Source organism: Phragmites australis, chromosome 13, assembly GCF_958298935.1.
Source record: "Phragmites australis chromosome 13, lpPhrAust1.1, whole genome shotgun sequence".
In the NCBI taxonomy this organism is placed as follows: Eukaryota; Viridiplantae; Streptophyta; class Magnoliopsida; order Poales; family Poaceae; genus Phragmites; species Phragmites australis.
The window spans coordinates 7,629,256-7,701,344 of NC_084933.1; the positions used below are offsets into that span (position 1 = coordinate 7,629,256).

At 44.0% G+C, this 72,089-nt stretch overlaps 3 protein-coding genes, 1 long non-coding RNA gene and 1 pseudogene across 5 annotated transcripts in view; 1 reads left to right on the plus strand and 4 right to left on the minus strand.

Annotated features, from left to right (window-relative positions):
- LOC133888695 (uncharacterized) overlaps nucleotides 1-215 on the minus strand; it is a gene marked incomplete at its 5' end in the record, with an annotated part of 651 nt that extends 436 nt beyond the window's left edge. The window contains one exon of the mRNA XM_062329027.1: nucleotides 36-215. Within this exon, the coding sequence (XP_062185011.1) occupies nucleotides 36-215 (180 nt within the window). The remainder of the gene's footprint in view (nucleotides 1-35) is intronic.
- Nucleotides 216-2,786: 2,571 nt separating this feature from the next.
- On the minus strand, nucleotides 2,787-23,127 carry LOC133887648 (uncharacterized). The gene is made up of 12 exons (XM_062327598.1): nucleotides 22,848-23,127; nucleotides 22,616-22,742; nucleotides 22,361-22,488; nucleotides 22,209-22,278; nucleotides 22,015-22,117; nucleotides 21,119-21,236; nucleotides 20,598-20,679; nucleotides 20,020-20,081; nucleotides 19,699-19,771; nucleotides 19,546-19,629; nucleotides 4,033-4,113; nucleotides 2,787-3,319 (listed from the first exon to the last, which is right to left on the minus strand). The coding sequence occupies exons 1-12, from the start codon at nucleotides 23,027-23,029 to the stop codon at nucleotides 3,131-3,133; spliced, it is 1,299 nt and encodes a 432-aa protein (XP_062183582.1). The 5' UTR covers nucleotides 23,030-23,127; the 3' UTR covers nucleotides 2,787-3,130.
- On the minus strand, nucleotides 13,964-19,536 carry LOC133887650 (uncharacterized). 2 transcript variants are annotated; one of them, XM_062327600.1, is made up of 2 exons: nucleotides 15,818-19,536; nucleotides 13,964-15,752 (listed from the first exon to the last, which is right to left on the minus strand). In XM_062327600.1, the coding sequence occupies exon 1, from the start codon at nucleotides 17,583-17,585 to the stop codon at nucleotides 16,608-16,610; it is 978 nt and encodes a 325-aa protein (XP_062183584.1). In that variant the 5' UTR covers nucleotides 17,586-19,536; the 3' UTR covers nucleotides 13,964-15,752; nucleotides 15,818-16,607. The 2 variants fall into 2 exon arrangements, with proteins under 2 accessions (XP_062183584.1, XP_062183583.1); XM_062327599.1 differs by having other exon boundaries at nucleotides 13,965-14,886; nucleotides 14,982-19,536.
- A 44,524-nt stretch (nucleotides 23,128-67,651) lies between the features above and the next one.
- LOC133888756 (uncharacterized) lies at nucleotides 67,652-68,392 on the plus strand. Its single transcript, XR_009903827.1, has 2 exons — nucleotides 67,652-67,857; nucleotides 68,292-68,392. It is a non-coding gene; the product is annotated as an uncharacterized LOC133888756 (long non-coding RNA).
- An 8-nt stretch (nucleotides 68,393-68,400) lies between these two features.
- Nucleotides 68,401-68,855, minus strand: LOC133889394 (nudix hydrolase 12, mitochondrial-like; annotated as a pseudogene).
- Between the last annotated feature and the right edge of the window lie 3,234 nt (nucleotides 68,856-72,089).

Consider the following 72,089-nt stretch of genomic DNA (forward strand, 5'->3'; position numbering starts at 1 on the left):
AGAAGAAAAGATGGTGAGAAAAGATGGTTGATTACCCGCCGTTGTTGTCCTGGGGTGGGCATGGGCAGGACGGTGGCGGAGTCCGTGACGCCGGCGGGGAGCGGCACCGCGGGGCTGCTGCTGATGAAGTCAGAGATCGCTCCGGCCGGCACCGGAGCGCCCAAGCTGTTGTCCTTCGACGGCGCGCCCGGGCTCAATCGCTCGGACGGTCTTCTTCAGATGCACACGCGCCTCCACCGGCCCTGGCGGAGGGCTTCGACCACGAGATCCCGCCATGGAGCCTGGACCCCGAGCTCCTCTGCCCCGGTCATGGATTGCTCCCACCTCCTCGACGGTGGGCGAGCAGCTAGCTTAGCGCAGGGAGGCAGCTCGGGAAGGTGGGATCATCAATCGAGATCAGGGGGGCAGAGAGAGAGAGAGAGCGCGCAAGAGAGATGAGTGAACTGAGCGCGAAAGAGAGATGAGTGAACTGTGCGCGTGAGAGAGACAGGGGGAGGGTGTGGATAAGGAGGGCCGGCGACACTTCGTGATTTTTTTGGCGCGAACGTGAGAGTAAAGCACAATGGATAAATATTAGGGTTCGGCTATTGGTGTTATAAACTGATAGTAATAATAATTTATAATTATTGGTTATTTTATAAAATTAATAATGATATTATTATTTTACGAACTGATAGTGAAAATTATAACACTGCCGATTTTAGTTGATATGGTAGTGATGAGGTGGCAAAAAGATAATTTTATAGTAGTGTATCTCCTTGATATATAGAGGGACAATATATAGATTTAAACTACCATCAATCTCAAGATGGCTATGAAGATGACGTCAAGCGGAAAGTCAAAAACCCTAGAGGAGTTCCATATGAGACGCGGATAGTTGAGGAGTTCTATGAAGTCCGAACAAAATATTAATGGATATGCTAGGATAAGATAGGAACTTTGACATGTCTTTGAGGCATTGAACTTGGGTCTTTTAGAATCATGTTAAATAAATTTAATGATGCTTCATCTATAAAGTAACCTTAAGTGATGACAACTTTTATCTACAATCCCACTATATTGTTTCTACTATGCTACTTTAATTTGTTAATACTTTGATAAGCTTGTTTACTGGAGTAATGACCATAGAAATTACGTTCTATCTTAGAAGTGAAATGTTGGGTCGTCATAGATGGATCCAAATGCTTGTATTACAAACAAATCGCTCTGACATATGGGCCCATATGACTGCGAATGCAGTGGCATTATCTAAAATTTTCCCTTAAGGAGCGCAAACTTCAACAGGGCAAGCTATGGAAGAGGAAGGACTAAAAGAATTCCAGTAACTTTTTTCTCATACTTCCTCTCCTGCCTCACCCCCGCTGTTTCCTCTCCATGTCGCCCCCAATTGATGGCGACAGAACATATTGACGATCCTCCTAAGACACTGTGCATTGTCATCTCCTTGCTGCTTGTAGGTCGTTGTTGTCTCCACCGTCTTCTCCTCACACAGCCCTCACCTACTATTGGCGACCAACATGTCCCCCATTGATAATAACACATCTTCCTCTGCACTTTCTAGATTGGATCTTCGCTGGAGGAGAGATGATAGCGGGTGTGGCATGAGAGGGCTAGGTGAGGTCTTAGCACGCTAGCACAGTATGCCGAATGGTGGACAGTGGCAATGTAAAAGTGCCATCTCTCGCTGGCTTTTTTGAAATTTTCCAAGGCATGAATGACCCGGCGGTGGTTTAGTCGAATTTACTGAGAATATATTTTTGTGATGTTCTTTAGGAGGAACTTAGCAACTTTATAAAAAATAAATAGACACCCAAAATCGTATCGAAGAAGACACGAACTTGGATGGTCTAGACGTATATCCACACTCTCAACCAATTGAGCTAGCCCCAGTTCCATATTGCCGTATTCATCATATTTTGTTTAGAGCTATAAATTGTCCACTGTAACGGAGACAGACAAGTGAGAAATTTACTATAAAGAAACATGTGTACATGTTTTCAACCATAAGTACTTAGCGTGCGCATTTGGCAAGAATGCAAGGTGAGCGCTCGAGCCCGCCTGCATACGAGCCTCACCTGCATTTGAGCTCCGCTTGACACAAGTGCTCACCTTACACTGAGATTTATTCTTAGGTGGGTTTACCTCATGATTAGTTATCCTAGGTAGATTATTGGTACACACGTGCATCTTCAGTGGTACTGCATGTTCCCCATGCACCGGAGGCCTAGAGCCCATTTGTAACGTGTGTATAGGATGGCACATGTGTGTGCATATGCGTGGTGTGAATATGGTGTGTGTTGAGTAGCAAGTACTTGGCTAGGACTAATTCATGCACTGATGAAAGATGAAGCATCCATCTAGGCTGAGGTAGGGTTGTGGGGTGTGGCTTAACATCTTGCACAACCATAGCTCTTCCTCTCTTCTTAAACCTCTCATCTCTTATTAGTTCACTGTAACATCTAACATGCTTGTGCCACTTACAAAGTGGTATCGAACCATCGTTGTTGTATACGTCAATACTATCTCCAAAACACATCTTTGATTGCTAATTTATATTGTGATATATTTACTTATTAAGATGAACTTACACATACTCTTGTTCTCGTTTTTTTTATTTTGTTTTTGTATTTTGGCTGTCCACTGTAAATTCTTTGCGCAATGAATTTGGCAGTTGTTCCACCGCCACGCATAAAAAAGGCAATCACAAATAACTAAAAGCACATGGAAAGCTTGGCATCGAAGGATTTGGTTATTTTTCAGTGGCAAGTCTAGAGTCCGGTCAACAGTTAGCGACATTTAAGGAATTTTCTTGAAGTGGAAACCATTTAGAAATAAATTATTACAAAAAATTCAACAGAATTATTGGTGTTTTGGATAAACTCGGAATCGGTTGAAACAAATGGCACATAGACTACACTAGCCAGTTTGCCGTGTCAGCTGAGATATTGACGATGGCCTTGACGCCTTGTATCACCAATGAAGGGATTTTGCCGCTAAACTCATGTAATTCAAGTGGTTACATTTATACAAGTAATGGTGTTCCCATGTATATATCCTTCGAGGGATCTGTATTAACACTAATTTTGCAGGCTTCTACCTTTTAAACTTTTCCCCTGAAAGCTTTGGTTGCTCAAGTGGATGCAGTTACAAATTCTGGACTTCCATAGTTACAGCTGGTCAGTGTTGTATATCTTGGCGGCAACCGAGAATCCACATCAGCAAAATATCCTTCCTCACTGGATGGCTCCCTGGTTATAGGCTTGTCAAGAACTGAGTCCGGTATTGCATCAAGAGTCTCCTCCAAGAACGATTTAACTGTCTGCACAAAACATCTCAAAATTAAATGTTTACCATTTTAATTTCTATTTCGAAAAAAAAGATCGCACGTTTCAGTCTGCATGCAAATAAACTTTGTGAATAATGGTTTCCCATAAGTGAAGAGTTATTTTTTTTAGAGAAGATGTACACAGTGCCCTCATTCATGAAATAAGTTTCTAGGATCTTTGCGGACTTACTCATTTGATTTTCATGGAATTGTCATTGCATCTAATTTTCCACCACAAATATATTTTTCACTATTTTACATGGAAGACATAAGGACTGTGCAGAGGACTACATCAAACATTGGGGGACATTTTAGTCCTCCCTGCATCCACCCATGCCTGCACCAACCCCTTTGGCATGAGCCATGACCTGACCCGTTAATTCTAATAGAAAACTTAAGGCCTGTTTGAAAGGTGAATTAGTTCAAATTTGTACTAAAACCAAAAAATCCGAGATTAATCCCCCTCGTCGCAACACCCCTTCAATCTGTCAGCTAATGAGGCTATAGATAATACCAAGGTATGTGTTATGGTGCTCATTTGAGTCAGATCTACAAGACTCGCACTTTCCTCATTTTCATTTACGACTTCAAATTGTCTTACAACTAATACTGTGCCAAATCTCATACAAAAGCAATTGGTTATACGCGTCTTCATTCTATCATTATTTGTTGGAAGAAGAGGTAGGGTTATAATTTTGTTAACTTACCTTGCAATGACGCAATGCAGAGTCAGCTTTGCGTTTCCACATGCTGTTGCCAGGTTCTGAGTGGAATAAGTTTAACAATGGCTGTGCAAAATAAAGTGATTCTCTCAGCCATTATCAAATAGGAAAGGAAGCACATGTTTGCATAATTTCAAATGTATAAAAAAATGGAAAAGGCTAATACAAGTAGCATTAGCATTAAGTATTGTATTTTGATAAAATACAAAATGCATAACTTACAACTGCTACTTCTTAATCAAGCAGCTGACGATACTAGACTAAACTTAAAAATTAGCTAGATCACTAGAAATGCTTTAAACGAGTTAATTTGACAGTGTCATACTTTTTTTTTTAATTCATATCCCAGGCATACAGCATCATTCCTGATCCAGCAACAAATTATGCTAACAAATTGTAACAGCTCAATTCCCCCCCCCCCCTCTATGCCAAACCAGGCCCACGTGTCAGCGCCACCTCCTTCCTCCGGTTCTTCCCCTCCCTTTTCTCCCTCCCTCGACTCAAATCCGAATCCCCTTCAATTCCGCGTAAATCAATGCAATTGATCATCGATTGACGCCCGCCTGGCAAAACAGCTTGTCCTCGAGCTGGAACTCTAGATACTGCTGACGAAAACTCTCCAAAGTCTCCCACGTAACATCTGCAGCACGGCGTCTAACCCATTGAACCATCAATTCCCAGACACCACGATTGAGACGAGAGCGCACAATCGTTGCCGGCTCTGGAAGAACTTGACCATGCTTGATGTACGGTGGGTGACAATATCCGTGGGTGGATCCCCCTGATACTTCTTCAAGAACACCACACGTCAAGAATCCGAGCACGAGTCGGAAGTTGTAAACGATAAGCCACTGAACCGATGCGCTCAGTAATCTGAAAGGGCCCTAATATCGAGGAGCCAACTTGCCACCCAATTTATCAGTGATTGATGCCGTTGTTCGGTGCTGTAAACTCAGCCAAACCCAGTCGCCCACGTCGTACTAAATATCACGATGAGCTGCATCATATTGTGACTTCATCGAAATTGGGCATGACGAAGACGTTCCCTAATCTCAGCCAAGAACAAATCACAGTCTTGAAGTTGTTTGTTCATTGTTGCGATTCACGCCATGCCTGGCTCAGACGATCAGTTCTGGTGGTGCTCGCCCATATACCACATGGAACAGAGTAGTCTTCAGAGTTGTATGATGTGATGTGTTGAAGCAAAACTCCGTCCATGGTAGCCAACGAAGCTAACTGTGTGGTTGATCACCTGCTAGACAGCGCAAGTACACACCCAGGATTCGATTTGTCACCTCCGACTACCCATCCGATTGGGTTGAAAAGCCGAGCTCAATTGTAACTTGTTCCCCGTGAGTTTAAACAGTTTAGTCCAGAATGTGCATGTGAACACAAGATCCCAATCACTCACAATGGAACACGGAATACCGTGGAGGCGCACGATCTGGTCAAAGAAAGCATGAGCCATGGACATAGCTGTATACGGATGCCCCAAAGCGATAGGTGAGCATACTTCAAAAATTTGTCCACAACTGTCAACACCATTGATTTGCCACCAACCTTCAGAAAACCTTCCACAAAATCAATGGCAATATCCGCCCACACCATCCTTGGCACCTCCAGCGGCTGCGGTAGTCCAGCCGGGTGAAGCTGCTCTGTTTTGTTGCGCTGGCAAACTGCTCACCATTGGATGAAGTCCTTCACCAATTTAGTGGCATGTGGATTATAGAAGGAAGCCCGCAAGCGGTAAAAGGACTTCTGCACCCCTTCGTGACCAATGCCATGAGCCGCTGTTAAGATTTTCAGCCACAACGTTTATGTCGCTGGCACAAAGATTCGATTCCTGTGAACGAGAAGGCCATCAACAATGGACCATGCTGGGCCGGTCGTCCCTGCTTCAACCTCTGCACGCCGAGCCACAGCCTCTAACAGAATGTCAGCTTCCTGTTGCATCTCGGTGAAGAGCGTGAACTCGGGCATAGACAAGGCCAAGCTAGCAGACTTGTCTTCATCACGGCGAGAGAGAGCGTCCGCTGCTACATTCTAGCGTCCCAGGCGAAATTCAACCAAAAAGTCACATCCAAAGAGCTTGCTCACCCAGGTGTGCTATAGTATCATTGACAAGCGCTGATCCAACAAGAATTTCATACTGTAATGGTCAGTTCGTACCACAAATGGTCGTGCCCAGAGGTATGGCCGCCAATGGCGCATGATTTCACCAGGCCAATGAGCTCACATTCGTATGCGGCCAACTTAGCGTGATGAGAAGCCATCGCCCAAATGAAGAAGGCAATTGGACCCCACCTTGGTGCAGCATGGCACCAAAGCCCGAACCCGAAGCATCACAATCAATGATGTAGTGCTGATCAAAGCCAGGCAGCTGCAGCATCAGTCCTTCCGTCAATGCCCGCTTTAATGCCTCAAAGGCATGATCTGCTTTAGTGGTCCAGACAAACGCTTCCCTCTTCAACAGCTATGTTAATGGCCGCGCAACGATGCCATAATCTTTAATGAAATTGCGGTAGTAGCTGGCCAGTGCGAGAAATACATGCAACACGCGTGTTGGGGATTATCTCCCGCCACCCCCTGACTCGAAGGGAACCGTGAAGTTTACTGGAGATGCTATGTGACAGCTATCGTGCTGATTGCAGGAGTTCGTCCGTCAGTCGCGGAGATCAGGGAGCAAAGTTGGTCGAAGGGTGCGGGCGTCCACGCACCTTCAGGTCCCCGAATCGGCGAAGGCGGAGGCTAATCGACTTCGACTGTCGAGCGAAGCCTCGGTTCGCATCCTGCATTTTTTGGAACGAGCGAAGGCACGACCTGGTCTTCGCCGGGGGCCAAGGCTGCCCGTCATGCGACCGGGCAAAGAGGGCTTCGACACCCTTCAGATGGATAGCCAGCTCGACAGTGAGCCTGACTACGGTTGTCCTAGGTACTGTTATAATTATTGGATCATGCTCATTTGTACCATATTACCCCCGGATATTCCGGGAATGTAGCAGGTTAGGGGGTAAAATATGTAAACGGGACCCGTGATCGCCGGGTACAGGCTATAAATAGAGCCACAGTGTAACCGTAAGAGGTAATTGAAAACTGTTCCACTTCCAGCACGTGTCACTCTAAGGGACCTTCGATACCTCTACTTCCGAAGGCCCGTCTTGTCTGGGACTTCGATCCCAACAGTTGGCGCCGTCTGGGGGATCGAACCCACGAAGGCATGCCACCCAAGAAGAAAACGAAGCCACCCGGAGCAGCGGAGGCGTTACCGGAACCCCCAGCCACGGTCGGACCTTCGGCTGACAGAACCACTCCGACCGTACCAGGATCAAGTAATGCTTCAGCCGGGGGGGGGGGGGGGGCTTCGGCTGGACGAGAGCGGCATTGCGAAGTTGATACTAGGCCACAACAACCTACCGATGGCCGACATGACGACGCACTTCGGGTGGACACGGAGCAAATGCCGGTCATGGAACCAATGGATCGCACTCGCTTCGATCTTCCAGAAAAAGAAGGCGAAAGGGGGCAGAACGAAGAATGGGAGGAACTCGGCGATTTCACGGAGTTTGAACATGAGGAAGAAACAAACGAAGAAAGAAATGCGAGGCTAGAAGCCGAGGAGTAGGAAAGGCAGCTTGCGCACAAGAAGCGCATGTTGGATGGCCTAGCAGCGAGCCGGAAAGCCGCAGAGTACCGTAGGCGGGCAGACGAAGCAAGAAAAACATTTGAAAAGATCCAAGAGGAAATCGATATACTCCAAGCGGAGGGCATGTCACGCCGGCCGACGCCACCGGGAGATTTGATACGAGCTTCGCAAGAAGTTCGGCGAAGACCTTCCACGGGAGATCCTGAGTCACCCCTAGCAATGGACCTGCAAAATCAGCCATAGCCGCTAGGATTCAAAATGCCCAGAGTGGTTATGTTTGACGGAAAATCAGATCCAAGAGAATTTGTCATGAGTTTCGAGGCAGCTGTAGAGTCAGCCGGTAGGGACGGTGTAACCTTGGCGAAGGCCTTCGTATTGGCGATAAAGGGAATAGCAAGGTCATGGTACTCCGCCCTACCCCCGGGATCCATATATTCATGGGAACAGCTGCGCACTACGCTGTACAGCAACTTCCAGGGGAATCGGGCAGACAACATCACCGCAACCGACCTCTTCGCGCTGAAGCAGCAACCAACAGAAACTTTACAGAGCTATATGCGCCGATTCGTACACATACGTTCTCAGGCGAAGGGGTTGAGCGAAGATACGATCATTGATGCCGCAATACAGGGCATCAGAGGGGGCTTGTTGGCAGGAAAGCTCACCAGAAAAAGACCCGCAAGCGTCCAGGAGCTGCTCAACAAGATGGAAGAATGCTCAAGGTCTAAGCTCGATCATCTCCGAAGGAAAAATGAATTAATGGCCTCCAAAGTAAAACATGCACCACCTAAAGAGGCAGGTGGTGGCAATCACAGAGACAGACTTCACTGTCCAAGAAAATCCGAAGGTTCTGATTATCCAAGCAAAAAAGAAGTCAATCAGATCAACCCCGGCCCGCCCGAAGCAGTCCAAGGATCGTGCGAAGCCTACAACTTGTCCAATAGAGGCGAGCGGGCAGGGGAAGAGGCCACGGAGGTAGAGGAGGACGAGCTCCGCACGACCCGGCAACCTTCTACTGCGAGCTGCATGGCGAAGGAGCCGGCCACCAGACTAAATATTGCCCACAGGTCGTGGCTATGAAAGAAAGTTTAGCGAAGCAGTCGGCCGATAACGGAAGGACAGTTCACCATGCAACAAGCTTCGCAAGAAGCGAAGGGTGGCAAAACCACAGTCAAACGTGGTGTTTCCAAACCAATGGTAGCAAATTCCAGCACCATAGTATGCACCCACACCTTCAGCTCAATTTGATCAAACTAGTCAAATGAACATTCGGGGCGACCTACCCCCGCCACCGCCAAGACCCGCAATCAAGGCACCACCAGAAAGTAGCAAATCAGTTAATACTATAAACCATGGGTACAATGTGGTGCTGGCCATTTCAGGGGATCCAGCCAGCAAACAGAATCCAAGAGACAACGAAAAGAATACGTGCGAAGGGTTAACCACGTCGGAGTGGGACCAACGTACATCAATTTAAGATGGTCCAGCATTCCCATTACATTCTCGCAAGAGGATATGAGGGTATTAGATTATCCGCACACATATGCCTTCGTCATTACCGTGAACATCTCGGGAAATGAAGTACATAGGATATCGATCGATGGAGGAAGCTCCGCGGACATTATCTTCGCTGATGCCTTCGACAAAATGGGGCTATGAAGAAGTGACTTAAAGCAAGCTGGATCGCCGTTACTAGGCTTCAGCGGAAACACAATAAACGCTCTGGGAAAAATAACAATCCCAGTGTCGTTTGGCGAGCAAATGAATTTCCGCCCAGTGTCGTTTGGCGAGCAGATGAATTTCCGCACAGAAGAAATTACCTTCGATGTGGTGGACATTAGCTACCCGTACAATGCGATATTTGGGAGGGGGTTCCTCAATACATTCGGAGCAATACCGCACCACGCATATTTGTGCATGAAGACGCCTGGCCCGGAAGGAGTCATAAAGGTGTTGGGAGATCAGCGAGTGGCTAGGCGAATCGAAGTGGGAATAGCTCCAGGAAGAAGAAATGTCCACAACATCGCAGACCCTTCGACGGGTCGCAAAGCAGGCCACAACCAGCCAAATATAGGGAAATGTGCGAAGGCTGCACCAGAATGAGCTACCAGAATAGTACAACTAAAACATGAAAAAGAAGATAAAAAGATCACAATAGGAGCAGAGGCCCCAGCAGAGGATCAGCAGCAACTTGTAATGTTCCTTCGCGACAACGACGATGTCTTCGCGTGGTCCCCCAGAGACCTGCAAGGAGTAAGTCGGAACATCATTCAGCACAAACTAAATGTGGACCCCAAAGCGAAGCCAAGGAAGCAGAAGCTTAGAAAAGCTTCGGGAGAAAGAGAAGAAACAGCAAAGGCTGAAGTAGAAAAACTGCTTGATGCCGGAGTCATACGCGAAGTTATGCACTCGGAGTGGCTGACCAACCCTGTGTTAGTAAGGAAAAGCAATGAAAAGTGGAGAATGTGTATCGACTTTACAGACTTAAATAAAGCTTGCCCCAAGGATGACTTTCCACTGCCTAGAATTGACCAGCTCGTAGACTCTGCGGCCGGCTGCGAGATGCTAAGCTTCCTAGATGCTTATGCAGGGTACCATCAAATATGGATGGCGAAGGAAGACGAAGACAAAACGAGTTTCAGAACCTACTTCGGAACATACTGCTTCATAAGAATGCCTTTCGGACTCCGAAATGCTGGAGCAACCTTTACAAGGTTGGTACAGGCTGTATTAAAGCCGCGGCTGGGACAAAATGTATTGGCCTTTGTTGATGACATAGTAGTAAAAAGTACCAGGAGGAGCCAACACATCGAAGACCTCTGGGAAACCTTCGATAATCTGCGAAGAGCAGGTTTAAAATTAAACCCGAAAAAATGCGTCTTCGGAGTGCAATCCGGAAGACTCCTAGGGTTTCTGGTGTCGAAAAGAGGCATCGAAGTGGATCCTCAGAAGATACAAGCAATTTTTAGATATGAAACCACCGCAGAACAGAAAACAAGCCCAACGCTTAGTAGGAAGGCTAGTAGCATTGAACAGGTTCATTGCAAAGTCCGCCGAGCGAAGTCTACCATTCTTCAAGGTGTTAAAAAGTTATGACCCTTTCAAATGGGGTGCCGAGCAGCAGGCATCCTTCGATGAGTTAAAAATCTACTTGACGAAGCTTACAGCACTGACCAGCCCGGATCCAGGCGCAGATTTGCTGTTATACATAGCGGCATCCCCCTCAGCAGTCAGCGCTGTACTTGTACAGGAAAAACCCGAAGACAATAGGCTGCGCCAAGCACCGGTGTACTATGTATCCGAAGCACTAGCAGGTCCAAAAAAGTCATACACAGAGTTGGAAAAAGTAGTGTATGCACTAGTAATGGCATCCCGCAAGCTCCGCCACTATTTCACTTCTCACAAGATTACAATGTCAACTTCCTTACCCCTTCGCGACATGTTCGAAAACAAAGAAGCCATCGAAAGAATAGCGAAGTGGACAACGGAGATCACTCCATTCATGATCGTTTTCGTGGCACGAACATCATTAAAATTGCAGGCGCTGGAAGATTTTGTGGCGGAATGGACACCTTCATCCGAAGCCTCGGATGACGAAGCACCAGAACCTATCTGGACCGCGTATTGCGACGGAGCTTGGGGAGCTATCGGAGCAAGAGTTTCGGCAGTAATGTTTTCACCTTCGGGGACGAAGCTGCGATACGCTGCCAGGTTAGAGTTCCGCTCCACAAACAATACGGCGGAATACGAAGCTGTACTCCTGGTACTTCGCAAGGTGAAGGCTTTGGGAGCCCGGAGAATACTTGTCAAAACAGACTCGAAGGTCGTAGCAAGTCAAATTGAAAACACATTCCAGGCAAAGGAACCAGAGCTGATCAAGTACAGAGCAGCAGTGCGAAGAATGGAAAAATACTTCGTCGGATTCACAGTCAAAAGTGTATCAATGAATGATAACAACGAAGCAGATGAGCTAGCGAAAGCAGCTTCACAGAACCTGCCTATGCCTCCAGACGTTTTCTATCAGAAGCTAACTGAACCGGCCCTCGAGGACAGTTTCAACCAAACGCGCCTGGTTGCAATAATCGAAAGCGAAGACTGGCGTTTTCCAATAATAGCATATCTGCGGGGTCAGAGAGATATCGAAGATCGGGTCGAGGAAAAGCGCATGGCTCAGAGGGTCAGAAATTATAAAGTTATAGACGACAATTTGTACAAAGCAGGAGTCTGCGCACCATTCTTGCGATGCATATCTCAGAAAGAAGGCCAACAACTATTAAGCGAAATTCACAGCGGGTTGTGCGGTTCTCATATCGGAACAAGGGCTTTGGTCGGAAAAGCATACAGGCAGGGCTTCTATTGGCCAACAGCTGTAAATGATGCGGACCAACTGGTACGAAGTTGCCAACAGTGCCAATTCTGGGCGAAGGGATCAAGCAGACCGACGACGAAGAAACAACTCATTCCGCCGATCTGGCCATTACGGCGATGGGGAAGTGACATTGTTGGGCAGCTGCCGCCAGCCCCAGGGAATTTGCGGTATACAGTGGTGGTAGTAGAGTACTTTTCAAAATGGGTAGAAGCAATGCCACTTGTGAGCATAACGTCAAGAAACATACAGAAATTCCTATGGCAGAATATTGTGTGCCGCTTCGGAGTTCCAAGCGAAGTAACAGTGGACAATGGCACTCAGTTCAATAGCGCGGGTTTTAGAGATTTCTGTAATGGTCTGGGCATAAAAGTAATTTTTGCATCAGTATACCACCCACAATCTAATGGCGCAGTTGAGAGAGCAAATAGCATCATCTTCGCGGGGGTCGCGAAGCGTCTTCACGGATTGCCAAAGGGAAAGTGGGTCGAAGAACTGCCCAAGGTACTATGGTCATTAAGAACAACGATTGCAAGACCAACGGGATACACGCCATTTCGCCTCCTCTTCAGCGAAGAGGCCATGACTCCAGAGGAATGCAAAACAAAATCATTCAGGGTCGCGAATGAACTAGACCAATGCGAAGAACTATCATCGAAAGATGCCCTTTAAGAAGTAAGATTGCAAGCCGCAAAAAAACCTGGCCAGTTATCAAAAAGAAACAAGAAAATGGAGAGATAGGAATGTATCCGAAAAGACCTTCGCCCCCGGAGACTTGGTGCTGCGAAGGTTCGGTACAACATCATCGGATGGAAAACTTCAGAGTAAATGGGATGGCCCTTTCATAGTTAAAAGATCTCTGAGACCTGGCTCATATCATTTAGCTAATATGGAAGGTGAGGAGCTTCCGCACACCTGGAACACAGACAATCTTCGCAAGTTCTACGCCTAAAGGTCGGCAACTAAAGTCCGAGACTCCAATGTAATTTTTAATTTCATAGTATTTCTTGTAATCACATTGTAAGGGTACTGCACTCTTTTCCTCACAGGGGACCCCTTCACCAGGGGGTGAGATTTTTAACGAGGCAGAAACCCATGTAAACAATGATAGTGCCAGCCCCAAAAAAATGTTGCTTGTCTCGAGTACGAGTAGTTTCCGTCGAAGTGCGCCAGCCTAAAGATAGATTGGCGCACCAATCGACGACTAGAACGTGGTGCGAAGTGTAAGCAAACAAACGTACACTTGTGACCTTCGCGGGATTACAAAAACCGCTAGGGGGCTAAGAGTGCCTGCCCCCGCACCGAAGGGATAAACATACCTTCTGGAGAAAAAAACGAAGTGTCGCTGAGCCAACGAAACGGCAGCGCACTTTGCCAGAACTCGGGGGCTAAGAGTGCCTGCCCCCGCACCGAAGGGAAAAACATACCTTCGGGAGAAAAAACGAAGTGTCGCTGAGCCAACGAAACGGCAGCGCACTTCGCCAGAAGTCAGGGGCTAAGAGTGCCTGCCCCTGCACCGAAGGGAAAAACATACCTTCGGGAGAAAAAACGAAGTGTCGCTAAGCCAACGAAACGGCATCGCACTTCGCCAGAAGTCGGGGGCTAAGAGTGCCTACCCCCGCACCGAAGGGAAAAACATACATTCGGGAGAAAAAACGAAGTGTCGCTGAACCAACGAAATGGCAGCGCACTTCGCCAGAAGTCGGAAGCTAAGAGTGCTTGCCCCCCCCCACCGAAGGGAAAAACATACATTCGGGAGAAAAAATGAAGCGTCGCTGAACCAACGAAACGGCAGCGCACTTCGCCAGAAGTCAGGGGCCAAGAGTGCTTGCCCCCCCCCCCCCAGGCTGAAGTTACCTGCGACTAAAAGTCGTCGGGGGAGGGGGGGGGGACGGCGTTTTAAAAAAAATATTAGCCCCATGCAATCGTAGGAAACTGCGGCGAAATTCGAGGGGAGGGCTTCGCCAAATACGTCTGACCCAAAGATCCAACTAAGATTCAGAACGCCTCGAATCGTAGAAAACACTTCGGGCGCCATGCCACTAAAAGTATAACAAAAGAACAAATCATAATACAAAACCGATTTATTCTGCATCAGAATCAACATCGATCATCAAAATCCTTATACAAACGACTGAAAGAAAATTAATAAGCAATGCCTTCGCTGGCATGAAAATGCGACGTTGGGACCGGATGGGCCCCAACTTGAGTACAATATGACGGCGACGTAGGGATATCGTCGTCGCTACCACTGCGCCTCACTACCTGCGAAGAGGGACCACGCTGATAGCAAATTTGCGGTCTGTGCAAAACCAGCTCTTCGTCCTGAGGTTCAATCTTCGGCTCAAGGAGCACCGATGTGCCTTCAACGTCTCCTTTCGTTGCACGACGCAGATTCCGTTCAGTTCGTCGACTAGCTAGCGTCGAAGGACTAACAGATTTCCAAAACGCTTTTGTCCTAGCGTTCATATCATCATACGACCTACACTTCGCATGCCAATACCGCTCGAGTTCGATACGGCATGACGTCGGTGAAATGATTCCCAGCAGGACCAGGACATATAAAAATTGCCCTCATCATGGTCAAAGGCACAGCTTCTTTGGCTACCTGCGCAGTGTCCGAAGGAAGGACCTGCGCAGGGAGTGCAAAAAGGTTAATTAACACTTCGATATAAACATAAAATATATTACACAAGCAATGTGTTACATCGTCAATTACAAAAGCGAAAGCATAAACAATACGACCCTTCGCGCCGATTCAGCCCACCTTCCCAGTATCTTAGGCTGTCGTGGTCGTCAGTTTCGATGAGGGGTCATCCCTCGCCTTGGCCTAACAAAAAATTAATAATAATAAATTCATTATTACTACACATAACCCCTTTTATAATCTTCGATCAGACAAAACAAAAGTTCAACTCAACATACCCTTTGTCAGTTCATTTCGACTTCTCGAAGAGCGAGCTCGCGGCCATGCTTGCACCAATAATTGGTGGTGAATGATCGAGCAGTGCTCTTCGATGCCTTTGTAACGGCCGAAGTAGACAGATCCGAAGGGTACTGGAAGGAAGGCCTTTGGAGAGCAGTATGATGGTCGCAACCCATCATCTCGACAGACTGCACAAGACTTCGGGCAGCAACCATTGCGCAGAAGTCGCCGTAAAGTTGTGCGGTAGGAAGGAGGCTACCACTGGTCTCATTGATCCAACTAATAAGTCCACCCAGCCCTACGAGTTCGATTGATGGGGGAGTCGTCGAGGCGCCAATACCTTCGAAGGTATGACTGATTGCTTCGCACGCGGCGACCGCCTTCGGCACAAGCTCCCCAATGACATTAAGAGCATCGTCGTTATAAGCCTTCGCTTCGCTTAATTCAGCTTACAACCGCTCAGCTTTCTCTTTCTCCGACGCGCAAAGTGCTTGCAATTCGCATACTTGCGCCTCAGAGGACTGCAGGTTCTGGCGAAGACAGCTTACTTCGCTGTCCGCAATCCCCTTCTCCGAGCGAAGGGTGCTAACCTCCCTTTCAAGCTGCTCCAGTCGTAATTCTGCATCCTTCGCTCGCCGCGACATCTCGCATTTCTGGCCCTCAGCTTTTTCCGCCCGTTTTTGCAACAAGTCAATCTGGGCCTGAGCGCTTCGGGCCCGGGCTTCGGATTTTTCAACTTGCTTACGTTGAGCTCATGAGAGGAGCAAAACCTGAAGTATCGAATACAAGTCAGCAAAATACCAAGTTTTTTAATGTAAGAAAATATACGATAGACCTTCACTATAGCCACATCGAATGCATCGATCAGCTCGCTTGTAGACTTCTGGGCAACCGGAATCTCGAGTTCAGGAAGGACGAAGGTTCCAAACATCTTCTTCGCATCACTGACCTCCCCGATACTCGGTTCAAAAGCGGCGAGGCACAATGCCTCAGGCGCAATGGCCTTCGCGTCGAGCAGCCCGCCGAGACCCATCAAACCCTTCCCTCTGCGGCGGGGCGCACTCGGCGTTGACTCTTCGGTCTCGAAAGATGAGCTCGAAGGTGATGAGGGCGATGAGTACGCCGCCACTTCTACGTCGTCGGCACCTTCGGCTTCGGGCTCCTCCTGAATGGCGGGCTCGGTTATTGCGCCCGCCTCTGTCAATTCCTCATCCTGGCTCAGAATTAACGTTGGAAGATCGACGCGCGAGCGAAACAAGGACTTCGGCGCCTGGACCTCCTACGCGCCTTCAGAACTCTCCCGACGGGCCATGTCGCACGAAGCAGCAGAGCCCTCCGGAGACGTCTTTTCCGGAGGGAAACAGCTTTCTTGGTGCAGCCCACCTTCGGCGACCGCTCTGGGTGCTTCCTCTTTGTCGAAGGGCCAACACCGGGCTCTTCACCCGCTTCCGCTGCTGGGGAGCCCCCCGCGCTACTTCGCCTGCATTAGTAGGAACACAACGCAAATATGTTGTAAGTGCTCCGACCACGACGCGCTGTAGATAAGAATGTCGTCGAAAAATACCAGCATGAGAGCTTGAAAAGTTGAAGGTGTGTTCGTGAGCCCGAAGGACATCACAAGAAAATCAGTGTCCATGGTGGGTACGAAACACTGTCTTCTCCACATCCAGTGGATGCATCAGCACGTGGTGGTAGCCACTGCAGAGATCCAATTTGGTGAAAAACCGAGCGTCCTTTAGTTCATCCAATAGCTCATCAATTACCGGGATCGGAAACTTATCCTTCACCGTTTTCGCGTTCAAAGCCCGGTAGTTGACGCAGAAGTGCCAGGAGTTGTCCTGCTTGCGCACAAAGAGCACCGGTGAGGAGAACACCAACGTGCTCTCTCGTATGATACCCTGACGAAGCAAGTCTTCACATTGGCGCTCAATCTCCTCTTTCAACATCTGCAGGTATCGATATGGCCGGATTGCCATTGGCGTTGTTCTGGGTAGCAAATGTATGTGGTGATCAAACCGCCGACGAGGAGGTAAGTCCTGCGATGCTTCGAAGATGTCACTAAACTTCACTAATAGATAATTGAGATCATCGGAGCGCAGAACATGGAGACGAGGGCCCAATGGCGCATCCACGTCGATCCACTGCACACGGTGGTCATCACGCCAGAAAGACATGGATAGTCGCTCGAAGTCCCACAGCACCGGCCCTAATGTTCGTAACCACTGAATCCCCAAGACGAGTTCGTACCCTTTCAGGGCTAGCACATACAAACGGATACAAAATTCCTCGTCACCGATCTTCATCGTCGTCGCTTTGCATATCCCAGAGCAACAAAAGACGATCGTCATTCGCCCATGCCCACTGACAAGCCTGGCTACAGCACCGAGACGAAGCCGAGCGCACAATATGTTCGGTGACAAATGAGTGGGTGGAACCGGTGTCAACAAGTGCGCGCACGCTCTTGCCCGATATCTCAACTGACAAGTGCATGGATTGGCTGGAGCCAATTTATGTGATGGCGTGCATGGAAATCTCACGAACATCCTCCACCGATCCAGCGTCCACAAGTCTTCACCAAGCTCCAAGAGATAGATTCTTTTCATGGAACACTGTTGCAGGTGTTCCTAGGAGAATTTCTCCGAACAATTAAAGTCCTTTTAGGCAGCATTCCGCCATCTCTGCCGACGTAAGTTGCGAAAAGCGGGTTCCGGCGGTCGACACCGTGCACGTCGATGCTGGGGTGTGGGGGGGGGGGCTTTGGCGCCACTGGAGCCGATGCAGATGGTGGGGCGACCCTTGATGGCCCTGTCGTGGATGCGGCACCGCAATTAGGTAGGCCTGCATGTGGTGGATGTGGCGGTCTGCTCCACATCTGGAAGTCCTCATCTACCACGTCCAAGCGGCGAGCAAAAGCCCGTGCCAAATTCATCGCATCTTATACGTAGTTGACCGCTGGAATTTGACGTCAGTGCGCAATGGGTTCTTCAGGCCAGTTGTGAAGATGTTGACTTGCTGAAGCTCCGTCACCACATGGCACCGTACGAGAAGCGTGAAGAATTGCTCCTGATAATCTCCAACAGATCCCATGCAGCGTAGATGCGTGAGCTCGCCGAAAGGACTGCTACGAACCGGAGGGCCGAACCGGACATTGACGAAGTCGACGAATTGTGGCCAAGTTGGCACCCCTCGATTACGTTCCAGGCGGTAGTACCACTACCGAGCCGTTCCCATCATATAGAACGACGCTAGCCAAACATTTTCATCCTCCGGCGTGTGTTGGGCGAGGAAGAACTGTTCGCAGCAGTGTAGCCAAATCATGGTGTCTTCCTTGCCGTCGAAATCTGGAAAACGAAACTTGTGCACATGGGAAGCCGGTCGTTCAATGTGACAGTGGCTAATGCAGACTTGCGCTCGTTGGATAGCTTACCGGAGCCACCGGCTTCGCTGTTGCCAGTGCCGTTGGTCTCACGCACCAGCGCTTTACTTTGCAGATGGTTGACGACCACATTGAGCGACGAGAACTACGTCGGATATGTGAGATTTCATCGCTGTGATGATCAACCGCCGAGAGAATTTTGTCGAGCTTCGACATGATGTTGGCCATGGTCACAGGATTGCCCATGAATGATACCAAAGATGATATGAACTGGGGAAGGGGGAGGCGTACTCACCCTCTTTGCAGAGGCTCGGGAGGAGTACTCGCCCTCTTTGCAGAGGCTCTGAGCAGCAATTAGATGAAGCTAACTTATTTCATTGCTTGATTCCTTCAACTTTCGGCCACTCCCTAAATAAGTAGCGTTTACACGATTTCTAGCAACCAAATCTCTAACTCAACCGAACTAACTTAAGCTTCATCTTTGCTGAACTAACTTAAGCTCAACTGATCTGGCGAACTAACTTAAGCCCATGAATCTAAATTGAACTAACTCTTATTTGATCTGGCGAATCTCAACTGAACTAACTTAAGCTTATCAACTCTATCCTTAACCTGCCACCGATCCTTGCTACGCCTGGACTGCCTTGTGCCACCTCCCGTAGGTGCGCCCGACAAAAGCATCTACGACACGCAGCAATTGGAAACTGGCGACCACTGGTTGAAGGAAGACATCTATTGCGCGAACATCTTGGGCACGAACTATGGAAACTGACGTAAATTTCCTCTCGTCGCCGCCGGATTTCTTGAGACCCTTAGGGTCATTAATGTAATAAAGTTAACGTTGTAATAAGAGATATTATTCTATTATTACACTTATGACATCACTATATGTATATAACTTGATCCTGACATACATATAGTTGCATTCTGTTTGGTCTTAAAATCAGGTGTAACACAAATTCTTGTGTAAATTACAAAGCCACAATACAATATGATGTCAGTGAACAAAAAGTTCTGTTGCATAACAAAATGAATAACTTATGCATCCAAATGGAACTATAAGAAATATAGGAGATTTTGGCTGGATAGTAGACTCAGCATTGAGTTTTCTACTGGTCAAAGTGCCATGCTCCATTTGATCATAAAATCAGAGGTGGCTATTTTTGTCATCAAAATTTAACTCATACCTTGACAAGTTGTCTCACGTTTGGTCTGCTGGGGCCATACTGTCCAATTATAGAATCACCATAAACTTGGTAGCTCTCAAGGATCTGAAACAGAGAGTTCAGCCAAAAGAAGAAATAACTGGCAGCTCAAAACAAATATGTCTAATGCTAAACCTGGCGACGAGAAATACATCTTGTTGGCATGCAATAGATTTCCCCATCCACATGCCCCAGCATGTTCCATGGACTGGAAAATTCATCCACCAAAAATGAAATTATTAAAGATATAACTAACATGGAAATTACTACTCAAAACAATTCCTTCCAGAAAAGGAAAAAATATGTGACCATTGTAATCTCAAAGGGTACAAGCAAGTCTATATCCAATTTTTCACTTTAGTTTGCAAATTGGAAAACATAAAGCTTTGTTGTAAAATTTGTGAATTGGAAAACATAAACTGAAAGGAAACAAAAGTTTTCAATAAAAGACCATACTTATTATATGCGGCCCGGCCAACCATAACTCCATCCACACCTTGTCTTATCGATGCACTAACCTGCAACAAAACAGAAAATTTTCAATCGAACTGACACAAGGTTAAAACTAATGAAAATTTCAAATGTCAACATTGCATAAACCTGACAAGGAGAGAAATGTGTCTAGACTCGACTCTGACATGTAAAATAACCTTTACATAAATTTCAAAATCTAAACCGATTCGAAGATAATCAATATGTAACTAAAAACAGATCCATCTATACAACGACAGACAAAACTCACAAGGCAATCATTGGTAGAAATTATGTTATGCAATATTGCAACATGAGTTTCTTGAATTGAAGAAAACGGCTGCATTTTCTAGCCACAAAAAAATCCACCCAATTTTGAGGTAGAATAAAGTGTAATACCATTCACATCAAGACAGAAATCTGAACTGATGGCCACATTGTTCAATGAGGTCATGAAAGTAGCAACTTATAAGAATTGAAGCAACAAAATGAGAAAGAGAATTTCACAGAGACCTAATTTTCCACAGGAAAAAGGAGCATTCAATTGTACGATAATCACTTACTTGATCAATAGTAGTTATACCTCCATTTAGAGTAAACCGTACTTCTGGGAAGTCTCGCAACAAAGCAAAACAGTACTCATATCTGCAACATTGATAATTAAAAAAGCTTCAAACTGTACCATGCAACCAAACTGATATAAAGCAAAGCATTTAACACAGGCATGTCGCAATTCAATTACATCATAGCATTCTCTATCTAGGTGCTGTGGCTAGGATTGACAATTCAGAATCCAGACATTTCCCGGTAGGAAATCTGCTTTCTTAATTCTTAATCGTCCAGAACTGGGTACGTGGATTAATCCGAAGTATAACACGTAATAATAATTATTTTTTCAGTAAATAGGGCTGAAGAAAATATGTTAAAAGAGCCGCACATCAGCTTCAACATGATACATTAGTATCTCAAGTGACATTTAGTATAGTTTATGTACATGATTTTTTCCTTCCTAGAGATATTAGTGGTGCCCTAGTGCAAATCATGAATGCTTTCTTATGCAAAAAGATGTAGCAGGAAAACATACTTCAATGGAGGAACCTTCCGATTCTCTGCAGGACTGAGGCCACTAAGCAATGCCTTCCGTGCATGAATGATGAAATGCCTAGTTGGTGATTTTGAGACAACCCTATCTACAAACTCACCTAGTGAAATAAATCAAAATACATAAATGTTAGGGAACATTATAGCATATATTATACCATGCCACTATGCCAGAACAGTAGGGGGAATTAACCATCACGAAATAATAGGCTCCTAAGAGAATGTAAAACTAAAAACCATGAAAAAAATAGTAGCTCTGGTTATAACAAGCAACGGAACTTGTTTCTAAAAACATGCAACCAAACTACAGATTTAAAAATATTTCAACCTATTTACTGAAACTATAAACCTCGTATCAATATATCAGGCAATGATGGAATCAGAAGAAATGAGACTGTTGAAGCTATCTTGAATAAATGAATGAGGAGATCATCATATCTATGTTGCTTTAGTATGACATGAAGCTTGAACCATGTAGCACAAGACTGTTTTATCAAATTTGAATAACAAGAGAAGCCTCTGCGAGATTGTTTCAAGTAAATAGAATTTGAATTTCCCACTAACTGGAACTATTTTGCCTAACATATTGGGAAAGGTTAGATTCATAAGATTCATAAGTCATAACCAGATGCTGAACAGAAATTAATCAACTAACTGCAGTTTGCAGCTACCGTCTGTTGCTTTACTAGTCCTCAAAACTTCTTGTATGGGTTGCCCAATTCTGGCCACATTAGTTTGCAGCTAGACTCGGTTGCTCACTTTCTTTGTGCACATACATAATGGAATAGAATGCTATCTCAACTCAGGATGTCCCTTCCAATATTTGACAAGCCTACTGAAGATCTTAGAAGTCATCAAATGTTTCTGAAGAAGACTCACAGAGTTCTTCATAAGAGTCACGATCATCAACACCAATTCTGCATTTAACGCTGACAGGGACATCACAGTTGGCTGCAATAGCTGCCATAGCATCCCCTACGAACTTCATAAAACTGAATCAACATTGATTAAGGACCGAGAGAAAGCATATTCACATCATTGTGGTTTCACTATGTTGAATTCATGGAGCAAACCTCTGGATCAAACATTAAACGAGCACCAAAGCACCCATGACCAGCAACTTTGCCACTGGGACAGCCACAGCTAACATAAGAGTAATGTGTAAATTATTTGAAATAATAGAATACAACTGCATGATTAGATGAGATACAACTGATGTTGTTACTTTAGGTTGATCTCATCATATGAATAAGCATTTGCCAGTTCAGTCGCCTTCGCCAGATTTTCCAGATTACTTCCACCGATTTGCAGCACAATGGGATGCTGTTCCTCAGGAAATGCTAAAAATCTATCCTGCATGTTTTGACAGTAAGAATCTGAATCCATCAGCTTTATCACAATTGTTCTAGACATGTTTTATAGCTGTATTTATCTGCCAGGTTCGACAACATGTGGAAAGCTTGTAAACGAACACGCTCACCAAGTTATCTTTCTGGTGCACGATGGTCTCGGCAACGACCATCTCCGTGTACAGCCACGCGTGCCTGGAGATGAGCCGTGCGAGCGTCCGGTAGTGGTTGTCCGTCCAGTCCATCATCGGCGCGACGCTGCAGGGAGTGCCGAGCAAGAAACCAAGCACCAAATCAGCGCTCTCCACACATACGCTACCCAAGAATCTCCCCGCAGCTTGCCTATCTGGTAGTTCTGCTCACCTGAACAATGGAGGGAGGTGCTCTCCAGCGGCCGGCGCGGATGCGGAGCTTGCCACGCGGCACGGCCGCGCGCCGGGGGCGCGCGGCGAGAAACGGCCGCGGAGGAAGGAACTGGGGATGCCGGGAGCCAGTGGTGGCGACAGCAGGGCGTGCCTCGCGGCGGACCGCATCGCCATGGCCATCCCGAGCACCCAACGGCTTCCGAGTGCGGCGGCCGCCACCTCTGCTGGGGAGGACGGGGATACGGTCGCTGCTCGCAAGGGGCGAGGGGCGAGTGGCCGTGGCAGTTCGGACAACTGAGCCGCCCGATCTGAGACGAACGGTGGAGATTGTGTCCTGACGTGACGCTAATTGTTTTCTATATTTCCCCGTTTGAATCGAGGTGATGCATCGTCAATAGGAGAAAGGCAGTAAATAATTTGAGGAGTAATTGTTTTTTAAAAAAGGATTGTCTAACTATGTGTGTGACAGATTTTGTAAGAGAAAATCTGTTAAATTTTCAGCTAATAGAAAGTTAACATGTGATAAAAGAAAAATCTGACAAATAGCAAAATGAAAAATGACAGATTTCTGAAATAGGCGAACTATCCGCGAATAGGTTAAAAAACCCAATATCCAATAGCAAAGAAATCATTTTGTGTTCTTCTATATTCAAACTGCTACATCATCCAATTCTTCTGTTCCCCTAAGTTTAGGCCGACTATCCGCGAATAGGTTAAAAAACCCAAAATCCAATAGCAAAGATATCATTTTGTGTTCTTCTATATTCAAACTGCTACATCGTCTAATTCTTCTGTTCCCCTAAGTCAATCTGCAACTGTATGCTTGCTAGATTGCATTGACAATTTGATTGCCTCTCTTATTAGCTTTATTTTCTCTCTGCGAACAATGAACAAACAGACAATATGAACATAGTAATGATCATAGTTCAATGAACTTAAATATTATTTTGTTTAGGAACATATGATAGCCAATATTAAACTTCTCAAAAGGCATCTCAGCACAGTCAAGGACATCCCACGCATGTCTAAAACGTGGCAACTATATGCAAAATTTATAAATTTTATGGAACATAAACAAACTGATATAACTATAAAAGAGAGAAAAATTGAGACAAAAATAAAGAGAAAGGCAGATAAATTAGAGACAATAAGAGGAATAGAGAGATCAATGTATATGTATAAAGAGAAAGATAAAAATAGATTGAGACAAAGATAGAAAAATAGATAGATAGGGGGTGAACAGAGAGAAAGAAATCGGATAATAGGAGGGAGAGAAATACATAGAGAGAGAAACGGAGAAAAAGATAGAAACATAAATAAAGTGAAAGAGAGATAAATTAGAGACAATGAGAGGAACATAAAGATTAATATTATATACATGTAGAGAGAGCTAGATAGAAATAGATAGAGATAAACATAGAAAAATAGAGACACAAGAAGATATAAAGGTAGAGAAAGAACATAATGAGAGAGAGATAAATAGATAGAGAAAGATAGAGTGACAGAGAGAAAAATAGAGCTGTGTAGTGGAATAAAAATCTCTCCAAACCACATGTAAGGATGATCGTGTAAAGTCTAAGAATCAATAATACAATGGTGTGAGGAACGGTGATGCGTGTTTATCCGATCTTCCGAAGGTAATATGATAAATAGATTAGTGGAGTTTCGACGTTGATGATCTAAAGGCTTCGAACAGAATAGATCGAGAACCCTCGCAACCACTACACCACTACTCCATGGTTGTCAACCGCACACTTGATGTGCGTTTGTCCGATCTTTCGAAAGGTAATATGATAAGTCAATTGATGAAGTTTTGACGTTGATGATCCAAAGGCTCCAAAAAGAACAGATCGAGAATTCTCGCAACCAATACACCACTACTCCATGGTTATCAACCGTGTCAAGACGCGGTTGACCTCGTCAAGAAGGCTTTTTCTGCAAGCGAATTAAGAACACAAGCAAGAACAAGTAGATGCAATCTAAATATTACTAATTACTAATGAAGTACTCGAGTTGGGGTTATACAAACCGAACAAGCGGCGAAATTACCTAAAATAGAATAATCTTAGCAAAACCCATACCTAAACTATGATGACTACTGTGTATATATAAGGGGGACGTCAGGAGATCGGCCTAGGGTTGTGTAACCATGGAAAGAGGCGTGCACAACCTGGACTTCGACCCCGACACGATTACAAGACCCGACAAGGTCTAAAATGATGGAGCAACACCTTATTTCTTTGACTCTAAATAAACTATAAGAAATATTTGATCGAGCTCATATACATTGGAAAGAGCTCGTCGTAAGCTTTTCAGAATGTACAAGATTGTCTAAAACGGATTTCGTATGAGAGAGCTATACCCATTTTACTGACGTATTATCCTGCGACTTGACCATGACCACGACTACGACCACGACTAGAGCTCAACCTCAAGTTTGAGTAGACTTGGCCTTCAAAGGGTGACGTCCAGTTAAGGTTGTGGTGCTTCTCCCATGTTTCTAAGTAATAAAATATCACAAGAATTTAGTAGTAACCCATCCAAGGAAGCATGAACAGCGAGAAATGAGTTCACCTGGTGGTCTAATATTCGTGCACGTGCTCTTGTAATTGGACCTTCTATGATTTGAGAATTATTGACGGTATTGATCATATCCGAAGGAGCCATTGGCTCATATCCTCCTCCTCTTGAATTGGAGTCGTACTCGATTCAAGCTCTTCTTCTTCTCCCAAGTAGGACTTCAGATCTAAAATGTTAAATATGGGACTAACCCCAAAATCTACATGTAGGTCTAATTTGTATGCATTGTCATTGATTTTCTCAATTAGCTTAAATGATCCATCAGCTCTAGACATCAATTTTGACTTTCTTAGTTCTGGAAACATATCCTTCCTCAAATCCAACCAAACTAAATCACCTGGTTCAAATTTTATTTTCTTTCTACATTTACTTCCAACAATACTATAACTTTTAGTCATGCTCTTTATATTCTTTTTAGTTGTTTCATGCAACTTAAGAATAAATGCATCACATTTCTTAGCATCTAAATTAAATCTTTCAAAAGTAGACAAATATAGTAAATCAATAGGAGCACTGGGATTAAATCCGAATTTACCTTGGTGGTGGAGTGTACCAACTTGTTGTAAGCAAATTCAATATGTGGCAAACACTCTTCCCACATCCTCAAATTCTTTTTAGAACTACCCGTAACATGGTAGATAATGTATGGTTGACAACCTCTATTTGACCATCGGTTTGAGGATGACACGTAGTAGAAAACAGCAGCTTTGTCCTTAATATATTCCAAAATGACCTCCAAAAGTGACTCAAAATTTTTGTATCACGATCCATGACGATAGTATTAGGTACTCCATGTAGTCAAACGATTTTCCTGAAAAATAAATCAGCTATGTTTGTAGCATCATCGCTCTTGTGATAAGGTATAAAATGTGCTATTTTAGAAAAATGATCCATAATTACAAATATGCTATACCTCCCCCTTTTTCTCCTAGGAAATCCTAAAACAAAATTCATAGAAATATCCTTCCAAAATGCATTAGGAACATGAAGAGATATATCAAGACCATGTGGATTTAAGCGAGACTTAGCTTTATTGCAAGTGGTTCAACGTGATACGTAGCGCTTGACGTCACGTCTCATCTTTGGCCAAAAGAAATGAGCGACCAACACATCTTTAGTCTTCTTTGATCTAAAATGTACCATCAATCCTCCACCATACGCCTCCTGCAACAACAAAAGACGAACGGAGCTAGCTGAAATGCATAACTTGTTAGTATGATAGAGCAATCCATCATTTAGCACATATTTATTCTATATTTTTTCTTTTTTACAATGTTCAAGCACTTCTTTAAAATCTAAATCAGCAGCATACAAGTGCTTAATGGTCTCTAAACTAAAAATCTTATGATCAAGTTAAGATAACATGGTATAACGTCTAGAAAGCGCATCAGCAATCACATTGTCCTTTTCTTTCTTATGTTTTATGATATGAAAAAGACTCTTTAAATTCTACCCCTTTAGCATGTTTATTCAGTTTAGCTTGACTTCTAATATGTTTCAGCGCTCATGATCAGAATGTATAACAAATTCTTTGGGCCATAGATAATGTTGCCAAGTTTCAAGCACACGAACTAAATCATACAATTCTTTATCATAAGTGGAATAATTCAGACTTAGCCCACTTAATTTCTCACTGAAATAAGCAATAGTTTTACTTTCTTGAATTAGCACACCTCCAATTCTAATCCCACTAGCATTACATTCTAGTTCAAAAGTCTTACCAAAATCAGGGAGTTAGAGCAATGGAGTACTGGTGAGCTTCTCTTTCAACAACTTGAATGTTTGTTCTTGTTCAGGTTCCCATTTGAATACTACTTCTTTCTTTGTCAACTCGTTTAATGGAGCAGTAATGATGCGGAAATCCCGTACAAATCACCGATAGAAACCCGTAAGACCATGAAAACTTCTCACTTGTGTAGCAGTCTCAGGAGTTGGTCATCCCTTTATGGCTTTGATTTTTGTTTCATCCACTTGATGCACGTTTACCTGATCTTCGAAAGGTAATATGATAAGTCAATTGGTGGAGCTTTGACGTTGATGATCCAAAGGCTCCAAACAGAACAGATCGAGAACCCTCACAACCACTACACCACTACTTCGTGGTTATCAACCGTGCCAAGACGCGATTGACCTCGCCAAGAAGGCTTTTCCTACAAGCGAATCGATAACACAAGTAAGAATAGGTACATACAATCTGAATATTGCTAATTACTAATGAAGTACTCGAGTTTGGGATTCAACAAACCGATAAACGGCGAAACTGTCTAAAACAAAATAATCTAAGCTAAACCCAAGCCTAAACTATGACGGATACCGTATATTTATAGGGGGACATGAGGGGTCAACCTAGGATTGTGCAGCTGTGGAAAGAGGTGTGCACAACCTGGACTCTGACCTCGACACGATTACAAAACCCAATAGGGTTCAGAACGGTGACGCAACACCTTATTCCTTTGACTCTGACTAAACTATAAGGAATATTTGGTTGAGCTCATATCCATTGGAAAGGGCTCGTCGTAAACTTTCCATAATATTCAAGATTGCCTAAAACAGATTTCGTATGAGAGAGTTATACCCGTTTTACTGACGTGTTGTCCTGAGACTCGACCACGACCTCGACCACGACCACGACTAGAGCTCAGCCTCGAGTCCGAGTAGACTTGACCTTCGATGGGTGACGTCTGGGTAAGGTTGTGCTGCTTCTCCCACATTCCTAAGTAATAAACATCATAAGAATTTAGTAATAATCCATCCGAGTAAGCATAAATAGTAAGGGACAAGTTCACCTGGTGGTCTATTTATCGTGCACGTGCTCTTGTAATTGGACCTTATATGATTTGAGGATTATTGGCGATATTGATTATATCTGAAGGAGCCATGGGCTCATCACCACCTCTATTCCCTATGGAGTAACAACATAGCCAAGAAAAGTGACTAGATCCATGCAAAATATGCACTTTTCGAGGTTACCAAATAAACGTGCATCTCTCAAAGCGTTAAAAATAGCATGTAAGTGATCAAAGTGTAGTTCATATGACTTGCTGTAAATCCAGATGTCATCAAAGTAAACCACCACAGATCTCACAATGAAAGCACGTAAAACTTCGTTCATCAATCGCATAAAAGTACTATATGCATTAGTTAACTCAAAAGGCATTACTAACCATTCATACAAACCAAACTTAGTTTTAAATGCAGTGTTCCATTTATCTCCAAGTTTTATTCTAATCTGGTGGTATCCACTTCGCAAGTGAATTTGAGTGAAAATTATATAATCACTCAACTCATCAAGCATATCATCTAACCTAGAGATATGGTGACGATATCTTATAGTAATATTATTGATGGCTCTACAATCAACACACATACGCTAACTACCGTCTTTCTTAGGAACCAAAAGAACGGGAATAACATAAGGGCTAAGACTTTCTCGTACATACCCGCGGTCCATAAGGTCTTAGACTTGTTGCTTAATTTCCTTAGTCTCTTTCGAATTGGTCCTATATGCAGCACGGTTTGGCAAAGTTACTCCCAAAATCAAATCAATTTGATGTTCAATCCCTCGAATAGGTGGTAATTCGAGGGTACCTCAGCTAGAAATACATCCATAAACTCCTGCAAAAGGTTGGCAACAACAGAAGACAAAGAGCTAAATATATTCTCGAGTGAAACTAAAGCATCTTTGCATATCAAAGCATAGCATGACAGCTCATTATCATAAATTTCAGCAAGATTAGATTTAGTAGCAAGCATAACACACCCTTTTAGTCTAATTTCATCGGACTTTGAAGTTGTTGTTGCTTTCTCCTTTTTGGGTGGAAAAACTTTTTCCGCTACTTGCTGATTTTCAAGTTCATTCTCAAACTCTTTTATCTTATTTTCAGCTATCTCTTGTTCACATTTCACAAATCAGCAAGGGTTAAAGGCAGAAAAGTTATTTTCTTTCCCTTTATGTATAAGAGTGTACTTATTACTTCTACCATGATGTGTTGCTTCAGTATAAACTCCTATAGTCGTCCTAACAAAAGTGAACATGCTTGCGTTGGCACTACATCGAAATTAGCACAATCATGGTATGAACCAATAGAAAAATCACCCTAATTGTTTGCATTACCTTCACCTTACCACTGTTGTTGAACCATTGAATATGATAAGGGTGAGGTGGTTTCTTGTCGACAAGGCAAGCTTCTTGATCATATCTGAACTTACCAAGTTGTTGCAGGTTCCTCCATCAATAATGACTTGAACATGATAATCCTTGACTATAAGGAACATCTGAAATAAATTGTGATATTATAGCTGTTCCGTTTACTCTATTTGAGTGCTTAACACTCGTTACACAATGAGGATCTAATAATCCTCCGTGGCAGTTGCATTGAACACTTTCTCATGGTCGATATCCATCTCATGTCCATCCTTGTCACTTGCATGGTTAGCTGTAAAAGCATATTCATCCTCAACATCACTAGCACTTATATATCCACCGTCTTCTGTTACAATGTACGCTCGCTGACTTGGGCAATCCTTCATGACGTGGCTCATTCCCTTGCACCGGTGGCATACAATCCCGGTTGATCGGCCTGTAGAAGCAACCAAAGAAGAGCTCTTGGTTGGACCCTACACACTTACGGATTTTCTTATCTCGGGAGCGTGCGACTGTGTTGAAAGTACTACTGAACGTGTCCTATTCGAGAAGGGGGTAGCAGACCGTGTAGCTGAATGTGGGGTTATTTTGACTTGTCTCGGTGTTGATTTTGAAGTGGTTGTGCTTCAAAAATGGCTCCTTGGCCTCTATTGTCGTCCCTGCAATTCTTTTTCTACCAGACATGCAAGTTGGAACAATCTAAGAATACTATTGTATTCTTTGTAATCAACTATGTCCTGAATTTCATGCCTTAACCCTCCATAAACGTATGCAATTGCAGCCTCTTCATCCTCAATAATATCACAACGTAACATACTAATTTGTAGCTCATGATAATATTCTTACACGGATCTATCATCTTGGTTTAAGTGCTGTAATTTCTTACGCAAATCACGTTTAAAAGAGGGTGGAACAAATCTGTTACGCATAGCAACCTTTAAAACATTCTATGTGGTAGGCGTTAATCCATCGATGCATACTCTATTCTACCAGATGATTGCAAGTTCTTTAAATTCACTAGTGGCTTACGTAGCTCTATGCACTTCAGGAACTAAATAAGCCTTAAACTTTTGTTCAACCATCATCTCCCAATCTAAATACTTTTCAGCATCATAAGCATCTGCAAAAGATGGTATGGTAAACTTAACCTTAGCAAATAGATCATCATTAACATGTAGGTTATGTTGCTGAAAATTATTACCTCTCATACCTTGTCGGTTGAAGTTTAATCGATCATATTGTCGTGCATCAAAGGCGTCTTGTTCTTGCCTCAAAATTTCATCATCTACGACGGACTCCTCTTGCTCATGGGCTGCGCCATGAGGATCCACATGCCCATGGTTTGGTGGCTGATTAACCACTCGATCAAAGCATGTATTGAGCATGGCAATGCTATCCTTAAGTCGTTGCATTATAGTGTTTGTCTCTGCAAGTTTCTTATCGATGTCGTCATTAATAGCTTGTCAATGATCATTCAACGCCATTATGAGTTCTTCCCTTAAAACACATTCCTGTGCATCTGATGCTTCTTCTGTTATGGTTAGTCGAAGATAAAAAATAATGAAAGATAAATTATCCCTATCGACTACTAGGTGGTGGAGGTGGAGTCACACACACTCTCAAGCATCTTACCACGCTCTTGCAAGTGTTCTTACAAATCACCGCAGTTGGCACAACCAGTGGCTGGTTCATGATACCTTATCAGGTGCGAGTGAGGTAGTTGCAAGGGGAGAAACCGTTCTGATCGAGAGATGGTGTAACTTGGACATGCAATATTTTGTAGCAAGGAATAGCAAAAATTGAAATCAGATTACCAAAAGTGAATAAAAGTTTACAGTACTCGTCATAGTTGCTGGCCCGAACACGTTCCTAGAACTAGCTCATGCAAGCCGAAAACTATAACAGACACAAGCACAATGAAACAAAATTCGCAATGTAAACTGATTCTCTTTTTTTTTTAATTCTCTCTCTCTCTCTTTTTGCACTCTTTGCTTCTTCATTTTGCACTTTTTGCTTCTTGCTTGCTTTTTTTTAATGTGACACAAACTCAAAACTCTTCTACTACATTTTCTAAGACCAGTGAGGTACGTGGGTCACGAACTTTCTCAAAACTCTCTCTCTCTCTCTCTCTCTCTGGACTTTGGCTACCTCTATTTGAGCTATCGAGTGATACTCGAACTTTGTTGGACAATGCTCGATATGATGAGTACGTAGGGTGTCCAAGAGTAGCTAGAAACAGATAGACTTTGACTAGGTTGTGGAGGCGAAAACGAGTGGATAGTTGAATCCGACTAGGTGGTCGAACCTGAAAGGATGGTCGAATCCAACTAGGTGGTCGAATCCAAAGAGATGGTTGAAACGACTAGTGATCGAACCCGAGTAGATGATCGAAACGACTAGTGGTCGAACCCGAGTAGATGGTTGACTCGACTAGTGATTGAACTCGAGTAGATGGTTGAAGCGACTAGTGGTCAAACACGACTTGATGGTTGACTCGACTAGTGGTCGAACTCAAGTAGATGGTTAAAGCGACTAGTGGTCGAACACGAGTTGATGGTCGACTCGACTAGAGACACAATCTCGACTATAGGAAACAAGGCCAGGCCGGGATACCCGATGACTATAAGAACAAAGACTCGACACTAGAAACTAGAACACGATGACCAAGACCGGCAACAAAGACACTGACGATGGACTCAAACTCAACAATGTGAAAATTGAAAACAAATTACGAAGGACACAAAGTGGTTTGGACAGTGAAAAACTAAGATCTAAATCTTTTTTTGTGGGCAATTTTCTAGACTCTAGGTAATGGAACTTAACAAAACAAAAGGGATAATTGAGATTACCTAACGAGCAACCGAGGCTTTGATACCACTTAATGCATGTTTGCCCAATCTTCCAAAAGGTAATATGATAAGTCGATTGGTGGAGTTTCAATGTTGATGATCCAAAGGATCTGAACGGAACAGATCGAGAACCCTCACAACCACTCCTCCACTACTCCTTGGTTATCAATCGTGCCAAGATGAGGTTGACCTCGCCAAGAAGGCCTTCCTACAAGCGAATCGAGAACACAAGTAAGAATAGATAGATGCAATATGAATATTACTAATTACCAATGAAGTACTCAAGTTGGGGCTCCACAAACCGAACAAGCAGCGAAACTGTATAAAACATAATAATTTAAGTAAAATCCGAGCCTAAGCTATGATGGCTACTATTTATATATAGGGGGACGTGAAGAGGTCGACCTAGATTTGTGCAACTATGGAAAGAGGTGTGCACAATCTAGATTCTGACCCTGACACGATTACAAGACTCAACAGGGTCCAAAACGGTGACGCAACACCTTATTTTTTTTACTCTTACTAAACTATAAGGAATATTTGGTCAAGCTCATATCCATTGGAAAGGGCTCATTGTAAGCTTTCCAAGATGTCCAAGATTGCCTAAAACGGACTTCGTATGAGGGACTTATGCCTATTTTACTGACGTGCTATCTTGCGACTTGATCATGACTTCGACCACGACCACGACTAGAGCTTAGCTTTAAGTCCTAGTAGACTTGGCATTCAAAGGGTGACGTCCGGGTAAGGTTGTTCTGCTTCTCCCACGTTCATAAGAAATAAAATATCACAAGAATTTAGTAGTAACACCTCCAAGGAAGCATGAACAGCAAGAAACGAGTTCACCTGGTGGTCTAATTATCGTACACGTGCTTTTGTGTTCGATCTTGTATGATGTAAGGATTATTGGTGGTATTGATATCAGAAGGAGCCATGGGCTCATCAAACGGTGATATTCTAAGAGGAAGGTGAATTATGACACTTAAAACTAATAGCTCCAAAAATTTCACAAGACAAACCTATCTCAATTTCTATCTAAATATGCTCTAGATTTATCTAGTATGTCTACTCTATCACTCAAAAGGATTGCAACCTACTCTAGCAAGGTAAATTATAAATATGTAAATGTAGAAACGTAAATAAGATAGAGAGACAAACTCGGCACAACGAATTTTTATCCCGTGGTATCAGTGGCACACAAGCCACCCCTAGTCCACGTTGGAGCTCTACAAAGGATATGCTCCCGGTCGCCAAGTATCTTCTGGTCACGGCTCTTAAGCTACCAAGTCACCAAGACAAGGCCTCAAGCACGATAAACCACCAAGCCACCATGGTGAGGTCTCACCACTAACCTCTCTTCCGGTCACTTATGCATCATCTTCACTTCGGAGCTTTAGTCACAAAGACAAGGGCCTCTGTGTCCCCGCACAATCTTCTTGCCGCCGCTCCACACCAAGTTAGAGGGTCAACAAGTCGGCGAGTCACAAAGACTCCAAGGCTCCAACGCACCTCGCGGTACACATTTGAATCACTCCTTGATCCACTCTCTAGGTTGTAGCACCTTGCAACACTTATCTATAGGCATATGTCTAATCACTCTCTAATGGTGTGCTTAATTACCTTGGATGAACACTTTAAGCACTTTATTTATAGCTCAAACTCGTCAACTAACCGTTGCTCCAATGGCTCAACCTTACTGTGAACACCGAATGATCCGGTGACAACAGTAGTACAAGCATCAGACATCCAATGTGTGCAATTTAAGAAACTAGCCGTTAGAACCCACTCAGAATCACTTCTGAACACCAGATTGTCCGATGTATAATTTATCTCTATCACTATACTATTCGGTGTGTATATTTGAGCCTGACCGAGCCAACTTCTTCGCTATTCAATTATCCGGTGTATTGACCTTCTTACTATCGGATCTTTCGGTGTGTATAGCTTCATCTTCTCAGGATTTTTCACACACTCTGTTAAATGCTCCAGTGTGAGCATCTGGTGCACACATCATTGATCACCAGACCATCCGGTGTATATAGCTTCATCTTTTTTTAGTCCTGTAAAACACTTTGGCGTGCAGTGTCTTTTCATCACCGGACCTTCCGGTGTATTGATCTTTGGTCTTCGACAGTTGGAGAACTTCTATTAAATGCCTCGGTGTATACTGATTCTGATCACCGGACCGTCCGGTGAGTACGATCTCATTTCAGCTTAGTTTTCCATCATTTTGGAGTATGCTCCAGTGTGTACACTTGTGGTATCACTGGACTATCCAATGTAGTCATTTTTCGTGGGACTTCTCTAATTCAATCAAACTTTATTCCAGCTTCAGTGACTTCTTCATGTATTACATCCATGAGACCTACTAACATACATTCTTGACAAATATATTAGTCTCATTGACTATGTTATCATTAATCACTAAAATCACTATCATAGTTCCATTGACTATATTGTCATTAATCACTAAAATCACCATCATGGCCCAAAATAGAGTCATTTTCGCTAAAATATTCCCCTTATTGGTGATTGATAACAACACAACCAAAGCAGGTGATAAATAATAAATGATACAAATTGTAAAGAGCATAAAGCCTTATCATATTACCTGGATGTATGTTCTTGCCACTTAATCTACCTTTCTCCATTGACGTTATCTCCCTTGATCGACCCATGCAAAAGCTTCTCCATTTCATACTTTTAATACCAAATGTAGATGAGTCCCTCTTTGTCAACCTTTGGATCTTGCTGTTCTCTACTAGGCATGCCTCTTTCTTTGATCGTCAACCTTCTCCCTCTTTATCAACAATCTAAAAAAGGGCTATAAACACATGTTGAACTCGAGGAAGAGCGTTAGAGCACGTGGGAGAGAGTTTTGTAAATCATGATCCAATGAAATGATACCAATTGAAGGGATGGCACTTGTAAGGATAATATTTCAAGAATATTGTATCAATTGAAATAAAAGCATATAGATCACAATTCATGAAACTCACATAATATGATTTAAACTCTCCCTATATGTATGCATACATATGATAAGAAAGAGACATATGCACAATTAGACAATATTTCAAGATGCAAGTTTAAGCTATATTATGCATGGAGGTAGCTTAAATGAACCAATGATACCAATTGAAGTCTTTAACATTGCATACCTCTCGGAACTTGTTGATCACTTCATGAAACTATAAAATATATTATTTGAAATACATGTTAGTCTCAAAACACAACTCATAGGATATAACCCCCTAAATATGTGCATACAAGTGTTGAATATTTGTGAGAGATATGCACTTGTTATTGATAATAATGAAGATTTATCCTACAGATTGGATCATTGCACATGAAAGATACCAATTGCTAAACTAGTGCCATGAAAGGAATTTACAACTAATAAACCATGTATGTTGCACATAAGGAGAGAAACACAAGTAACTTACTATATAAAAACCTACACTAGGCATTGCAATAAATTGAATTGAGAGCATGCAATCTTAGACAAGGTAAGTGAATTAATCAATTTAGAGATTTAGCATATAGTACCTTTGTCTTATTTACCTTTGGATAGGAATTTGGGTATATAATGATTATGATTTTCATTAATACACCAAATCTTATACACTTGGCTTCTTTGTTTGAACTTTCATTTCATCTTGTGAGCCAAGTCTCCAAATCCTCGATTCGACTTGTGAACTTCAAGTCTTATTTAGAACTCAAACCGATTGGGATCCTATCATGTTGGTGATGATTTCCTTGGGCACCAAAATGAGTTGGTTTCATATCCGGTCCTTTCTCCCAACCATTTATACAACCACTTTGTTATTATTTTTCTTCTTGAGCTTGTAGTGGTTGCTCTTGATCTTGGTCTTGTAGTTGGGCTTGGTGTAGATGTTCAAGGCCTTGTTGGAGAGATTCATAATCTTCTTATTCTCTTTGATCTCCTTCTTGACTTGCTTATATTAGAAGGACTTTTGGCTTTTTTGATGGCACTTGAAGCGTATCACGGTGGACCCCTCCACAAACTTCTTGACTATGGTAGTATGGTTATCTTGAGGAGATTAAACATGGTTCTTGCCTTTTAATAGTGCCAAGTTCTTCTTGAGCTTCTCCACTTCTTACTTGAGCTCATCATTTTCTTGTTCAATAAGTTCATCAAATGGTTCTATAATAACATTCTCAATGTACATCTCATTGCAAAGGGGTGAGCTAGATAAATCAATCAAATCATCATAAAAAGTGGAAGCATCTACCTTAGATTTGAAATTAAAGAGAGAGGTAGATTGCTTTAAAGGGGCCTTAGTTTGAAATTTAATGCACTTAAATTTAGCCTTAAGCTCTTTATGCTCCTTATTTAGCAAATTAAATTTACTCAATAATTGTTCATAATTAGAAATAAAGGTAATATGAATGTCATTAAGGGTATTGAATTTCTGAAGTTCTTTAGCTTATTTATTTAAGGCCTTTTGTTGCTCATTGATCAAATCAAGAAGTTTTTTATGTGAGGGGAATCCTCATCGAATTTATCATCACATACATTGCTATTCATACCTTTGATCATAAGTCACTTGTGAGATGACTTGCGTGATGACGATATGTATGATGATGACCTTGATGAAGAGCATCTCTTGGAGGAGAGGATGGTGATGCTTTCATCATTTGAACTCGATTCTTTATCGTCACTTACCCATCTTCTTGTGCTTGCGAATACTTTGCTTCTTCCTCTTGTCTCCCTCTTGTTTTTGGTCTTCTTCTCTTTCTTGATATGATCAATTGTTTTGACCAAGTCTTTTAAGGAGATTGGATGATCAATCTTGATATTGATTCTCTTGATGTTTTTTCTCTACTTATAACATGAGCTTGACCATCTTGGGATCAATTTCTTTATCACTTGATGTGCTTTGATCATCCTCTTCATAGCTCTCTTCATCTTGATCCCTATCATCTTTGGTTGAGCTTGACTCTTGCTCTTGTGTCCTTATCCTTGCCTTCACGTGTTGGCATTGAGCTTGCTTGCTTGTGAGAGCAATATTTTTAGTACCGGATGAGGTAGAAATTTTAACCCCTATGTTCATGGTCATCTCATGGGCGATGATCTTTTCTAGAACTTGGTTTGGAGTCATCTTGCTCATGTCGTGATTATTGTAGATAGAGACAATCAACTTGCCTCATCCTTTCGTCGATGACACTCCAAATATCTAAACTTTTAGCTTGTAAATAACAAGTCATTAGAATTTTTCATCGGGGGAGATTAGTATCGTTGAAATGTAGAGCGCTATAGGTATCCATCCAAACCCTAGACTTCACAACTCTAGAAGGTTAAACCTATCAAGAGCATGAGGCTCTAATACCAATTGTGAGGAACAGTGACATTCTAAGAGGAGGGGTAAATTAGGACACTGAAAAACTAATGGCTCTAAAAACTTCATAAGACAAACACATCTCAATTTCTATCTAAATATGCTTTAGATTTATCTAGTGTCTACTCTATCACTCAAGAGAATTGTAACCTACTCTAGCAAGGTAAATTGCAAGTATGTAAATGCGGAAATGTAAATAAGGTAGAGAGACAAACTCGGCATAAGGGATTTGGTATCAGTGGCACACAAGCCACTCCTAGTCTATGTTGGAGCTTCACAAATGATATGCTCCCGGTTGCCAAGTCTCTTCCGGTCATAGCTCTTGAGCTACTAAGTCACCAAGACAAAATCTCAAGCACGATAAGTCACTTAGAACCACTTCTGAACACCGGATTATCTAATATATACTTTATTTCCATCATCGGACTATCTGGTGTATACTTGAGTTTGATCGAGCCAACTTCTTCACTATTCAACTGTTCGGTGTATTGATCTTCTGACCACTGAACCTTTCGGTATGTATAGCTTTATCTTCTTAGAATTTTTCACACACTTTGTTAAATGCTTTGGTGTTAGCCTCCGGTGTACACAACATTGATCACTAGACCATCCAGTATATATAGCTTATTCTTCTCCGAGTTCTGAAAAATACTCCAGTGTGCACTATCTTTTCATCACCAGACCTTCTAGTTATTGATCTTCAATCTTTGGCAGTTGCAGTGCTTCTGTTTAGTGCTTTGATGTATACTGATTCTAATTAGTTTTTCATCCTTCTGGAAAATACTCCAGTGTGTACACTTGTGGCATCACCGGACTATACGGTGTAGTCATTTTTCGCAGGACTTCTCCAATTCAATCAAACTTTGACTGACTTCGGTGACTTCTTTATGTATTGCATTAATGAGATTTACTAACTTATATTTTTGACAAACATGTTAGTCCCATTGACTATATTGTTATTAATCACCAAAATCACAATCATAATTTAATAGGATCATTTTTCACTGCAAACGGCAACCCAGAAATACAAACAGTCCAATCGTATAGACTATAGACAACGCGGAAGTTTGTGTGTATCGAAACATGTTTGGCCACAACAAAACAGTGAACCAGCACTCGAAATACTCCCTTCTCACGTAACAAACCACCTCCATATCCTGAACTCTAGGCCACATAGCAAGGTGACAAAACACGGCATGCGAAACAGACATAGTGACAACCATTCTGGTCCATACCTAGAAATGAACTTCAATTAAAAACTGAATCAGTTTCAATCAGACTGACCAAAACACATAGGATTGTGTTCAAGCTAAAAATGATACAGATTGGTAAAAGTTCAGTTTCTGTTAGAATAAAAAAAATTACTACACATTAAACTTGACCTTAAGTAGAGCAATGATTGGTTAAGTTCAGTTTCAATTGGACTTGACTTTAGTAGGTTACATACTGTTTGAGTTTAGTTTCAACCAGTGTAACAAAAAAACTATACATTAAAACTTTTCTGAAGTTAACTATTACATTTAAAAAAATTGAGATCAACATGACAAAAATGTCTTTTGATGTGAAACAATATTCATGCAATTGGGATTTTGAATCATCACCAGGTGTGCATGTAACGTAACACCATTATAGAGCATTCGCAAATAACAACTAGTACACACATGTACTGACAAAAAAGTTTCAACTAATAATTGTTTGAGAAAACATAAACATATTGATCTCATGTCGGGATTATGGGACTTAACACACAAGCGTCAAAATAATTAAGCTGATTACATAAATGAATAAACAAACGCGCATTGAATAAGTTGAACAGTCACCCAAACTAACGTTGGATTGGAAAAAAATGAAGGGGAACGCGGGTCTAACACAAAACAAAACATCATGGAATAGAGAACACCAACTCACCACCAAAGCATATCTGGGCACCCCGACTACTACCCCTGGCTCCCTGCTCCAATATATTGAAAGCCCTAAACAAACAAAAATGACGGTGCATTATGAACTCACCGTACTGCAGAAAGCACCGTGGATCCCCCCCTCTCAATCTTAGCTCACAAATCAACCCTAATCAAAGAGGAATGCCACAAAACCACTAGGAAATTAGCAAATCTCTCACTGAATCAAATAGATCATGAAGCAAAAATGCTCAAATCAACACAGATTGACTTGAATCGCCTGCTGTGAAAGGGGAAGGAGGCAATGAGGACGAACTAGATGAAGTGCATTGCCTGTGTATCACTTTAGGAAGGGAGGAGAATGGGAGCTAATTGAAGACGAGAGAGAGAGGGATGCCGGTTACAGAGTCGTGGGAGAGAGAGAGAAACCGGTTTTATTTCACATTTTAGGAGAGAGAACGTGTGAGGAGAGAGAGGGCGGTCACATTAGTCGTAGCGGGTTTTGCGGATGCAGACCCGATTCGATAGCAGCAATATCTGTTAGCAGAACATTGAAATCTAATAAGTCTTAGCACAAATTTCAAAGCAGATCAAAGAGACACAAATTAGACAGATATGGCATCCAGAAATCTATCAACAGATAAATGGCAAAACTCTTTAAAAAAATACAGGCCCTTTGGCATATGTAATAGAAAGTACACATTTAAGCGAGACTATAGAAAAACTACACGTTTAACGATACCCTATATGAAAAAACTACACATTTGAATGTGTCAAAAGACTACATATTTAGTAGCACATGTTATCGAAAAACATTTCTTTTTATAGTTTCGACTCACTGGTAGTGGCAGCCCCAGCATTTTCAAATTGGGTGTATATATCTAAAAAATTATTTGATAACCATAAATATTAAGTAAAACATCACATTTGGTCGTTAGAATTGTCGGGAGATGACCCTCCACTGGCTGACCCAATAGCAATAGATCCAAACGTCATGGTCGACAACGGTGCGGAAATTCTTGGAGATCCAATGACAACCGTCGTTGCCTACGGTACTGGCACCGAGTTATCACTCGAAACATCCACATCTGGAGCCGTACGTGCACCTGATACGGACCTCCACCGGTGGACCATAGGAAGGCAGATGCCTCCTGGCCTTTCCTGACGACTTCTGGTGGGAGTACCTACACCCGTGATAGCCCACATCTTAAGGGACAAGCTCCCTCTGAACAGTCATCATGAGGCTTCATCGGCTCGACCGCAACCGAGCCTCGGTAGCGACATATTCAGTACTCCGGACACTAACGTGCAAGGAGCTCATCTGATTCTCAGATCCCTTCCAGAGTTGGATTCGGCGATCAAGTCAAGATCCTACTCGATGTAGCTCAGAACCAAGTCGCTCAAGCAAACAATCCCTGCAACTCTTGGCCCCCAAGTTGGAACTATCCCGACTTAAGGAGCCACGAGCGGGAACGCTCTTGAGTAGAGGAGTCCCAGACGGGAAGCTCAGCTGGTCAAGGCCGAGTATGATATTGTGGGCCAAACTGTAGCTGCCATATCCTTAGGCATGGAAATCAGGAAGATCTGAGAAACCGTATTCCTCACAACCGGCGTGATCTACATATGGCGATCAAAAACCATCATGAGGAACATCGTGAAGACGATTGCCGCTACTACGACTGCAGATCTATAGGAAGAGATGGTCGATATGACTCCCCTGCTCGAAGAGACAGGTGTGATAGTCCTCCACCACCTCCTCTTGAAGAGTTCAATAGGGGCTGCGAGGCTTTCGTACGTGAATTCTGGTCAATTCGGTGGCCTAAGAAGTTCAAAACGGGCCCAATCCAGAAGTACGATGGGAAGATCAATCCCAACAAGTGGTTGCAGATCTACACCACTGTCATTCGAGCAGCCGGTGGTGACAATTGAGTAATGGCCAATTACCTATTAACCGCCCTTGATGGAACCGCAAGGTCTTGATTCCTAAACTTGCTGGCCAACTCGATTTGTTCGTGGGAAGAACTTAAGGCTCAGTTCATAGCCAATTTTTAAGGCACATTCGAGCACCCAGGAACGGAGAACAACCTCCACCAGCTGCACCAAGGCGATGATGAATCCCTTCGAGATTTCATCTGTTGGTTCAGTGACAAGCGTAACATGATCCCAGACATCTCTGATGAGTTGGTAATCATTGCCTTCAAACGAGGTGTTCAGGACATGGATTTGCATGGAAAGATGGATACTCGGAAGATTCACACGGTCAAAGAGCTTTTCGAGTTGGCCGATAAGTGCGCAAAACAAGCGGAAGCACAGGTGCGCGCTAAAAACCTTCAATCTGGCAAGGACAAACCCGAGTCCTCAAAGAGCGGAGGAAAGAAGATAAAACCCAGTGAAAAGCATAAGGGTCCCGATACGACTATAGCTATGGTTGACAGGAGCAAATCGCGCAACACTAGGGACAACAAAGGCCTTAGTCGAGGTGGTGGAAAGTGGTGTCCCATCCATCGGAGCAACCATCACAACTTTGATGAGTGCTTTGTGTTCAAGAAGAAACTTGATGAAAAGATCAAGGCAAATGCTGAGCGTGGTAGTAAGCAGGTTAAGCCAAATGTTGAGGGTGACGAGCCCTAGTTCCATGAGGCTGATCATAGCTTGGCGCATATCTTCGAAGGATCCGCCACATATGAGTCTAAAAGGCAGTACAAGGTGGTCGAGCGAGAAGTCAACCTGGCCCTAACTGGGCCCACTTGGTATCTCATGTGGTCGGAATAGCCGATCACCTTTGATCAAACCGACCATCTGGCTGTGGTACCACATCTTGATCGATGACCGGTCGTGGTTCAGTCGACTATACTCAACATCAAAGTTTCTAGAACTTTGGTCGATGGTGTAGTTCACTCAACCTCATTTTCTCCAAAACCTTGGACAAGATGGGAATTCAGAGATCAGAGATTAAGATGGGACTCATGCCTTTTCATGGCATAACTCCCAACTCATCGACCATGCCTCTCGGTCAGATCGAGCTGCTGGTCACATTTGGCACGCCCGATAAATTTCGTACAAAAAAGCTGACCTTTGATGTCATGGATTTCGAGACGATGTAAAATGTGATCCTAGGCCGCCCAATACTGGGCAAGTTCATGGCGGTGGTTCACTATGTCTACCAAACACTCAAGATCCCGGGTCCTAATGGGGCCATTATAGTTAAAGGAAATTAGCGTGTAGCGGTCAAATGCGACAAGCAAAGCCTAGATATGGTCGAACACTTCAGTCGAGTGGCCATCACTCCTAAGGACGCAAATTCTAAGCGTCAAAGACACCAAGGTGTTGTCGAGGCCAAGGATTCCAGGCTCGCAAGTCTTGCTGGCACTTCTAAATTCGATGACGCCAAAGGCAAGACCAATGACAGCGTCAGCAACAAAAAGAATGATGGTTGCGTCAAGATTGTGCCCCTCGACCTGTCTGAACCATCCAAGACGGTTAAGGTTGGGGCCAACCTTGACCCCAAATAGGAACTCGATCTCGTCACCTTCCTCTAAGCAAACCAAGACATGTTTGCATGGCAACCGTTCGATATGCCTAGGGTCCCCAGGGAGGTGGTCGAGCATCGACTAGCTGTTAAACCCAACACCAAACCTGTGGTGCAGAAGCCGCGAAGATTTACGGAAGATAGGAAGCAAGCCATCCAAGAAGAGGTCGATAAGCTCCTAAAGGCGGGCTTCATTTGAGAAGTGCGTCATCCTACAGGGCTCACGAATCCCTTCCTCGTCAAGAAGGCCAATGGCAGATGGAGAATTTGAGTCGACTTCATCGACCTCAACAAGGCTTGTCCCAAGGATCCTTTTCCTCTCCTGCGCATCGAACAGATCATCGACTCTATGGCAGGCTGCGAGTTGTTATGTTTTCTAGATGCCTATTCAGGGTATCACCAAATTAGCATGGGATTAGAGGATGAGGAGAAAACGACTTTTACTACTCCTTTCGGTATATTTTGCTATGTGAAGACGCCTTTCGATTTAAAAAACGCTGGTGATACATATCAAAGGTGTATTCAAAACTGTCTGCAACCCCAAATTGGACGCAATGTAGAAGCATATGTCAATGATGTTGTGGTCAAATCAAAACCGGAAATGCATTGGTTGACGATCTCAAAGAAACGTTCGACAACCTCAGGAAGTATCGCATGATGCTCAACCCCAAAAGTGCACATTTGGTGTGCCGTTCGGCAAGCTTCTCGGCTTCCTGGTGTCGAGTCGAGGCATTGAGGCCAACCTGCGCAAAATTGAGGCTCTCGACCAAATGCAGTCACTTCTAACACTGAAAGAGGTCCAGAAACTGACAGGTTGCATTGTTGCTCTTAGTTGATTTATTTCCAAGATGGGCGAGCGAGGAATGCCTTTCTTCAAGATATTGAAGAAACAAGATTGGTTTGAGTGGACGGAAGAAGCGGAGCGCGCCTTCCAGGACTTAAAAGGTACTTATCGTCTCCATTAATCCTTACACCGCCTAACGAAAAAGAGCTCCTTTTGTATATTGCAGCTACCCCACAAGTTGTAAGCATGATACTGGTGGTCGAACAGGAATGTCCCGAGAAAAGGCCAAGGTCCAGAAACCTATTTACTACATGAGCGAGGTTCTACACGATGCTAAACTACGGTAACTGCAAGTACAGAAGCTGATATATGCAGTCTTGATGTCTTCCTGGAAATTACGGCACTACTTTCAAGCGCACAGGATCACCGTCATGACGACGTACCTGTTGAAGGATGTAATACGCAATCGGGAAGCGATTGGATGAATAACGCAATGGGCGGTAGAGCTAAATGAGTTCAACATAATCTACGCACCACGTACAAGCATGAAATCCGGAGTGTTAGCGGACTTCATCGTCGAATGGAAAAGCATTGAAGAAACAAGGCCAAACATGGTCGAAGATCACTGGACGCTTTTCTTTGATGGATCTCTCATGCTCCAGGGCGCGGGGGCTGGCATTGTACTCAAATCTCCAATGGGCGACGAACTCAGGTACGTTGTACAATTAGACTTTAAAGCTTCTAACAATGTTGCAGAATATGAAGGACTGGTAAACAGGCTCTCATAGCTGCATTGCTTGGAATTAAATGACTTCTTGTGAAAGGGAACTTACAGCTAGTCATGAACCAAATTCAAAAGGAGTACCAGTGCTCAGATGACAACATGGTGGCTTACTTACTTGAGGTACGAAAGGTCAAGGAAAAGTTTGAAGGGCTAAAAGTGACGCACATCAGGAGTGATAACTCTGGTGTGGATGAACTTGCTAGACTCGCTTCTTCTCAAGCACAGATACATATAGGGGTCTTCGTTGAGAAACGGATGCTGCCCAACCTGACCAGCAGTCTGGCCAGGTTAGCGAGGTAGAACACGCAGACATGGATGCTTCACTACTCGAACGCCACCTGACTTGGATGACTCTGTACCAAGCCTATCTTGAGGGTCAAGATATCCCTGATGATGATGCATCTGCAGAGAACATTGCTTGTAAATCTATGATCTATGTTTTGGTAAACGACAAGCTCTACCGAAAGGGGAGTAACGGAATCTTGATGAAGTGCATCACTCAGGAAGAGCGCAGTAAAGTACTGCTCGATATCCATGGAGGCATGTGTGGTAATCATGCGTCTTCTCGCACCTTAGTCGGAAAATTTTCTGCTAGAGATTCTATTGATCGACTGCCCTCCAAGATGCTTCCGAGCTGGTCAAAAAGTGCGAGAGCTGCCAATTTTTTAGAAGGCAGACCACTCGACCAGCCCAAGCTCTGCAAATAATTCCTCTTTCTTAGCCTTTCTCTGTCTGGGGCTTGGATAACCTGGGACCATTCCCAAGAGCCCAAGGTAGTTGCAAGTTCCTATTTGTGGCTATCGACACATTCACCAAGTGGATAGAGGCCAAACCCGTAGGAAAAATAACCGCAGAAGTGACCAAGAAGTTTATGAGGAGAATAATTACTCTATTTGGCATCACCTCGAGTGGAAGGTTACTCGGAAGAAAGGCGTGAGAAATTACGAGAGGACGACATAAATTTACTCGAAGAGTATTGAGATCGAGCATCTATTCGAGCGGCTAAGTATTAGCAGGCGTTGCGTAGATATCAAAGCCAGAGAATTTAACCCAGGAAACTCGCTGCTGGGGACCTCATCCTACAAAAGGTGCAGAAACAGGCCCGACGCCACAAGTTATCGTCTAAGTGGGAAGGACCTTAAATAGTAGTCGAAGTCACTCGACCTGGGTCAGTACAGCTATCTACTCCAAACGGTGAGATACTCGAGCACTCATGAACATCGACCAACTTCGAAAATTTTATTCATAGAAAAGATAGGTTATAGGTAAGTTGATTACATTTGATTCGGTTAGCTACTTTATTACATAATCTTTCCTTTTTCCTCTAATCTGTGTGGCTAGTGCAAAATTAGCAGAAAGGATCCGCCTAGCTCTGGCAAATAGTGAAGATCCACCACCTCCAAAAGTTTGGAAGCGTATGGACCCTAATTCTCCCTTGAACGAGTCGAGGAACCTTTTATACTCCTCCCTCAGGCGGTAGCTGATCACTCCGTGAATCGGCCACCGACCAGCATATGGGCCAGGAAAAGTGGTCGAGACGAAGGCCCTGCTAGAGCTGCTGACCGACGCCAGTGATGCCAAGTGGTCTTGTGCCTGGTGCGAAGGCTATCTGGTGGTTGTCGATGAAGAAGGCAACCATGCCTCCTTCGCTAGCGATGACTCGGGGCTCCACCGCCGAAGACCTCGATGGTGGCTTGGTCGATGATCCGGTCGAGATCACCACCATCCTCATTCCTCTCTGGTGCAGAGCGCTGCACCGAAGCATAGGTCTTGATGTAACGAAAAATGTGCTGAGTGAGGGGACGGTGACGATCTACGGTGTATGTTTCTTCCCTCTCCTTCTAAAGCTCGCTACTTGAGTCCTCATCATCAAAGGAATCGATGATGATGACCTTAGGAAGTACCATGGCGAGAGGCCTAGGGGAGAGTACTTCTTGGATTGGCTCAAGAGGCAGAGATGGAGTGGATGCTATGGCTTCAAGCTCTATGAGTCCTAGGAGGCAATGGGCAAAGGAAACAAAGGAGACAATAGACAAACGGCTTCGAGCTCCCTCTATTTATAGCGGGGGAAATGGGTCATACTGTGTAAATGTAGCCATCAAGATCCGAAATGATGGCGTCGCCTCGGGTGCGTAGCGTGTTTGGTGGAAGTCATGATGCCGTTATGGCTTATCTCGTCTCTGCAAAGAGGGATGGGCGGCCATTATGACGCGTCAGATCAATATTGTAGTGAAAACAAGTACAAATAGGAGTGGGGTCTTTTAATGCCCACCTACCTAGCGGTTTGAGTTCACATGATAACCATATTGCAGTTAAAACCATAACGCTCGGGGGCTTGCAATCTTGAGTATTCAGTCGAGAACGAGCTTTACTCTTCGATTGACTCTGTTATCAAGTACATGGTCAAGAACGAGCTTTACTCTTTGTCCAATTCCGTTATCGAGTGCATAGTTGAGAGCTGTAACATTGCTCTCCGACCAATGGTATAGGTATGTCCTTTTCTACTCTCCGATCGAGTAATTTCTTCCTCGACCATAGAGTCGGGGGCTACATTGTAATACCATATTTCTTTTATACATTTTTTGCAAAATTTTATCTGGCTCTGCGTCGATCACATTAAATAGAACCAATGGAGGCACGTGTTTGGTCGATGACGGACAACTATGCCTCAGGAGGCATAACGACACAAAGATTGTCAAACATCTCATGCCTAGCAACCAAAAGGGTTCTGAAGTCAGTCTGCCTTGCGTGTGCTCTCTATCGAGTTCATGTTTGTATGCTGATCGAATGTGCAGATTGATAAAAGTTCGCAAAAAATTCAATATGCCCTTTCTTTTTCTAGCTCTGTATCAGTCTTTTCCTCACTATTACGGTCTTCTCGAGTACTCGAGGGCTGCGCATCTAATGGCTTATCTAGTTTAGATTTCAGGTGTTGACAAATGCGTAATCGTATGGTCTTGAGAACAATGACAACATATCAGTTATTGCATCTATTTATGCTAATCTGATTTCATCGACAAGGAAATAGCTGACAAAATCATAATAGACTGGCAAAGTGTAGTCTTGTTGCATACATTCTCATATCATAAAATGTGTTTTTACAAGTGCCAAAACAGGATGGACCATCAGTTCGAGGGACTCCCCTCACTATCGTCACTAGGCAGACTAAGCCTCAATGACTCGACAAAAGCTGAAACTACCAGCTGACGCTCTCTACAAGTTTTGCGGCCTCCTCGCTAGTACAATTAAACTCGACTGTCACCAATGAGGTATCGAGCGCGGGGTTATAGCTTCTGAGAAGATCGAGCAATGAGGCGGCACTTGCAGAGGCTGCTTGGGACATAAGGTCGAGGGTCTGCTCCTTCAGCTCTTGAAGAGCCAGGACAACATCATCCCTCTAAGCGATGGCAGCATCCCTTTTAGTCATCATCGTCTTCTTTTCAGCTCGAGCGGTGTTCACTTGATTCCTGAGTCTCTCCTGATACTTGACGTCGTCGTCAATCTTCCTCATTGCGTTAGCAAGAAGTTTTTCCGTGTTGCTACAGGAGGACTCGAGGCGTGAAAAAGGTAAACCGGAAAGTATTTTTTGTTAGTCACCCAATAATTGAATCACGCACTTGTGGTCAGGGATAGACTTACGTTCAATTTTCTCCCTCTTGGCTTCGAGCTTCTTGTGGTGGTTGGCCTCGGCGGCAGCTACCTGAGCGCTTGTAGCCTAGAGAATAGCCTTTATCGCCGCCCACAGGTCATTGGTTGGGATTGATATCGAAGTTTCATTTCCCTTGAGCTACGGGTCTTCTTCGGGCGCGCTCGAGGAAGGATCTCTAATTGGAGTCGAGGTCGAGTCAACCGGGGAAGTCAGCCCCGGATGATTGGTCAAGACGCTGGCAGCCTTGGTTTGCGCCTCAGTCGATAGTTTGCAATCAACAGAATAAGGGAAGAGGAAAAGAAAAGACTGCCAATCGACCAGTCGAGATCAGGATCCAAGACAAACCTCTTTGGATTCAGAAAGTGCAAAATGATGATTGAATTTTGCCTTTTTGTGGTCACCTTCTTCGTTCTTGGTCCGGCAGTCGGAGCAAGTGGAGGAGTTACACACGGACCAGGCAAAGCCAAGGCATCAGTAGCCTGCAAAGAACCAGATGATAAGAATTCATTATCGAGTGAAAGTATGACCAACTAAAGAGAGATAATTTGACTGAAATTACCTCTCTAGTCGAGTCATCAGGCATGACAATCCCTCGAGTTGGGATTGCAAGGACGCCCCTAAAAAATCCACCCGTGCAAATTCGTCATTAGTAGAATGACCAATAGAAAATCGATAACTTGATAAGAGTTACCTTTTCGCCTGGGTCATCGAGAGTGGTGGTTGCTCAAGGAGGCGATTGGGCTAGTACGCTCACCGTTCCCTAACAAAATGCCACTCATCCAAACCGAATGCATTTAAGTATTCACTTGATTAATTGAAAGGAAATAAGAAGATAATAAGAGTTTCGATCAGCATACCCGAGGGCTCCTTCGCTTGCGTTTGAGAGGGCTCAGATCAGGTAGCAGGTGAGAAGACGGGGACGATCTCTTCGATTGAAGAGACCCCTCAGCCTCCTCATTGGTTGATCCTTTCCCCTTGTCGACGGCATCAGCGGAAGAAGCGTCTCTAAGATCAAAGACCTCGCTTGTAAGGATATGTTCTTGACGGAAGACTGGAGCCTACAGTCATATAGACAAGTCAGACCAAATAGACAATAATTGGTCCTACTTTTCTATTAAGAAAATCCTTACGTCTGGTCAAGGATTCACTAAGGAGTAAGGCAGAATGCCACACTCCGGTACGCCGAAAGAAAAAAGCTTGTTCAACTGGGCGGTGACATCATGTGCATGCAGGGCTGAAAAATAGAAGAAAGGTTTACTCGACGAAGCTCGAAGATCATAGCAAAATGAAATGGGAAAAGTGTTAACTAAGCCTTACATATGGCCGCATCCCTAGAAGCATCCTCATCCCCATTGTATTCCCAAGCCAGCCGTGTTCGCGACTTCAAGGGACTCAATCTCTTACTAGTAAAGTCTCTGGCCACTTGCCACCCAGTTAGGCCAAGTTGCTTCAGCATGCCAATCTTGTTGGTGAAGTAGGTGGTGTGGCCGAACTCTCGATGCTCTTGTGTCCAAGAAAGATTTTGGACGGGAAAAAGACCTCTATACACTAAAGGAAAACCAATCGGGTTGGGATTGGAGACGTAAAACCAATGTTTCTTCCTATCCTTCGACCAAGAAGAGGTTAGGGGGACCATGATATAGGTGTTTTTCATTCCACTCCTCAACTAGAAACCACATCCCCCGACAAATTTATTTTCGGTAATCCTCTTTATTTTGTAAAAATACTAAAAAAGATTCAAACTTGGCTCGATGCCAAGGAAAGCCTCACAAAGATGGACAAAAACACTCAACATGGTGATGGAATTGGGGTTCAGGTGGTGGAGTTCAATCTGATATCGATCAAGCACGTTGAGAAGAAACTTGCAAGGAGGGATGTTAAAACCACAACGGAAGAAAGACTCGAAAACTACAAACTCGTGCTCGATCTTGTAGGAGGAGAATCTCTCACCGGATGCCATCCTCCATTCGACCAGGCTGTAAGGCGGCACCACTCCTTCCGCTTTGAGTTCCGCCAACCGAGATTCTTGCATAATAGAGGGTGTCCAAGCCTTGATCATGAACCTCCCCTCATCGTACTGATCGGGCGAGGCACCGGCGGTCGCTGTGTGAGACTGCTTCTCTGGCGAGGAGGAAGTCAGGATCATTGAGGAAGAGTTGGGATCCATGGATCTAAACTTCTTTCTTGTAGTGGTGTGTGCTAGGGCGGAGAAAGCTGAGAGGCTCGTGTAGGAAGACTGGTGGCAATGACGAGGAATGGTCGCTGTAAGTTTGGGTCTTACAGGTAAATAACTAAAAAGTTACCGCCTCTTCAATCACTCCCACCTTTACAACACTTCGACCGACGCGAAAAGAGGAACAATGACAACGTGCGAATCTCTGCGCGCCCTTCTGCTCGCATTAAATGCGCCTATACCTGCTGTTTCAAATTTTGAAAGGTTTTTTTTAACTCTACTCGAAGTTGGGTGTCGATTAGTTGAGTTCTTTAATCTTTTTCTTCAAGTGCAGTTAGCCACAGGGTACTCGACCCGACTAAGCTTCCACTCGATACTGGCGGAAGGATCCATCCATACGCAATTCTTTTGACTATGAGCCTGATCCACTTTACTCGACCAATCTTAAACTTGGCAGTACTCGAGTGGGTGCTTATGGAAACCTCTCCTCTGGGGTAGAGTTATGGGGCTACTATGGGGTATATGCGCATAAGGAGTATATCATACACAGACAGGGTTTATACGATGCATATTCGGCAGCTCCAGATATCACAGAACCGAATCAGTGGTACTTGATACACCCGGAGTCAAGGAAGTATATACCAGGAAGGTTTAGATTGGTTACCCAACCTGATACGACTAGTATTCAATACAGATCTATCTACTTGGATGTCAAGGAAGAAAACTCTGTATTGACTACAGCTGGATAGGAGTTGATACCTCACCCCTATATAAGGCGGAAAGGCTGGGGGGGGGAGGAAAAAAGACGAAAGATATGATGAAAAAAATGAGAGAACAAGAGACAGAGGCAAGCATCAACATAGGAGTTACTCGACAACTTTACCCTAGGATAAATTAGATCCAATCAACTCCTTGTAATAGTCTTAGCCACATTTCTTGTACTCGATACAGCAGCAACACCCCCATAGGACATAGGGTATTACTCCAATCAGAGGCCCGAACCTGTATACATCGTTTGTCTAGCCTCATGATTAATCCCTACACTCGAAGGTACCCAATCAATTTACGGACATATTATCGGAAACTAATCTTCGACACGACCAATCCCTATGGATACCGTGGTTGGTCATATTGACTAGTTTTTAGCAGCCTCCAAGGAGGTAGGGGACCTCAAGCAGAGGCTTTGTGAGACCATCGTCGACCACCTTTTTGAGGTTGGAGTCTCCAGCACCTGTCTTGCCCTTCCTTGCGTCAGTGATCACTTCCCCGACCTCGACCTTGCTCTAGTGATCTCTGTAGGCTTTGGCGGTGTTCAATGAACCACATGGAGCTCGATGACCATGCATGCTCATTTCTGTAAGCTACTCGCTCCTTTGGACTGTCTGATTTGACCCGTTGAGGGGCATCTTTGGATCCTGTGGACATTGAATAAAATCGTTAGAACCAGCCCTCGGGCTTTACCCGAGTAGTCACCTTGTAACATAAGGACCTTCTTTTATATCACCTTTTCCTATGTTTATGTGGTGAGTAGGCTCTTATTCTTAGAGGGTATCAAGGCTTTCTGTACTGCTCGCTAGCTAGGTTTGTGGTGTCCAGGACAACCCTTAACACAACAAGCCCTTCTGTGGCGACCAGCGCTCAACCCAAGTTAGGACTTGTGACCTCGTGGTCGTTATCCCTCAACAGACCATATTCCTGATATGCGAGTGGCTATTTCTATTCATTCCTTTAATTTGGTACTCACCACATGAGCGACCAGGCAAAAAAAGGCTAGCAGCAAGAAAAGGAATCCTAGACTACTCTAGCCCCTGACTGTCTGGTCGTCAGCAAAGCTACCGACCAGGCAGTCTAACTTTCAAATTGGAAAACTTACAAGCCGATGGGTAGACCTTTCTTGTATGAGAGATCCTACAAAATAGATCTTTTGGTATTTGAATCAAAAAAACTTACAAGCCGAGGGTAGTTCGGTCTTGTCCGGGAGATCCTACAAAATAGACAAATAGGCTCTTGCTCGAGCAGCCTTACACATAGAACTTGTGCTATTGGTTTACATTCCAAGAATTGTGCAGTTCACGACTATCCTCCATGGCTAGTTTGACTGCACCAGGTCAGGTAACCTTGACCACTGTGTAGGGCCCTTCCCACATGTGAGCAAGCTTGTTCCGACCTGCCTTATTCTGGATTTTTCTTTAGACGAGATTGCCTACGACCTTGCGGTCATGGTAGCACTTGAGGCTATGTTGGTATAAGGCTTCTCGGATTAGAGCTCAATCATGAAACTCTTTAATTAGGTTTATGTCATCCTCCCATCAAGCCACCTGGTCATCATCCGAGTAGCTGCTACTCGAGGAGATTGGAGAGCGATCTCGGAGGGGAGCATTGCTTCAGTGCCAAAGACCAAGAAGAACGGAGTTTCGGCTATGGCTCTATTGGGGGTCATTCACAGCAAGACTAGAGTATTGTGGGGAGTTCGTCCACCTAACATCTCGAGTAGCACTGAAGCCGATCGAAGACTCTAGTTTTGACTCCTCGTAGTACCATCCCGTTTGCCCTTTTGATCTGCCAGTGGCTCTGGGGGTGGGCCACAGACGTGTAGCATACTTTGGTCCCAACCTCATAGTAGTCTCTAAAAGCGCTACTGATGAACCGAGTCCCATTGTTAGTAATTATGCAGTTTGGACTACCAAACTGCATTACCAGCCCTCGTATGAACTTGATCGCTGCCGCAGCAGTGATCTTCCTAATTGGCTCAGCTTCAATCCACTTAGTGAATTCATCGATGCCATGAACAGGAATTCAAACCCGTAGGGGCCTTGGGGAATGGTCCTACAATGTCGAGCCCCCAAACAGTGTAAGGCCAAGAGAATGGTATGGTTTACAATGCTTGAGCTAGTAGATTGGTCTGTCGGCCATGATACTGACACGGCTCGCACCGTTTCACTAGCTCGTAAGCATCCTGGAGGGTTGTGGAGCTAATAGAATACTTGTCGAAATGCTTTTCTGACTCAGTGCGGTATGAAGCGTGGCTACCACATATGACTCCATGGATATCAAAGAGTAGCGTGCTCCCCTCTTCCTGAGTGATGAACTTCAGTAAAAGACAATTGCTCCTCCTACGGTAAAGGCATCCCTCAACTAGGGAGTATCTACAGGTTGTCGCGTGACCTTTTTTGCTGACATATCATCATCACAGATCGCTTGATTGTGAAAGTATGTCAAGATCTGATCCATCCAAGTTGTACATGAATCAAGCTGGGCGATCACATGATGGCTGCCCGAGGGCTGCACCAAAGGAGGCGTTGCCTCCAAAGGTGTTATCTCGAGTGCTCTATTTCCAATTGGAGCATCCCCTTCACCATGGCTTGAGACCACGGTGGATGGTCGTGTTAGTATTTCTTCAAAGACTCCATGCGGGATAGGTGCGCGAGAAGAAGCTAGAAGGGTCAGCCATCAGCAAGGAAGTTATTCCTACGTAGGACATGCTTAACCTAGAAACTGATAACACCTCGCTCTAGTTTTCTCACTTTAGTGAGTTATGCCATCATTGTCGGGTCAGAGCACTGAAACTCCTTTTGCACTTGGTTTACGACCCGTAACGAGTCCCCATTTGCTAGTAGGCATGTTATAGCAAATGCGAAGACTGCTCTCATTGCTGACAAGTGGCCCTCATATTCTGCAACATTATTAGTGTGCGTGAAAACATAATTAAACTACGTACCTAAGGGTGCTACCAGTAGGTGAGGTCAAGACCACTCCAACCCCCTCTTCCTTTAGTGTAAATGACCCATCGAAGTGCATGGTCTAGTGCTCGTCCTCCTCTGGTTGTTGTTCCTGCTTGGGCTCAAAGGATGACCACTTAGCCACAAAATCGACCAATGCTTGGAACTTGATAGTCATTCGGGGGACGAACTGAATATTTTACAAGACTGAATAATTAGAGTGCAGTACAAAAAACACACTCACAGGCACTAGCGACTCGTACAAGTTGACGTTGGTATTGTGCTAAGCTGCCTTGGCGGGGTCCCACGAGTAGAGCCGTCCTTTCGCTCTGCTCCCACCGCCGTCCGATCGTGGAAAGCCCTCGCCATGCGCACGACCATGGAGGCACCTCTTGTGGCACGCCATGTCCCATGACAAGGAGTAACGTAACCCCCACTCCACCGCAGCGTGCCGGACAACCGCGACCATCGACCCGTGGTATCCCCCGCCGAGGTCCATTACTGTGACTGATGGCAGCGTTCCTTGGTCGTGCTTCGCCGTGACATGCTAGGGCTTGGGGTTTGGGACTCGGAAGATGCGGGGTACGGTGGTGGCACTGGATGTGGCTATTAGTCTTAAAACTTCACTCAACCATTATTATAGCTAGCCCTAAGATCAAACACCCTAAAAGCGGAAGCGTGAACACATACTGAAGCCTGGAGAAGCCATTCGGTCCTTGGTTTGTCGCTGCAGTGGCGACGGTCTTCGAGTCGATTCAATGTCTCGTTAGGATCAGGAAGGGTTTGTTAGGGCGTTTGGAACCTCATGGGATTAGCTTACACACGCAAGGCGCCAGACCCCTTATCTATATGGCGCTGCTCGACTCGGCACCGCAACTATGTGTTGGTTGCGCCTCCGATCTTGGCGCGTACGGGACTCCCCCATATCTCGGTCTCGTTAGTTAGGATACATTAGTTTGTTTGCCGAGATCAATTCCAACATCCCCCCCCCTGATTGTAAGGCTAACATCATAAGCCCACCCTTAATGAATCAACACACCAAGGCTAAGCATTACAGTGGCTAATGATATACCGTTGAAACCCAGAAACCTATAGTGTATCACTCCATCTCAAAATGGAAATACATTATTACTAATGGGAGTTGGTATGCATCATGGTCATCTTATCCAGAATCTTAGGCTTTCCAATAACTCCATGCCGGCAACATGATCACGAAAAATATGAGGTGGTAAGCCTTTAGTAAGTGGATCCGTAAGCATTAACTTAGTAATTAAATGCTTGACACTTATTGTTTGATTCTCGATTCTATCTTTCACAACATGATACTTAATGTCAATGTGTTTGGCAGCACCACTCGACTTGTTGTTACTCGTATAGAAAACTATGGGTTGATTGTCGCAGTATAAAGTAAGTGGTTTTGAAATACTGTCGATCACTCTTAATCCCGGGATAAAGTTCTTTAGCCATGCAGCCTGCCCAGTAGTCTCATAACATGCCACAAATTCAGCTTGCATCGTTGAAAATGTTGTAAGTGTCTGTTTGGAGCTTTGCCACGAGATAGCTCCTCCAGTGAGGGTGAAGATATAACCTAACGTGGATTTCTTAGTGTCTACACACCCTGCAAAGTATGCATCTGAATAACCAACAATTCAAGGTTATCGGATTCTTTAAATATGAGCATGTGGTTTTTAGTGCCTTGCAAATAGCGAAGGACTTTCTTAACGGCTTTCCAGTGGTCCGGTCCTGGATTTGACTGATATCTGCCAAGCATCCCGGTCACGAAAGCTAAGTTAGGGTGTGTACATACTTGAGCATACATAATGCTTCCGACAGCTGAAGTATAAGGAACTGACTTCATTTGATCAATTTCATATTGGTTGCTTGGACATTGAGATGTTCCAAACTTATCGCCCTTAACAATAGGAGTAGGTGTGGTAGAGCACTTATGCATATTGTATTTCTTCAGTACTCTGTCAATGTATGCCTTTTGAGACAAAACTAATACTCATTTGGACCGATCTCGGTGAATTTCATGCCAAGAACATATCCTTGGAGGAGATTGCTGTGTTGGGCTGGACTTGCACACTGGGTGGAGGGACGAGCTCCTGGCTAGGTTCCAAGGAGTCATCCCTGAGGGTCAGCAGCCCGAGCTGGTGGCTTCAACTCGCCCCACGGTCCATCAAAGGCCTGGGTCCAACAGTTCTAGGTGGACCGCATGACGTCAGAGTCAAAGGACTGGAGAGTACGATGGCACATGGAGGCATATGTTTTGTGGCTGTTCGATCACCAGCACGCACGTGGACACCATCAACAAGCGGTTCCTCTTCTTCTGGCAGCAGATTGCAGACGACCCCCTCTTCACCAGCATGCATGTGGACACCATCAACAAGCGGTTCCTCTTCTTCTGGCAGCAGATTGCAGACGACTCCCTGGAGTAGGTCCCTCAACTCAGTTGGGGCTCTGTAGTCCTAGCACAGATGTACCGGGCATTGTGCGAGGCCTACTATAGGAGGAGTGAGTCTGGGTCGATCACATGTTGTCCTTTGCTCCTGACCCTATGGTCATACGAGTGCTTCAACATAGGGCGTCTATACCTGAGTTCGTATGCCGCTTATAATCAGTCTTTCTAATTCCCCGCCGAGTTCGGCTTGCACGACGCAGTGGATGACCCTATGATGGGCTCGCTCTGGTGCAAGTGCAACGTAAGTATTACATGTTAACACATTTTTTTTCATTATTGTTCTTTCATGATGCATATATGCTTGACATTTTTCTTTTTCATGCAGCCCGAGGTGGGTGACGGGGACAACACACTCTTCGTACCCTCAGCTTGTTGCCGCATTCGACCAGCTGCAGACAGACAGGGTGCACTGGACACAGTACGACCACGAGGTAGTCACGACGCGTGCGCCTATTGGCCTCTTTGACTTGTGCCACATGGACCATGCTCTCTGGCTTACGCAGTGATCATGACATCACTGTGACAGCCCAAAGTCGTTAAATAGGTTGTTAAGCATTAATGAGCATCATTAAGCATCATGTTTATTGTTTTGAGCAATTTTGGCTTGTAATTTAACATGAACCAAAATGGTTAAAGTCAATTTTAAATGGTGCCTTGTGAAGCAACTCACAAAGTTGCTATACAACATCGGGCTGGAAACAATTTTAGAAACTAGTCCATGACATGTGGACAATATAAATGAATTTCCCAAATTTTTGGGAATTACTTTGAAGGCATCAAAATTACCACAAGTTAGAAAAGCTTCAATCTTTGGAAAATTTTAATTGGAAATTGGCTCAGGCTATTGGGGTCAAACAAGTTAAAATGGATTTCCAGTGAATTGTAGTTTCACACAAAAAATGTCCCACAAATTTTGGACCACAGGAAAACCTCCAAATGGATTAGAAAAGAGGTGGAGATATTTTCTTCGGCTGGCTACTGTTCATCATCCATCTCTCCCGCTCTCTGCCTTTGGCTGCTGCTTTCCTTGACTTTGAAGCCGGCCACGTCACCGGACAAGTCGAGCATGTGCTCCTTCCCGAGGTGCTGGGTGTCGCCCTCATCTCCTCCCCTGGCCCTCTCTCTCGGCTTCCTCTCTCTTTCTCGCTCGGCCAAGCTAATAGAGCAGAGCGTAGGCATGCACACGACATGGCTGCGGGCCAAGTCCATGCCGTCGAGCTCACCATCGCCTCGGCCAAGCCTCCAGAAGCTCAATAGGACCTTCATCGAGCACTTCCTGGCCGATTCGACGGTATTCCCCGCCGGATTGGAGCTCCTCGTGCTTCTTCCTCAGTGCCAGTTCCCTCCCTTCCACCTCTCTCTATCAACCCACTGGACCACAGCTTCTCCAGCCCGACTGAACCCGCAATGAGCTTCCCCACTCTCCTCTCTCTTTTGTGCGCATGGGCTTTGGTCCTTGGCCCGTCGCTAGCGCGGCTTTCCTCGGCGACCGAGCTCCGTCGCCCATGGCTGCACGCCGTCGGCCTAGTTTCAGCCGGGCCCATCGACTGGTGAGCACACCGTTGGGTCCGCGCATCCTCATAGAAGCTATAGCTGCCCTCGTTCGGCTCGATTGCGTCGTCGTTTAGCCACTGGTGATCCAAACCGACCCACTGCCGTGTTATTTCCGTTGTGCGCCACCGGCCACTGCCCACCGGACATTGCTGTCAACTACATGTGCCACCGACGGATTCCCCTTGGCGCACTGATGCTCGTGCTACCCTCGGTCGGTCGGAGTTTGCTGTCGTTCACCGCCGGTAGACCGCACAACACCACCCACCATGGCCGGCCATGGCACGGCTCGATTTTTACCCGGGTCAAACCCGCCGGGCCCGCTATCAGCCACGATGGCTAGAAGGCCCTAGGTGCAAAGGGGTTTCCAGCCATTTAAATATTCGGTAGAATCAGAAATCACGAAATAGAATTATTTGTTAATGGTTAAATCAATTGAAACATCGTAAATGCATAAGAAATAAAATATAGCTCCAAAAATTGTGAAACCAATTTTTTTAGATTTGTTTTTACCATGCTCTACATGTTAAAAATACTAGGAGTCATGAAATATGTGTTGAGATTTAATGGATTATTGAAATATGTTTAATCTTCTTTAATTCTTAACTAAATATTGGTAACTCCAAAATTGATGAAACTAATTTTGTTAATCTTATTAATGGATGCCCTGTTCAGTAAAAATAATCACCCACATGTTAGATATGATTAAATTTCTATTTAGGGTTAAGCCTTGTTTTAAGCTTAATTAATCCAAGAAAATATTAAATGTTTGTCAATAATCCAAAATAAGAAAATCTTGAGGCTTTAAACTCATGGCATGATGCATTTCATCTCCACTATTGCCATGCACTGTGAAGCATCTTTCATTGTGCGTCATTCATGCTCATCATTGCATGTGTTCTTTAGTGAACGAAGGACCGGAGCGTAACGCGGGTGTGATTGAGAGTGACACCGAGGCACACTTCTGCGAGTTTTGTGTAGGCAGTACCAAGCAAACATCGGAGCAGCAAGGCAAGTATCTAAACATACTGCACCCTTTGTTCAAATTAAATGGAGTCTAAATTGATAAATTATGTTTTATGTATGTTTGCATGTGTTGGGTCTAGTATCGGGCTGATGTGTGTAGGACCTATGTTGATGCATGGTCTCTACCTTGACTTATTGATGAATTCTTATCCTTGTAGCCTTAATGATATAGTTGGTGTCTAGCTGCAAGGGTTATTCAAAATGCTTGGCAATGCTTAGGTCCTCGGTAGAAGCCAAGCGACGGTGCTGCCGTTATTTGCGAACCTAAGGCTGAATCACTGTTCACAGATACAAAGATGAGGTTGAGATGGATGGTTGAAATTTGAGATTGAGGCGAGATGTGGGCGGTGTTAGGGGTATCTTCTGCCCAGGAGGAGTCCTCTGGGTAATTTGGGAGAGGAGTCTGGATGCCACATATCACTTGCATCGTTTAAGGCCCGTCCGTCGATGCAACTGGCTCTAGCACTTTCCGTACTAATCATATGCTGATCTAATGGTAAGGTAAACTGATTAACATATGCGATACCGACACTTGCCTTCCAGCGCTATGACATGTAAGAGAAAAAGAAAAGGAGAAGCAAGGTGGTGGGGAGCCGGAGGTGTCCGAGACACGCTTGCGGTAACCCCGGTGCCATATGGGCATCGCAAGTGGGTGGTTCCGGGTATGAGAAAGGTTTACACGAGTACCCCCCTTGTATGTACTTATGCGTGTAGCATGAGCTGAATGGTCCTCGAGTCGTGTGGGTAAAGTTGTACCCCACTACAGAGTGTAAAAATATTTCAAAATGCCGCGCTCTCGGTCATGAGCATGCTATTGTTTCATTTGTATCGGTCGCAGAGTCACGATTGTGGATGATGGTATGGATGGTGGGTTTGTTGATGAGACGGTTCGCTTCGCATATGTTTATGTTGGATCTATTTACTCTATGTTCATGTTGGTTAAGTGTAGGTGCTCATACGTATGTGTCTAGGTTGCTTACCACATATGTTTTACTTAACCTGGTAGCCTACTCTTGCTAATAGCTCAATGCATGATCATTGGAGTCGGGTTATTTATATGTGCCCTATATGGATTAAGATTGCAAGTACCTTTGTACTCACGCTACTATTTCAGGTTCTGCTGGTGAGGATGAGGCGGTGTTTGGCTACTTCGCACGCCGATGCAAGTGGTGGGCAAGAGTAGTGCATCCTACTCTGGTGAGACGTAGCTTTTGGGGTGGAGTCTAAGGGCATATGACTCCACTCTACTTTTGTTGTTGTTAAGGTTTTAATCTTTCGTTGCGTAGTTTCTCTTTGTGTAAACTATTGCAAATGGTTGCATGCTTAAGAACTTGTAATATGGTTTTTAATTACTCGCTTTTTCTTAAGCTATGTTGTGATGTACATGTTAGAAAGGCATGTGTTCTGATCTTGGGCATAAAACACATGCCGGTATTTTGGTTAATCATTGAGGTTGTAATTATGAATAATGATTCTCCTGATGATTAATTAGAATACTGTTTGGACGGTTCCTCACAGTCACTGTCGAGCCCTACTACCCGGATAGAGTGTTCATGCAGTTCGGGTATCACCAGCACTTCCCCCTGCCGTGACTACCGACAGACAACATTCACTTATAAGTATTTGTTGGTACAAATTCTTTACTATCCGTGCTATTTTTTTTCCGTAACCGTAACTTCATCTTGCAGGATTATGAGGAAGTGTCAAGGCATCCCGTACGATGCAACTTGGAGGGGTAAGTTGCAGGCGTGGGTGGATGAGTGGGCGGATGCGGCTGCACAATCCACATCCCCAGCAAGCCTTACGACCCTAGGACAGAGGACGCATACTTGCGCTGGTTCCACGAGGTGACGCGAGTTAGGTGCTTCCCTATGCCTCCGGAGCCACCGCAGCACGAGCCGGAGGTCACAGATACGTTTGCTACGGAGCCATAGGTGGCGTACCACGCAATGTACGTGAGGCTATTTCATTGTACTGACTTCCATTCTCATTATTAAATGTGGTCGCTCGGGTAGGGATGTCGGCACTGAGTTACTAGACTTCGTGGATCGCTAGGAGTCGGTCCCACCGCAGGTTGACCTAGGTGAGCTCATGGCCGGTCTGTGTTGGCTAGCACAGCATTGCCTCAATGGATTTCGATGCAGAGGGTATCAGACGTTGTTGGGCCCACCACACAAACGAGGTCACCATCACGTGCTCGGGCTACGCTAACTTGCTTCCACACAGAACACGCCTCATTGTCTCGGCCACAACCGTTGCATTACATGCCAACTCCAGGTTTTCGCTCGGATACTTCAGTTCTAGGTTCATCACTATCAATGGTATCACTCGGGACTGTATTTTTCAATTCAACTATACTGTGATGTATGGCATTTGACAGAGTTGTACCATGCAACAGTTCCACCATCCTTCGACGCAGCGTCTGACTCGTTGCTCTCCTTGAAGGATGATTGGTTGATGGAGCCGACCGACGAGGAGGGCCCGTCGCAGACATCTGGGGAACCTCCACTGACACATCTATCACAGGCCGACCCTACCACCCCTGCAGATGCTGCATGCCCTTGCCACCCTTCGCGCGACCCCTTTACGTTCTCCACCGACTAGGTGCGTCACAGAGCAGCTGCCAGACGGAGGCTGGTGGGTGTGCGCATCAAGCGCCCCTGTGGCCATGGAGACACCCCTTGACTATGCCTTTAGACAGTACCTGTACATGTTTATGTTATTTCTATTATCTGATTGACATGTCATGTAGGATGTTTATGTTGGTACTATGTTATCAACCTTGGTTTTATTACCCGTGTTCTCCTGCCTTCCAAAAGCTTAGCATTATGCAATCTTATTAGCTTTCGAACGTATCTGCATGCCATCTTGACTGCAACAACACAATAGGGGTACCACTAATAACTGTTACATGACAGGGTACAATTTATTCAATTACAAACAACACATACAATAAAAAATTACATAAGTGTAACACACTACCTCGGAATACATCGATAGTACTCATACTGACAACTACGATAGTATGATACATGTAGCATAATATGAATTGACAATACCCTCATATACTACAACTACAATAGTATGATACATGTAGCATACTGCACATGAATGACCTACATGAAATACATTGGCGGAAATAGTACACATTAAATACGAAATCAACGCATGAGCCATCCGCTAGAACACATCCATATTACTCCCAGTTGTTCCTTCGACCTACCATGCAGGATATAGCGACTTCTTACGTTGTTGGCTCTCTATTGGCGCAATTGTTCATGTAGTTTCGCGATAATAACGTGATAATGATGTATTTTTGAATGTGTGGTTCGAACCACAGGTCAATCCAGTATTGGAAACCACAATCATCCATCTGAAAAAATTGATATATGAGATAAGTAAATGGTATGGTGAAAATCACAAAGAATGTGCGTTTTTATTTGGTCTTACTTTGAAATGTGGACAATGAAAGAATCGATGGCCTGCGTCGCTGAAATGCTCATAAACTTGGACTACAGCGTCATCTCCATGCCAACATGGCGGCCAAAACGCGCAAGGAAGAGCATTGTTATTTCCGTAGTATTTCTACCATAGACGTCTAAATAGGGGTGTGGATTGCACCGACCAATTTGGGGTAGCACTGAGAAGTCTATTCGCTAGACTGCACTGGCCTATTAGGGGTACCACTAAAAAGTTTATCCATACATGTCTACGTTCTATGTATTACATGTTCAGCCATTACTACTTACCATTAAGACATGTTTCATTTAGCGATGGAGTACTAGATGAGAAGCCTCCATTTTTTCCACCAACCTAGTAGATATTTTCTTACACCCGACAATATGTCTTTCCATAAGGCATGCTTCTTTTAGCGATGGAGTACTATATGCCATTGTAACTTGTCATAGAATGTGTACGAGCAGGGTACGAGTCGGTGCATATTGCCTTACGTACTGTACCCACAGACAGGCAATGAATGCTTAAGATGACCCTTATTTGTGATGTATTTTACTTTCTTTAATGAAATGATCTGGTTTTATCATTTTATCAATACCTTTTTTGTAAGCCCAGTGCTTTCATAGGATTCCCTACCTTCCATGCAGAGGGAATAAGAACTCCTTGCTGAACTTTTGGAGAATGATATGACCACACCAAGCAACAACTTTCACAGAGAATCTCTGCCAAGCATCAATGTCATAGCTTTTCCAGCTTTCATAGAAAATCCTATGCTCCAGCCCCTAGCCAAGCCCATGTACTTAGTCCATGCACCAGCCCTCAGCTACTATAAATAACTACACTCTCATCCATGGATAGATCACTCCTTCCTCAACTATCTCAACTGCAATGTCTTCATCAGCTCCACCAAGCTCACCCAAGAAACATTGGGGGGATTTTCATCCCACTGGGGGTTAAACCCTCGATGTGCTTCTGTGATGACCCTTGTAGGCTTCGTGAGTCCCATGACATCTCCTACACCTATAGTCTACGCTTTTTCATGTGTGCCAACTACCAGTACGATAAGTTTTGATATAGACCATTTAAGTACCCACCGGTATAGCGACATAAATCACTCATGTAACACTTTCCATATGATTTCATGCATTGTCTTACTAATCTTCTCTCTTATTTTATTTGTCTAGTCTCCTCCACCTATCTGTGACTTCATAGAATAGCTGGATATGAAGCAAAATGAGCACTAGAAGCAGTGAGTCCAAAAGCGCAGGAGCGAAGCGTACAAACATCGGGAATACGAGCAATAGTAGGAGGAACTATGGCTAAAGTGTCAGGACGAGGAACACATGAAGAAGGTGGTGGAGGAGCGCGCCGCAGCTGAAGACGCGAAACAGACCCATCGCGCTAAGGCAGGAGGCCCCAATGCTCTGCGAAAGGGCAAATATCCTAGATGCACTTAGTAGAGAGCATCTATTGTAACCCGACCTACTTTCAATCACTAAAGCATGTTAGGTTTAGCAGCAGCACACTATTATGTTAGTCTTTAGGCATACTGTACATACCAACATTTGTTATCGTCACCTCTTTTATGGTTAGGGTCCATTCACGCACCGATGATAAATCCCATGTAATATTTTTCAGCGTATGTAACATCCGTGCCTGACTCTATGATAATTGTGCTCCCCGACTATTATTGTTCGATTAATAGTTTTTTGTCAATATTCCTATAACATAAAGTTATTAAAAAAAAATGAAATTCAAATGGAAAAGTAGCTGTCGTCAACCCTAATTATTAATAAAAATCAATAAAAAGATGTCTGCTGGCAAACTGAACATCGATAGACCTATCGACTTTCCATTTACCGACAAGCATATTGGCTCTCCGCTCCCGCGACAACCCTATCAGTGTCTATCTGGGGTCCTGTCGGCACGCGGAATGCCGACAAGCCTTTTGTTCACTTTCCGCATGTCGACAGGGCTCTGGCTCAGTGCCACGTAGGCTATCGGCATTCGGAACACCGACAGGACCCTTATCGACATTTCGTGTGTTGATATATATGTATTCTTGCAATTTTTGAATTTAGCTATTAGTTTTACAATTTTTCAATAAAAAATATTATTAAACAAAAAGAATACAGAGTGTTGTGTGCGCGTCGTAATTTGTACCCATAAAAAAACCCCTCGCCCCTCCTCCCGATGGAAAAGACATTCGACGATATATGCCACAAGCTCCAAGAGCTCCTGCACCAGCACCGTGAGGTACACTTCCCGCTATTTTTTAAAAATATTTTTTATGATTGAAAGAGCGAAAATTCAATTTTTCGTTGGACTGTCGTGTGAAACTTTCATTGAGAAAAAATTGTCGGCTGAATAGTAACCAACATATTCCAAATTTTCTCCTTCCCTCTTTCTCTATTTGGACAGTAAGTTCTATAATTCATGGTGAATATATTTTAAACAGATCCACCTCAGTATCCCATGTAGGTTTCAAAATAAAAAACTCCAAAGAGGGTTACTTTTAGAACTTCTAGCAATTTTTAAGTCCTAAAAAGAATCCCAAAAATCTGAGAAAATTCAGTAATATTCTTCTCATATGGCCTAATAATTTCTAAAATTATTTCCAATCCTAGGTTACTTGGTGAAAAAGTGAGTTCCTTTGCAATGCTCCCTTTATATGCATTTTTATCATTCATGTGATGTTATCTTTTTAATTCAATTTGAATTCAAACATGTACAAATTCATCCAAACTCTTATGGAATACATATAAATATCATATTGACCAACTTATTCTTTGCTGCCTCTATGGTGTTGCAAAGGTACATATGTGCTAGTTAATGAATTCCTGTTATTTTTTTCCCTGTTATTTGAGCTGATCATACCTTCTCTGACAGGTTTCTCAATTAACCCTGTCATTCAGGGAGATACTCAACAGTTACAAGAGGGAGCCGCAATGCAAACCAGAAGTTTTTTTAAGTATCTAGGGAGTAGAAATCGCAATGGAGTATGTACCTGACCTTCAGATTTCAATATTCATCTTCTTTACATTTCTTTCTAAAGCTGCTGCTTTCATCGTTATTGCTCCTTTCTTCTGACAGTTCTTTTCTATTAACAGGGACTAGGATCAGGCCATGTTGATATCATTACTTTTTATAATGAGGTGTTTGTTTCAGCAGCCAAGCCTGAAGAATGAAATTAGTACATACTATACCCCCTTTTCTCACTTTGAACTGCTATTTCTTCACAACTATACCCCCTTTTCTCACTTTGAACTGCTATTTCTTCACTTGTGAGTGACTGATGTTGTTACTATTACTTGCTCTGTAGGCCAAATTCCTGGATCACCTAAGCCATCTCCTTTCTCAAATTTACCAGATATGTCCCCGAAGAAAGTACAATCTTCTCATAATATTTATGTGTCTCCGCTGCGGCAAACTAAGGTTTTTATTTCCTCATTCCGTGTAATATTGCTTTACTTTGCCTGTTTGCTCTTCCTTTAGTTCTTTTGAAGTTCTTAGGCTGACTTATATACCTCCAATCTATTTTGGTAAGGTAGTAAGGTTACGGATGATCTTTTTATATAGCGTATGGATGTTTAAAACTCTCTATATACACAACACAGTAATGTATTATGTAGAAAAAATATCCACTAGGTTGCTCCTTACATGCCAAAGTGACAGGGACAATTCTCAATATGCAGGTCTCTAAATTCCTAGGGGTTGGAGTACTCTTTGCTGCTACAGTTGTTGTCACCACATGTCACCTTATTTTAAGTAACCTTAGGGCTAGTAGCCCTTTTGTAAAGCACAGGAAAATTGTCCACTTGTTAAATGCTTTGAGGCTAGGTGGCAGTGGTACTGCTGCAGCCTTATTGTCCGTTTCATGTCACAGTTTAGTAATCTATAGACATCTAAATAGCTTGATTTTTTATTTAACCATGGGCTAGGGTAATGTGATTCAATGTTTACAATTAGCAATTAGCATTAAACTCTTTGTGCATTCCCATGTCATTTTAACACATGCTTCTTTATTGCACCTGTCAGATGGATGCACTGCTTTTACCAAGTTCCAGGAGTTTTTATGCATGCATCGGCGAAGGCACCCATGCTTATCAGGGTCCGTCGAAAGATTTGGCTGCTATAAATAGCCGCCTAAATTAGTACGTTTTAGTTTAAAATGGGACACCCTTTTTTTTTAAGACTTTTACGGTACACCTAAATGGCACAACACTTACTGGTATCACTCCGTTTCATGTTAAATTTGCAGTACTAGCAGGAGAATTAACACTAGAATAAACTTTGACATGGTGAGCCACTCAGTGGTAGCTGGTAGCCTTGGCCAGCCAAATGGTTGTTCTGCCTCTTTGGATCCTGCAGCTGCATTTAGCCCCCTACCAAAGAAGAGAAAACCACATTCTTGATCAAATAAATGGCAACGTCCATCTGTATATAGCTCACAATTCCACAGAAGGCTTTCTATTCTTCTGAATAAGTGGGTTAAGTGGAGTGTGTCAACTGTACATGTATGTGTTAGTGAGTAGTAGCACTATACAAGAAGCCGACTGTTTAGAATTAGCTTTGAGGTGTATCATTTCATTTCGCAGCTGATTGAGTGCATTAGGTTGTGACTTGTGAGTTGTGTAGAATGCTAATTAACCTTAATTTTCAGTGAATAATTTGCTAGAATGTACTGTACCAATTCCTTATCTTGATTTTCGGGATGTATTTGTCAGGGGTATATTTTGTCTTCAGATAGTATAGCATTTGATTACCTTTTTAGTTCTGCACTAGCATTTCCTGTACCATATCATTTTCCTGACTTTTTTTATGTGTTGTCCGAGGTATATGTTTGGTTTTCAGAAAGCATAGCATTTGATTCGTATCCTTTTGCCTTTCACTTTATCAGTACTTTCTCTGTTTCTTCTACTTTTGTACTGTGCATTTCCAGCTTCCCAATCGGACTAATGGTTCTGTATTAAGCGGGCTGCCAGTGTTTTTTTTCGGAGATCGGGTTGCAAATGACTTGATATAAGCAGCTTCTCCATCAGGTATGTCTCGGTGTGTGAGTGTTTTTGAGATGATTCAATACAGTAGTATGTCATATGTTGAATGAATTTGCTTCTTCGATGAACACATGTAATGGTACTGTTGACTCCATTTTGTCTTTGAAATCTAGCTTTTTCCTGCTTTGTATTGTTCTGCTATTCTGACTTGCACATTCGCAGTGCTCAGTTTTCTGCATCACTCAATTCTGTTCTCATGGCACCAGATAGTTTTAATAACATTCAAGGACAGGTTACAGTTGGTGATTGGATTTAATTTAGAAGGCTGAAACATTTGACAAATGAAATGTGAAATTTGTTAGCTAATTTTCTTTCAATTAGTTCTCAGCAACATGATACAGTTATTACATAATCGTTAACAAGATGAGGCGTCCTTCTGGTGATTCTACAAGATTCTGACATTGCATCTCTTTCTGCAGGTGAGATAGAAAAGCCTGAACCATCATCACCGTCTGAAACATTGGCTCCAGGAAGTTCAGATGATGAGCAAAGCTGCTCACCACCCCAATTGGAGTGAGATCAGCAGCATTAGCACAATGCTACAACTCCTTCAGCTACTGCCGGCATCACCATGTATAGGCTCGACGAGTCCAGCAGCTCCGGCAATGACAGAAGTGCGAAATTGCTCTCGAACAGCAGCCGCTCCTTCAGTTTGTCTAGCGTTTCTCGCATCCAATCATACTGACAGACTTCATACGCCTTCTCGACTGGTACCTGAATATATACACAAATTCATGAGCAAGAACTGTATGAGATGCTAATACGAGCTGAGGTCTGTATAATGACAGCTAGTTTCCAGTGTAGGATGAGCTGCTTACCCATCTCCTGCCATGGGGGACCTGCTCAGGCCATGATTCCAACAGCTCCGTGACCTGGAGGGCGAATATGAAGCCCTTGCAAGCCCCTTGCAGGCCACAGCTGTTCTGCTTGCTCTTGCTTTTGAAGATCTATTCTCCCAGTGGTGTTGCTCTGATTGAAGCCATTTTCAGTAGTTAGCTCTATCCTTGACAAATTGACAGTTTCATTTTCGGCACAAATTTGAATTCAAACATGAATAAATTTCATGTGATATTTATATGTATTTCATAAGAGTTTGGATGAATTTGTACATGTTTGAATTTATAGGACCTAATGAAAAAGTTTTGTGAATTTTGGAGCATAATAACCACACTGTCTAAATAAAGAAATAGGGAAGGAGACAACTTGAAATATGTCGGTTTTTGTTCATCTGACAATTTTCCAGTTTTCGCACGATGGTCTTGCGAAAAATTGAATTTTGCTCTTTCAATCATAGAAAATATTTCGCTATTTCAATGAGTGAAAATTCAATTTTTCATGCGTTGAAATAGCGAAAATCTAATTTTCGTTTCTTCATTGTGCAAACATTAGATTTCGCTCAACCACTTAGCCACAGTAGATTATTTTTGTAATTTTTCTAATTTATGCAATATTTTTAAATTTTTTGTAAAAAATAATATTTAAAAACTCCTAAGATACAGCACACACTGGCAGCCAACCCACTTAATGGAGGGCAGGGCAGGACGAGCAGGAGCAGCTGGCTGCTGCTTCTTTTTGTGACTGCTGCCATTGTCCAGTGCCAGTGTGCCACTGTTACCACTAGCTACCTGTACATGTTGATGCTAGGACTGGTTCCTGATCTTGTACCGCGAATCCTATCCAGCAAAAGATCATGAATGGTAAGATCAGACGATCAGGGGGAAGAAATCAGTCAAAACACTTGAGCTCTCCATTCAGATGATCGATTCTACTGTCTTGAGCTCAAGAAACTTAGACAGAGGTGAACAAATGACAAATTGCTCTGAAAGACAGGCGTGTTTTCTTTGATACATACATGGAGTTTTTTCAGTTGCTACGTTGCACGTGGTGGCAGTTTCTCTCTCTTGAGTTTTGCCCTCTACTGCCTTCGCTTGTCTGCTATGAGAATACCAGCTCTTTTTCTGAATTTTTTTCTTTGTTCCGGAGAACTGGTTCACATGCGTTACAGTGCAAAATGACTGGAGTAAGCCCCCTGCTACAGCCAACAGGTACCCCGTGAGACCATCTCTTGCTGTTGTCTGGTCTAAAAAGTTATATCTCTGCCTTAAGGATTTTTTTTTTAGAAAAAGAAAATGGCAAATCGGCCAACTTTTCTTGAACCAAATTGCTATTTGTCTGTCGATAAAAGGAAGAAGAAAATCTATCGAATTTCGTACCTTACGATTTGCGTGAGATTCATGCAACACCCCTCTTCTACGGCGAGCACTCATCATCGCCGGCGAGGTTTTCTTCTCTGAGGAGCTTCCTTCGGGTTAGGGTTGGGGTTTTCAAGGTTAGGGTTCGGGTTTCGGGAGGAATTTTGGGGGTTGTAGGCTTAGAGGGAGCTCTGTGGGAGGCCACCGACCTGGCGATGGTGGCTGTCATGGGGGTGGGGCAGCAAGGCAGTAGGAGCGCCGCTGGCCGCGGACAGCGGATGACCAACGGTTGGGCAGGGATGGCGGCGGGGCGTCGAGGTAGGATGGGTTAGTGGTGGCGGCGGTCGAGGGCAGTAGATCTGGCAGCGCGGGTGCCATCGGAGTCGGGCGGGGAGGTGGTGGAGGCAGGGGAGCGCGAGGAGGAGAAGCAGTGGCGACGGAGGTGGGTGGGACGCACTGGAGTCGGGCACGGCGCCGATGAGGTGGCAGGGAGTTGTCGCGTGGGGCGAGGAGGTAAGGAGCTGAGGCGAATGAGGAAGAGGCAATGCGGTGGGGAGGCGCCCGGTGGGAATGAGGTAGAGGCGATGCGGGTTGGGTTTCTAATCTCAACTGTGACCCATCAGATGACCTAAAATCTGACATATTTAGATGGGCCAAATATGTGGACAGTTGGTTAGCCACTCCCTTTTTTGAAAGATGGCAAATCAAGCATCACTTGCCCACTTACTCATGGCTTATATATTTCTCCCATGCTTGGCTTTGCTCGCAATGTAGGGGTGCCAAATTCAAAATTAATTACAATGGAAGGGTATTGTACTAACTAGTACGTACTATTGGCATATTTAAATATTCCTGTGTAACTACATATCATCATCCTCGTTAATCTCTACTATAATAACCCAAAAGCTCATATCACGTGATTGGATCACTCGGCCCAACCAGGACGTACACTCCAGTTGTTTCTTGAGAACAAATTTTGTTTTGAAGGATTTGAGCACAGATTTATCAGGCCCAACAGTGAAGCTGATACGTGATTCATCAAGTAAATAAACTCATTATGGAGACCTCACTTGTTCGCTCGGTTTCTGGGAACTGTACAGTTTTGCTTGTTTTCCTTTGCTTTATATATATCAATAAATACAACAGTGGGGGCTTCTCCACTGTATTCCCTAAAAAAAAAGAGTAAATAAACACATCTGGAGACTAGCCATAGTCAGAAATATAACCAGCAAATCAATCGAGACAGGAAAGCAGATAAAAGGTGCACACAAGTGAACATGCATACCGTCCAAGCTTAGGAGTTTTCCTTCTAAATGAAATGCATCATAGGAACATCACGAGACTTTGCAGGTTTCGGTTGGAATCCCAATAAATTCCTGCGAAATTTCTCCGTTCGAAACGTACCTTTTAACTCCTTCCCATTTCCTAAATAGAGTTACACTTGACTTTCGAATGGTTGTGATCGAGTTGCATCTGCCACTGCACCGAGGATGACAGCGGAGTATCAAGAACACCATGCTAGCGCTGCATGCAGCATTCTGCATAGCACTTGTTCCTCTACCCTTTCTTCGTAGGCGCAGCTGTATGATTAACTCAAGCGCCTATTCAGATTTGCCAAACTAAGGCACTGCAAACTACTGGCTCTTCTTTGCTTGCATGCAAAGCAGATGTTGGAGGAAAATAGATCAGTCTGAGGATAATGGTTGACAACACTATCAAAAGTTCCTCTGGAGCTTTCAGTCTCCGGACTCTCAACAGGAGGTCTAGCCCTCAAAAGCTGCGAACCCCTTTGGACCACCCCTCCGGTACCCATGTGGCCTTCCGAAGCCTAAAGATCTAGCTAGCCCCCGGAGATAATATCAGGGAAGAAAAGGACACCCCCTACAGCCAACCTGACACGAGGCAACGGATGATTAATGGCTCAGCTAGCCCATGCCCAGGGAGCATACCTCCTAAAGCCTCCATCTCCTAGAGCCGTTGTTGGTGATATGCTCTAGAGGCGATCGAGTTTGCGGATTGGATCTG

Coding starts and splice junctions, on each gene's coding strand:
- LOC133887650 (XM_062327600.1), bottom strand. CDS start 17,585: ATGAAAAGAATCTATCTCTTGGAGCTTGGTGAAGACTTGTGGACGCTG.
- LOC133887648 (XM_062327598.1), bottom strand. CDS start 23,029: ATGGCCATGGCGATGCGGTCCGCCGCGAGGCACGCCCTGCTGTCGCCA. Junction 20,680..21,118: donor CGGAAGGTTCCTCCATTGAA/GTATGTTTTCCT, acceptor TCAATGTTGCAG/ATATGAGTACTGTTTTGCTT. Junction 19,772..20,019: donor GGCCGGGCCGCATATAATAA/GTATGGTCTTTT, acceptor TGAATTTTCCAG/TCCATGGAACATGCTGGGGC.